Source organism: Gallinula chloropus (genome assembly GCF_964237585.1).
Source record: "Gallinula chloropus genome assembly, chromosome: 17".
Taxonomy (NCBI): Eukaryota; Metazoa; Chordata; class Aves; order Gruiformes; family Rallidae; genus Gallinula; species Gallinula chloropus.
Genome location: NC_140102.1, coordinates 10607996 through 10673789, shown reverse-complemented (window position 1 = coordinate 10673789; position 65794 = coordinate 10607996). Strand labels below are relative to the sequence as shown.

The 65794-nt window shown below is 47.9% G+C and overlaps 2 protein-coding genes across 2 annotated transcripts; one reads left to right on the top strand and one right to left on the bottom strand.

Moving 5' to 3' along the window:
- The first annotated feature begins 27974 nt into the window (after positions 1–27974).
- GGT1 (gamma-glutamyltransferase 1) lies at positions 27975–39383 on the top strand. Its single transcript, XM_084272095.1, has 12 exons — positions 27975–28142; positions 28774–28901; positions 29137–29226; positions 30250–30442; positions 31556–31713; positions 32559–32708; positions 33210–33346; positions 34178–34365; positions 35366–35493; positions 36318–36430; positions 37517–37630; positions 38626–39383. Exons 1-12 carry the CDS (start codon positions 27979–27981, stop codon positions 38767–38769), a joined length of 1707 nt encoding a protein of 568 aa, XP_084128221.1. The 5' UTR covers positions 27975–27978; the 3' UTR covers positions 38770–39383.
- Positions 39384–44906: 5523 nt separating this feature from the next.
- GGT5 (gamma-glutamyltransferase 5) lies at positions 44907–64901 on the bottom strand. Its single transcript, XM_084272019.1, has 12 exons — positions 64658–64901; positions 53841–53971; positions 52106–52195; positions 50300–50489; positions 49542–49699; positions 48974–49123; positions 48434–48567; positions 47656–47858; positions 47158–47249; positions 46284–46393; positions 45295–45402; positions 44907–45060 (listed from the first exon to the last, which is right to left on the bottom strand). The coding sequence occupies exons 1-12, from the start codon at positions 64816–64818 to the stop codon at positions 44914–44916; spliced, it is 1674 nt and encodes a 557-aa protein (XP_084128145.1). The 5' UTR covers positions 64819–64901; the 3' UTR covers positions 44907–44913.
- Between the last annotated feature and the right edge of the window lie 893 nt (positions 64902–65794).

The window sequence follows — 65794 nt, the reverse complement described above, 5'->3', positions numbered from 1 at the left end:
CTCACCATCAGACATCTGTAGTTTGGGAATTTCCGGAGGGGGGAGGGGAGGGAGCTGTCTCTGCATTTAGTAGTCCTTGACAGGTTTTTCTGAACCTTTTTTGAGCCTGAGCAAATCTGGGGCATCCACAACATCTTTATGACAGTGAGTTTCACTGTTCAACTGTGTGCTGTTTGAAGAAATATTTACTTTGTTCTGAATCTGTCACTTACTATTTTCTCTTGATGCTTTGTAGCTCAAATATTGGGAGAGGCAGCAGGCAGCCATTCCCTGTTCATTTTCTCTATGCCGCTGTCAAACGATAAACCCCTGCTCTGTCCCCTCTCAGGTTTCTGTTTCCCAGGCTGAAGAGTCTTGGTCTTACACGGGAGCTGCTTCAGACCTTAGATCACCAACTAGTTGCCTGTCCCTCCTCCAGTCCTGCTGTAGCCTCTAGCGAACTGGTGGGACTGCTGTGGGGGGTGCAGATGAGCTTTGAGTTTGCACTGTATAATGCACCCTGTTTGGGTAGTGTTCAGCACCCAGCACCCCTGCAGAGACCGCAGAGCTGGATCGCTGCGCTCAGAGCTCATGCCACCCCCCTCCTTGAAACACCCAGTGGTGCTCACAGGGTGACTGCAATTCCAGGTCCCCCTGCCTGGGAGGAGCGGGGCAGCTCATGCACCTGCCTACTCACTAGGGCTGTTCTGATCTGTATGCTGGCCATGGTGGCTTTGAATGACAGTCCTGATGATGTTTGCCTTGGATGTGATGAAGGTTACTTTTTTTACTGTTGTTGCTGGGCTGGAAATGTAATTGATTAATTTAGCGTTCAAGAAGGGAAAGAGGCTTAAGGAGGGGGTGAGGCTGTGCTGCCAGACGCTGCATTGACTGCCTCGCGCTTTCACAGCTTCAGCTTTTGTTTGCCTGCAAACCAGCTTGTCTGAGCTCCCAAGTTGTTATTTCTTGTGGCTCTGAGCTTGTCGGCAGATCCCTCAGAGCCAAGCCTGCTGCAGGGAAGGGAGCTGTAGCTGCAGGGAAACACATACAAAATGCTACTCCAGGTTTGATTCCGTTACATCTGGGTGCAAACACATTTGCTGTTTGGCCGTGGTCTGTTCAAGGGGAAATTTATGAGGGGAGCTTCATAGCCTGAACATCTATAAACTGTTGACTGAACAAAGCAGCACAGACCTGGAGAAGGTCCACCTGTCCGTGAGAATGCAGTTTCTGGGAAGAAATCCCTTAATGGTTGTGCAGAGTACGTGGAGGTGGGGAGGTAAAAGATGAGTGCGGCATCGGTTGGGCTGTGGTTTTAAGGAGTTCCTGCAGCATCAGTGCTGGCAGTAGCAACTGCATGCAGGCAGGCACTGCTGAGACTCTGGACTTCATGGAGAAATGGTAGCAATAGCTCATGAAATATGAATTAGGGTTTAAGCCTTTTGCTTCTTTGCAGCTGAGGCTCCCTTTGCAGCCCCCGAGGCCCCTTGGTGCTGGCCTGGGTCTGAGACATGCACCTGTGCAGTGACAGGTTTTAAAAACAACAACGTTCTGATAAGTAATTATGGACACTTGGTTTGCTCATTATTGGGCAAATTAATCAAGTTTTAGCAGGACCCATAAAAGCACATCTGTTGGCCAGTATATTGCCTGTGTAGAGATTCTTAACAACTTGTGATCTTGTGGTCACAGTTAAATTGGACAACACTGCTGCCAGCACAGCGAAGGTCACCAGTCTGCTCCAGTGATGCACAGCATTAACCTGACTTCTCAGCACAGGGGAATTCTGAGCTTCCACTGCTTTCATGATGAAGTAATTTTGTATCTGAGGTACATGGAGGATTTCTGTTGCCTCCGTTCTGGGAGAATGCTGCACCCATTTAATTTAATTTAGATTAATTTTATCTTGATTAAATTAAGCCAGACTGTGAAGCTGGATGCTATGAGGTTTGGACACACAGAGTCTTGTGCTGAACTGCTGCAACGGCTGTAGTGCCTGGCAGAAGTACAGAGCAAGCAGCTCTGAACCTACCACCAGAGATGCCTGTCACAGCTCTAGAAGAAAGGGCCTTATCCTTCTTCTCCTGTCCCACTCAGGGAGTGTATGCGCAGCATGGGGTATCTTTTCCAGCCCTGTGTGGGTTTTCAGAGGGATGTGATGGGAAGCCCTGACTTTTCTTGTGTTCTGCCCCAGGCTTGCACTTCCCTGCTCTTTCCTTCCACCTTCTTCACTCCTCTGTTGCTGCTTGGTCCTGCACGTGCTTTCCAGACATCTTTTCTGCCCTCCCCAGCTCTCTGCTTTCCCCTGGCAGGCCCTCAAGACCCTCAGGAAGCCTTACAGAAAGAGAAGGCAGAGTTCCTGGGACTGGCAGGAGGCCTTTCAAGGCAACTGCACAACGTGCCCTTTGTAACACATTGTGCTTTTGATCAGCTTGTAAAAGGGGGCAGGAAAGTGAGGGAAAAAAGGCCGAGCAGATGCATCGAGTGCGGAAATGGCGGGAAGGAGCACTTTGGGGGCAGCCTGTGGGCCCAGGGGGCTGCTTTGCTCTTCAGCCACAGTGGTGCCTGCCTGCCTGCCTGCTGCTGCTGCTTTCATAAGGCTGATGGAAGACACAGGGGAAGACCCTGGACTCTCCAAGCATTACTGTACATTAGACCGTTTGAGAAGCTGATCCAAGACAGGAGAAACAGCAGCAGAAAGCCCCAAAGGGAGTTAAAATGTGCCTTACTCTGGGGCTCCCACACTTCCAGCCTGAAGGAGGCAGAAAGATCTGATCTTATAACATGTGCCTCTAGGATCCCTTTTTCTTTTGTGGCTCTCAAAAATATTCCTAAAGGGCTTTTAGAGAAATCTGGCTTAGAAGGGACCTCCTCTGTTTAAGGCTATGGGCTAGAGTTATGGTTTCATAAAAGAATTAAACCATCTCAAGCCCATACAGGAGAGGCTAAAGGCAGCGCCTGGTGCTGCTAAGCTGCTTTTGGAGTTTGAAGTGGCTAAGTGCGTGGATTATATTTGCTTTAAGCATCTTAGCAGCAGGGCTAAACTGTTGAGAGCAACCACAGGCTTCCATGGGAGTATGTGGATCAGGTGCTGGAGGCCAGACAGCCAGACTGTAAAGGTCTGAATTGGGCAGGCACAGTGCATGAAGATGCTGGCAGCTGGTTTGAGTGGTGTCTGTGAGGGAAGCTCAATACTCTCACCATCACCAGCACTGGCAGAGTGAGGTGAGTCTGACCATCAGGCTGACACAGATGTTGTCCTCCTGCTGGGAAGGATGGCACCGCTAAGATGTTCATGTTCTTCAAAGACCTCAGCTCTTTTTAAAAAAACTTTTACAAACTTGTTTGCAGTTCATGGCAGCGCTGGGAAAGTGATGAGCTGGTTTTATTTCTTTTCAGCTTGACTAGTTTTTTCTCCACCTGTATCCAAATATAGACAACTCAAAATGCCCAAGTACATAAAGAGTGGCATATGAGTACAAAAAGCAGGTCTTGAAGTGGCAATTGTATCATAAAAGCCTTCTCTTGAACCATTTGCTCCTCAGCCCAGGAAGCTTTCAGGGCCAGGTTATACTCCCATGACCCAGAATTTAGACTTAGGTGGATGACCACAAGCAGGTTTCTGAGGCTGTTGGTGAAAGCCCAGTGTTGAAGGGACTGTTCTGTACTGCTTGGCCAGCCTCTGGACACTGGACTGGATTTGCACCTAGAGCTAGCATGAGTCTCCCTTCAGCATGTGTCCTTGGTCACCGGTACCATCCACTCCAGAATTTAAAAGACAGGATAGATACTGAGCCAGATTGACCTACTGCCTTGTTTACACCATTGATGAGTTTGGATCTTACCTGATTTATTTTTGCCTCTCGCCTGAGGGATTCACCCTGTGGGGTTTGCACTTAGGTGATCCCTAGACAGGCTTCAGTCTGCAGGGCAGTGCTATGAGCAGAGGGAAAGGAAAGGGTAGTGCTGCCCACCTTCATTTTTTCCAGGAGGCTGCAGCCCCAGCGCTGCTCCCTTCAGCAAACAGGCTTTTCCTAGGAGCGCTGCCATGTCACTAATACCTGGCACCACTGAGCTGCTCAACAGAAAAGCTCTTTCGGGCTTTGCCAGGTTCAGGTTTGGTTTGGATAACACCCGTGTGTGCCACTTCTGCCTTGTGCACAAAGCTTGTGGCTCACCTCAGTGCCGTCCTGCACGCGCTGTCCCTCGTGCAGCGCCGCGGATGCAGCCTTCCCAGACAGGCTGTCAGAGCCCATGATCTTCACCAGATGCACTAACTGCGTTAACCTTTGAAGTAAAGTGAATTTCTAATGTCAGAACAGCAGAGGCCAACGTATGACCTTCTACCTTCCCCTACTTTTTTTTTTTTTTCTCACCATAAAAAAAATAGAAAAGCTTTGGCCTTTTCTGTGCTTAGCACAGCGAGTCTGCACGGCCTAGCCCGTGTTTGCCTCATCGCGTCAGGCCTCACAGGTCACTTGGAAGGAATTTTATCCACGCCTTAAAGAAATTGAGGAAGATGAGGTTGGAAAGGCTCTGGGGCACAGGTCTTGCCTCAGTGATTGCAGTCAGCAGTGCTGAGAAGGAGGGAAGCCACAGGGAAAAGGTTTAGGTGCTTTGGAGGAGTTACCGTGTGGAAAAAGCTTTTGGTAACAGTGACCAAACGCCTCCCTCCTTTGCACCCCACTGGGCAAAGCAAAGGTGCTGGGGTGCCGTTCCTCAGTCCTACCCTGAACCCAGAGGGACTCCTGATGGGGTGTCTGGCCCTTGGTGTCTCTCCCCACACTCCCTGGCGCTGGGTGGTCTTTATTGTCCTGCAGGCTGATGCCCGAGGTGTAGCGTTGCAGTGAAAGGACAGTCAACCCCAGGGAGGATTTAACCCCTCTTTTTGACTCAGTTTGAGCCAAATATAGGGTTACTCCATGGCAAGGTGTCCACGTGCCTCAGGCACTGAGAGCCTGTGCTGGTGAGGAATAGCAGGTCACGTCCAGAAGGCAGAGCCACAAGCCACAGCCCTTGCAGGGCCATCCAGCATGTGGAGCACAGCCACCCTTTGGCTGACAGGACAGGGTGGGATGCTGAGTGGATACAGCTGGGGCAGTGGCAAGGGGGGCACCCCATGGAGGGGATACCCCGTGGGATGCTGCTGCTGGCAGCGCATCCCCTATGGCAGCTGCCTCCTTTGGACAACTAGCAGACCCCTTTGAACGAAACGCCACAGATCGCAGGCTGGCTACCTTTGAATTTCCTCCCATCTGTGCCATCTAGTGCCCAGTATAAGAACTGGGACTGACCCAGCCTCTCACCCACAGGGGAACAGCCCGGCTGCTCTGGAGAAGAGGCTCTCCTCTCCCTGGGCCAGGCGCCAAGCCCTGGGCCAGGCGGGGATGTGCTGGGAGGATCCCTGAGATGCCGCACCGCCTGCATGGAAAATCCCACTTAGCTCCAGGTAGGATCACAGCGCACAGGTGTGTCTATGGGGCGGATGGAGCGGGGAGAGCGACTCTGTTCAGCGGCTGAAGGTGAGATGAGGCTGGGTGATATTATGCTGCCAGAGGCTCCAGGTAGGGAGAGGAAGGCTTGAAGCTCTGGGGAGTCCTGGCATTGCATTCCCGTGGCGTGTCTTGACCCTGCACACGTGTTTTAAGGGATGAAAATACTGATCTCTGACTGGAATTCTCCGGTTTTAGTAGATTTCAGTGTTATTCCAAGGGGATCTACAGGTAGCTTTACTTAATTGAACACCCTAGACCTTGTTTTTCAAGATAAGTTTAGGTTGTGGGGCATAATCTTTGTTGCACTGTTTCTTAGGTAAGTTTCTTCTACTAAGTTATTCTTTCAAAAAGCTTCTGTAGCTGTAGCTTGATTTGCCAGCTTTGATTCTTAACTCTGGCTCTGTCCTCTTTATCCTTTTCAAAGGAATACTTTCCCTCTTTACAGACCCAGTTTCATTTATAAGCTCTAAACAGGAGGGGATGAATCGGGAGCTAACAAATTCTTGCTTCCTTCTTGCTGCATTTTTTGTCACAAATCTGTATATTTAGTGGTGGTGAAAAGAGCAGCTAACTCAAGCTCATCAGTGTATATCTATACTTCATATCAAGTTTATCACAGCCAGGGAGTATGCATTTCTCTATACTGAATTTCAGCTGCTCTTATGTGCCCCGTTTCACAGATGTTTTCAAGTTTTCCACAAGCTCTTTGAAATTCTCCTGTCCTTCGCTAGCTAGCGCCATATGTTACCTTCTGCCATTTCATTACTGGGCCACAAGTAAATACATTGCACACGCTGCCTCTAGCATGGCACCCCGTGCAGCTCTTTCCACATGGAGTTTTGCTTATTTGTTTTTGGCTTGTACTGGATTCAAGATGATTATCTGTTACCTGCTTCCCAGAACTTTTTATTAGCAACTTCAGGGAGTTAGTAGTAAACTTGTTGAAGGAGCAGATAAATATGTTCTTGGGGTCGCATCCAGGAATCTGGGAGCTCTGCTCCTCTTTGCTTGTGAGCTGTAGCTGCTGGTTTGCTCCCGGTGAAGCTCTGCAGGTTCCCCTCTCCAGGATGCATTGCACGGGCATGTCGTGCTGTTGCTGAAATGTAAATTTTCCCTACTCATTCATTTTTTGCTTGGTACTTAAGTAAGCCTGATTGCTTAGGCAGTGTCAGTAGCCTTTTCAAATGTGAAAAGGTAGAATTGCCCCTTAGCATCTGATCTGTAACTGGCTGCAGTGATTGGAGCTCAGAGCTCCCCTGGGGCTACCATTGATCTTGGCATGTTATTGCTTTTGAAGGGACTAATCTTTGAAACTGGGGCTCCAGGAAGTCATTTAATGATGTGTTTGCATCCTGCTGAGCACTGAAACCCCGAGGATTTCAGTGGGAAGGAAACTCATCTTGAAACAGATGCGGTGTTTATCTGCTTTCCCTAATTGCCGCTCCATCTTCCCGGAGGTGGTACCCTCCCCCTCGGCAGCAGGAGGTGCCGGTGTCAAGCCCCCGTTTGCCCGAAGGAAGCCCCCTCGGTCCCAGGTGTGCTCTGGAGGGCTGTGTTCCCGGGGCCCAGGGCAGGCGTGGGGCTGTGTTTGCACACCTGCAGCTGCTCTTTGCCCGAGACCCAGCGCTGAGGTACTGACAGGCTGACGCCTGTTCTTACCTTTGCTGTCAGAGGGGTTCCAAAGAATGTTTATCAATACGGTCATAGGCGCTTTATATATATATATATAAATATATATATAAATTACTTACATATATATATATGTAATTGTCTCTGCGGTGCAGAGACAGGGTTTGACAGCTCCGGCGAGCTCTGCGCTCCTCACAGGTCTGCAGGCTCCTTTATTGCTCCAGCCCTTGGGGACTCGTAGCTCTAGGGCTTCACACCTCTCCCCGTGTAGCTGCCTCCCCAGTCTGTTGGTGTGCCGCACTCCACAGAGGCTTCAGACTGCCTGGGTGAGACAGATGCCAGCAAGGGTCCTTCCTGTGGTTTGTCCCCAGAGCCCCTTAATTAACCAGGAAGCCCCAAATCTCTGCTTTACATGCAAGGAAAGGGAGGCTCAGGCAGACAGTGTGATTTATTGCAGTCAGTCAGTAGCAGGAACAGGAGTAAAGCCCCTTTCCCTTCCCAGGCCTCAGCACCATGGCCCCAAGGCTACATGTTTCCCTTCACCCAGCCCCCACACATGCCACAGAGTCAATACCGGTGCCCAGCTGTAACCTGGGGAAATTTGGAGCAGGAGGGGGGACTCATTCCCCCAGTGTGGAGGTGGTGTGTGGCCTTACATGCATCAACTCCCACCGCGGCACGGCAGCGGCTGGGCCTGGGTATCGCAGGGGGTCAAGGCCCGAGCAGGACTGAGCGCGTTGCAGCGGCTGAACCTGGCTCTGGCCAGCCTGCCTGGTTAGAGCGGTGCAGGGAAAAGGGGCTGTACAGCAGCTGGGCTCCCAACTCCCCAAACGTGCGTCCCAGCCTTAATTATAGTGACACTGCTGCCTGGGTGTAATTAGCAGTTGAGAAACTCTGAGTGTGATTTTAATAAGCTGAGAGTAACGCAATTTGTCTTTTCTACGAGAGATGCTTTGCAAACAAAAACTGTAATTAAAAAGCAGCGACTGTGCAGTGGGTGTGTGACTGCTGTATGTATGGCATGTCCAGTGTACGGCCTGACCCGCCACAGGGGTCCCTGTTTGGGGCAGTCTTCATGGTGGGGTTCCCGTAGGACCAGCACGTAAAAACCGCAGGATTTGGCTCAGTTGTGGGTTTTACAAAAGGCTCTTCCAGTCTTCACAGCTCCCCTTTGATATAGTGTTGTTCCTTGATAAGGATGAGTCTCCTGGGTGTTGCCCTCCCTGTTGCTGTTCATTCTTGTCACCATTGTGTTCCTGTGCTCTCTCCCCATAAGCCCAAATTAGCTCAGGGCTGGTGGGATCCCTGTGGGTGAGACCAGCGAGGTAGCCAAGGCAGCGCGGGGGGAGGCAGGAAGCCCTTTCAAGAGCAGCCAGAGTTTCTGATAGCCTCAGATCTGAACAGCTTGACCAAGCCCTGGGCTCTGCCTCTCTCCCCTGCTCCTTCCTGCTCTCAAAAAAAAAGAAAAAAAGAAAAAGGTAAGTTAAAAATTAAATTCTTTATCTAGTCTCCTGTCTTTGCCCAGGCCTGCCCTGTCCCTGTCCTGCAGGAGTTCAAAGTTCATTTCTGGTCACAGCAGCTCTCACAGGGGAGCAGCCCAGTTGAGTCCCCAAGGTCTGTTTACACACCAGGGCTGACTTCAACCCTCACCAGCAAGTTGTTCCCCCTCCCCAGTGCTTCGAGGCAGCTGTGCAGGCACCAGGAGGGAAACAGGCACAAGAGCTGTTGGAACACAGTTGTGTCTCTCCCCAGGCATCAGAGGGCTGAAGCTGGGGGTGTGCACCGGACACCTGGAGGGGGAAGAGGGTGGGAATATTGCCGCAGCCTGTGGGAAGCCAGTTGCCTCTGTCTGCAGGGAAAGGTGAGGAATTTTACCTGGGGAGGCCACTTACCCCTCTGCAAATGTCCCTTTGTACCTGATGGCGCTGGCTGCTGCGGCTCTTGTAACTGATGGGGTGTCTGTGCTTGTGGTGCCCCTCCTCTCAGCCTGCAGGAGACACCCTGATCTTTGAAAGCAGAGCCAGAGAAACGCCTGTGATTTCCTATCTGTTGCCATTTCCCCTTGTCTGGGAGCAGTGGTCAGGGTCCCAGGTTGATAAGAGGGGGTTAAAAGCCACTTGCTCAATCATATCCCTGTGACTGGCCTGCTGCCTGCTCTGCCAACTAATTGTAGCCTTGGCACAGTGGGAAAACAAACAAAGCCTTCCCCAGAGGTCAGGTTGAAAAGTGATAAAGGGATCTGCATTTCCCACTGACAGTGGAAATGGCAGCAGGTGTGGGGTCAGCAGGTGGGAAAATGTCCAGCATCTGCCCCAACTCAACACCCAGGCTATGGAGCAAAGGCAGAGCTTCCCACCTGCATGGGATGGAGGGGTCAAGCTGATGACTGTGCAGTGCTGTATGGCCACCCTCCGTGGCTTTGAAGCAGACCGAGGCTTGTGTGGCTGACATCTCAAAAGCAGCAGTCATCTCTGGTGCCTTTGCAGCACCAAAATAAAGCCTAAAGAAAACTGAGCAGGGGACCAGATAAACCAGACAGGACTCTTTCCTCCCATCTAGGAATTTGGGACCTGTCCTGAGATGTAAGTCATGTTCTCCTGATAGCAGAACAGGACAGCAGACCTATTGGTGTTTGAGCATTTATCCCTTCCACAGTCCTATGTTCTGCTCTGCCCAGGGGAGAAGATGCTGTGAACATCAAATCTGCCAGGCTTCTGCACTCAGATGCAGGCTCCTTTCTCTGTGATCATCTTCTGTATGAGCTTTGAGACCACCATCCTGGGAAAGCACGGAATTGTGCTGTGATACCAGTGTGTAGCCTCGGGCTGGTGGAAGGTGAACATACCTGCCTGCTTTGCTGGAGCATGGCCTGCCCCATTTTATGGTAGTGTCCATCCCACAGATGGGCTCCAGGGTGCTTTCACTGAGACTAAATTACTGTGCATTTCCCTCTTAAGGTGAAGTGGCCAAGGTTTAACTGGACTAAGCATGAGCCCAAAGGACTAGGAGACTACTTGGAGCTGCAGGGAGCCTTAGATATCCTGAGAAAGGAAAGTCCATTTATTGCCCAAGACTGTCATTTTGGGGAGCAAACAGAGTGTGAGGAGCTGAGAGCTGCTGGAATAAAACAGATGTAAGCCCAGATTCTCACAGCAGTAGCAGTTTGGCCTGGGGTGTGACCTTCCCATGTAGTGCTGCATGTACTATCCATAGTACCACCGAGCACCCTCCTCACCTGGCCACAGCAGGGAAAAGGGTCCTGGTGTCCATCAGAGCTCCCCAGGCCCTGCAACTCTTGTTCCTGGGTTTGCCCTCTGGACACTGGTGAAAGTGTAGCCTGGAAGTACATAGTCCCTGCACATTCAGTGCAAATCAACACTTTATCTAAAGCCTTCTCAGATATAGTGAAAATTCCTCCCACGCAGCACGTGAACAGATCTCAGTGGCTCTTTGTACCTGCAGCACCCTTGGAGATGGGTTGATTCCCACCAGCATGTCACCCTGTGGTGTGCAGTGGTGGAGGCAGGCACCAACAGGCTGGAGAATGCAGGTTGACAAGCAGGGATAACAGATCTGGAGATGGCTGCACTGCTGCTTGCTTCTGCTGTGCTGCCCCATCCCTCTCCGGGAGGTTGCAGCCCTGACCCTGCTACGGCGCAGGAGCTGCTGAGTGGTGCAGTTGAAAACTTGCCATACTAAAGTAACTCAGGAGTGATTCTGGCTTCCCAGGCCGTGCTGGATTTTATGCTGAGTTTCATTTGTTGGCTCTGAGAGCAGTAAAGCTGATCCTGCAGCAGAAACTGCTGAGAAAGCGACACGAAGTTGTGAGGCTCCCTGAGAAACGTGCGTCTCCTGAGGTGAAGTTTGGGCAGGCTGCACATGCCGTGGGGCTGAGCCCCAGGTCAGTGTTTGTGCTCAGGAATAACTCCTGAGCCTCATGTCTCCAAGTCCTGCTGATTCATAGGCAGGATGGAAAAAAGATTTGTGCAGGTCTGTATTGTGGACCTTGGCTCTTCCCAGGAAGTTCTTGTTCTCTGGTTTTAGGGCCCTCTTGCTTTGGTTAGGCTTTAACAGCAATTACTCAACAAGTTTCTATCATAATCTGCAGGTTTTCCATTAAATGACAAACACATTGAACTTCTCCCCAGCTCCTCTGCTGCAATCTAATCTGCTATCATTTTTTTCACAAGGAGATAGAGCTACCTTTGTTTTATTCAGTTCCTATTTACAGTGGGGGAGATGCCAAAGCCATGAGAAACAGTGAAAACATCAGCCCCGGAGCTCCAGGCACTGCATGGTTAGATCCTTGTCAGCCTCTGTACTTGTCACTTCCAACTGTGTCTGGATTTACTGTAAATATCAGGCACATGGCAGGAAAGAGAGGTGAGGTCTAGCAGCATCTTAAGGATAGCTTAAAGAACTCTGGGGGAAGATTCCTTATTCCAGCCCAGGCTGCATTCCTGCTCCGAAGCCCTGAGCAAGATTGTCTCTGTTGCCCTGTCTCTAAAGTTGGGATGTGAATGCTTTTTCTCCTGTTGGCCTGTAAGCCTCCCTGGCCCTGATACAGTGGCTTTAAAATGCTCTGAAGTAGTAAATCTAGTTGTGGTGATGATAAGGACTTGGCAGTCTGGACAGGTTATGGAGTTTGGGGATCTTTCTGTAGGCACGACAGGTACTGCAGGCTGTTAATTTGGTAGGCAGCTTTATGCAGCGTCCCCCTGTGTCTCTCCCTCTCTTACCATGAGTATGAATTGAGAAACAGGGCAAGAGACTTATTATGATTCCATTCTTCCTTGCTATGCTTACAATTTGCTTTAGAGCTCGCTCTGTTACCCACCTAGTGTGTTTAGGCTGTCTCCAAACCACCCTGTGTAAAAGATGCTGCACCTTGAGTATGTGGGGAACTTTCCACAGTATGGACGAGGTCTGATGCAGTTGGGGTCATACTCAAAAATGCCTGCCAGGGGTGCAGATTTTTGCTCTGGATAAGGGTATCAGAACAAGTCAGCATTAATTGTTTCTGGTTTGATTCCAGCAGCTCCAAAGCCAGGCTCCCTCCAAAGCAACAGAACAAGAGAGTAGTTTACTGAGATCACGTTTATGTAATCTGCAGGGGAGTGCAAATATAATGAGCAAATCTTACATATACAGAAGAAAGGTAGTTTGTCCTAGATTGAAAAAAAAATCCCTCATGCATCCTCTCTAGCAGTTTGAAGGGGATCTAACTCAGATGTGTATCTGCTTTTGAGTCCCTTGATGCTATCAAAGCCGGCGCATTCCTTAGCATGAATGAGATTTGGACCGAGATTTGGTGTTGGTCCAACAGGAACGATTCTTGAACACTTCTTACTGTGTTTTAAATAGCTCTCTGGCTTAGGCTGGCACAGTGTTACATGAAAAGGATGGGAGATCACTGGCTGGAAAGTAACCTGAGAAGGGGAAGAAGTACAATGGTTCTCTAATCCAGTTCATTATGCGTTGCACAAGCAGTTTCACTGGGAAAGTCATTCCCACATCTCCCTTCCCCACCCAAACCTAAGAACTAGCCATCCAGCTTCCCACTGGTGCTGGATTTTGATCCTGTGAGCTGGTGGCATGTATTTGACTGTTGTTGCATGATCCTGCAGACCTTGGTGCCATTGCTGGTAGGTGACAGTAACTCTGTGAACTGTGGAAGCCTGGGCTGGCTCCTGCCTTTTCCAGTTGCCTCAGCTGAGAATACCCTCACATCCTCTGTTAGACTTGGCATGTCCTTTATACAGGTGTTCTAGAGATACATGATCAATAATTTATAAGCTCTGAAGCAGTCAAACCTTGTCCAATGCATTACGTGAATTTCATGGTGAAACAAGCCCCTCAGTGAAAGATCAACAAAACTGTAATGAAGGAAGTTGAAAATGAATTATTTTCCCTTTGGAGATCAGTGGTACATCCTTGAGAGATTTCCTCTCCATTCACAGGCTGCAAGACTTCCTGTGATGGAGAAGGGCAGGATGTGCCTCTCAAGAGCTTCCCAGGTCAGTGTCCAGGACACAACCTTTTACGGGATACATGTGCCGCCTTCTCCACAGAGCTCCCAGCCCCTGTGGCCATGGAGCTGGGCAGTGCTCCAGCATCAGCTAACTTTGAAGAGTGGAGGAATGTGATTTTCCTGAACAGGGTGGGTATGGGCACAACAGAGCTCTAATGCACTTGAGTGTCCTTGTGTCCTTGTTTCACCTGAGTCAATTTTCTTCATATTAGCCATGGGGCTATGTGTTGGATTTGTGCTGGAAACAGTGTTGCTAATATAGAGATATGTTTGTTAAATAGAGATGGTTTTGTTTTTGCTGAGCAGTGCTTGCGCAAAGTTAAGGACTTTTCTGCATCTCATGCTGCTGAGTAGGTCAGGGGTGCACAAGAAGAGCTGGGACAGCTGGCCCCAAGTGACCAAAGGGATATTCCATACCATTTGATGCAATGCTCAGCTTATAAGAGGGACGGGGGGCAGTGGTGTGATGGCATTTGTTATCCCAAGTAAACATTACATGTGATGGAGCCCTGCTTTCCTGGAATTGGCTGAACATCTGCCTGCCAGTGGGAAGTGGTGAATGAGTTCCTTGGTTTGCTTTGCCTGAGTGCACAGCTTTCCCTTTACTTATTACACTGTCGTTATCTCAACCCACGAGTTTTCTCATTTTCTCTCTTCCATTTCTCTCCCCATCCCACAAGGGGAGAGCAAGTGAGTGGCTGTGTGGTGCTCAGCTGCTGGCCAGGGCTAAACCACAACGCTTTGCTGGCAGGGATTGTGCCATGGGCAAACCCAGCAGCTGGCAGACTGTTGTTCAGTGCATGAAGGATAGGAAAGGAAGAACTCTGCCAGGATGGATTCACTCCTGGGACTGTCCTGCATCAAAGTATTGTCTCTGTTCAAGTCTGATCTTTCCTTGTTCTCCACCCTCTAAGCTGTTCCCTCTACCGTGAGAAAGTACTGTACGGAAAGTGTTTGACCACTCTGTTCTCAGCTTGCCCTGTGATCCAGCAATTCTTCAGGGACAAGGAGGGGGAAGGGTGGCATGCCTTTTCTGCTCAAAGATACGACTTCATTACCTCACCCTCCCTTTCTGACCACTCCCATATATAAAGTCTTGCTGCCGCTCTGCTCCTGGTAAGCGATCTGACTTTTGAAATCCCTGCTTCTGAGGACCCCTGAGGAATAAGGGGGGCGAGAGCAAGGAAGAAGCACCTTCCTTTCCTATCATTAGCTGAAGGTGAACCGCACCCAGGGAGAACAGAGCTTTCAAAGCAGTGAGTAAACAGCGTGATTTTATCTTATCGCCATGTTTTGGTTGGGTCGGGATGTGAAATAGAGGAGTTGTTTCTTCCCCTGTGTTATGTACCTTTACAGCTCTTTAATCATACTTCGTGAAAGCCTGTCTTTGTTTTGCAAACCTTCAGGCTCAGGTTTGAAGACTAAGTGTTTCTCTTCTGTAGGGATTGCCAGGTCTTGATCTACTGTGTAGACTTTGGATTCACTCAAGTAATGAAGACGAGGTCATGGGCTGCAGCAGGGTCTCTGTCCATGAGCTGCTGATTCACCCTTTAGGGGAGCTAGTTAACACTATGGCTTCATAGGGTCAGCAGGACATGAACTGATGGTTTCAAAAGGAATTGGATTTTCTGACCAGCCTGAGATCAGAGAAAGGAGCTGGGAGTCTATTGACCTGGGATCTCAATCAGGTCACGGGGTGAGATATTTCACCTGTTTGGCCCATCCAACCTTTGAAAGTGCCCTATCTACCACCCAACTTGATGTCCTCACTCTTTATTGGGTTGGAAAGGTCTGTGAAAGATTGGTATATAGGGCCATAAGCCTGAGTCACAATTTGACAGCAATTTTGCATGTTATGCAAGAGACATGGCATGCTGGTAAGAGAATTCCTGCTTCAGTGATCTGACAGGGGAAGGACTCTCAAGGCTACCAGAGAAGTCAGAGCTCATTTGCTGGATGGCAGATCCAGTCATCTGCTGGAAGACAGATTTCATGGGGTCCTAAAGACAAGAATTTCTGAATCATTGTCCTGCTAGAAAATAGTCCTCTTGAGAGAAAGCTAGGTCTAAGGAGTGGGCTGAAATCCACATCTGGCATATCTCTTCTTTCTACATTATTCTGTGTTTCAAAGTGGTAACTTGGAATATACAGGCTGTATTGGGATGGGAGGTCAAGCACTGGCAAGTTTTGTACGTGGATGCAAGGGAGGAAGGCCAGGAGGCAGGTGCAGAGCCAGAAGAGCTGCAGGAACAATGGGGCACAATGCAGGGGGTGTCTTCCAGAAGCAGAGTGGAAGGGCAATGCTGTGGAAGAGAACAGAGCTCCTGATGCAGGGCAGGGAGAGCACTCAGAGCATGTCAGGGGGTTTGTTGTGTATGGGGAAAATGGTCTGTGAAGCAGAAAGAAATGTCCTGAAATAAACCAAGCAGGACATATTTCATTCTTTGTAAATTAATTTCTGTTGCAAGGAACTATCAAAGGCACCTGTATTTGTGTGGGAAGGAACAGATTCTGCCCAAGAACACGAATATTTAGACACATGAAGGACCAGAACACCACCTGGGAGATTCTGCTCATTACCAGAACAAAAAGAATGACCCTCTCCTATGTGTGCTTGGAAAACAAAGACAGGCTCCTGGTCTTGGCTGTTTCTTATGCTGCAGTATCTCCATTTCATGCTGATTGCTAAAGCTGAATCCAAAAGCTTTCCTTACCTCTCTGCTGGAAGAGGTAAAACATCCCCACTGAAAATCCACTCAGTCCCCATATAGCTGTTCTGTTTGTGCTGAAGCCCTTCAAACACATCAAAGGTGGGCTCTCCAGGGTCAGGGCTCTTTAATTCAGCACAAGGTCCAAGTCCTGGGCTGCATTTCTTGATCCAGCTGTCCACAGCAGGAATCAGAGCATGGCTACTCCAGAAGAGGCAAAGTTATTCAAACCAGTTCCATGGCAATTAAGGTACTCATTTGTCTGTAGACTCTTGGTTTAGCAAAAGCTGGTGGATTTAAGCAGGTAGTTACAATTTTTTTTTAATTGGAAACTGAGTTTTTTTCCAAGTTCTTCTGAAATTTGTGGAAACCTCCTTGATGAATGCAGTCTTTAGTTCCTTTATTATTGTGGTTTTCTGTTTGTTTATTTTCTCTGTCCAGGTGCCCTAAGATCTATAAAATAAATACACACTTGCTGTGTCAATAACATTCAAAAGACCCTTCTGCAGAGCACCAAGAAAGTCCAAACTTCATCTGTGATCTGACAGCTTCAATATGTATGTGAAGGACATGTCCAACTGCAGCAGTCAGGCTGAACTAAAGAAAGCCTCTAGACTTGAGAGTGGACATTGTTCATTTTTCCCCCTTTAGTTTTTCCCTTTCATACTCTTTAGTCTTTTTTTTTTTTTTTTGTCCTCCTGTCTGTCTCCTTCATTCTCTCTTCCCATTTTCCTCTTCCACCAATTTAGGTTCAATTTAGGTTTTCTTCTTTCCCCCACGTTAGTCCCTCTTCCCTTCCCCTCTCTTACTTCAGTAGACCTCTCCCCTCTTTTATTTCAGGTTGGTAGGGTTGAGGAGAAGCTGTGTGGGACTGGGTTGCTGGAAAAAATTAGGTCTGTTAGCTTCAAGAACACAGTCCCCTTGGTGGCCTGGCAGAAAGGCTTTGCAAAGATGAAAAGGTTTCATAAAGATGGTAAATAAATGGTAGAGATTGGTGTAGGTTTTGGAAACTGTGGACCTTGATGTAAAAATTATGAGTACAGACTGAATCTATGTAGCAGAAGGATAATAAATTGAAGAAGGGTGGTACAGAGGACAGTCTCCCTTTCCTGGAAGGGAGGAGCTGAAGGTTTGTATTTGTTGCCAAGTTGGGCTTGAAATGAGATAAGGCTTAGTGAATTGGTCCTTGTTACTGTCATGCTGACTTTGGCATACTGAGTTGCTACAGAAAGTAATTTGAGCAGAAAATAGGAAAAAAGCATTAACATCCTTTATTAACAATTCAAGAAAGTGCTCTTACAAAACATAATGCTACTTGCAAGCTGTAACTCTGTTTTTATGCATACATCTTTGTCTGGCAGAACGAGATGATGGAAGTTGTAGAAATGTCCTTTCCAGGCAAGACCAGGAAATAGCTTTTTACACTGACCCTTCTAATAACCTAATCTATATGATCTACATATCAGTATGCCTGTCATCATCCAGTGAAGTATCTTGTACCCCTGTCTAATGATCATATAATTTAAACTTATCTCTTCTATATCTGGAATATAATTAGGATTATAATCACTTTACAAGAGTCATAATCTATTGGGATCGTAACAATTTTATTAATATGCCAGCAGCATGAATCCTCAGTGTCAGAGAAGTACAATCTCCAAAGGCTTTACCAAGACTTCCCCCCTTTAAACACATCCCAGCTGTCTTTGTCAAAGGTAGATTGCTGTCCTTCTGCACAGCGATCAACGCCTCCGGCTGCTGAAGAGCTTCACCAGCTGTCATGCAGCAACACTGCTTCAGCTACCTGTGTGGGCAGAAGAATATAACCAGAACTGGGTTATATGTCTGGCAAGAGAGAGTTAATAAGCCTCCCCACTAACCAGTTATCTTTCATTTCACTTACCTTTGCCCCAGGGAGGATACGGCACCTGTGGATGTTTATGGGAAACAGGACTTGAGAAAAGGAGAGCGTGCGGCCTTAGTGGTTTCCTCCTCTTTGAGCAGGTGCATCAGGGTGGAAGGGGAAAGAGGTTCTTTGGCTGTGGACAAATATCTGCTTATTTACTTTCAGCTCTGAGAGTCAGCTGTCATGTCCCTGCTCTGAGACAGTGCCAGGTAACTTTTCCAGTTCCTAAAGTATCTTTTCTCTTAAAAGTCTCCCCTAGTTTTTCAGACCTTTTTCAGCAGTGATCTCTTTTTTTCTATCACTATTTCTTACATGATGTTTAGCTTATATTAGGACTGCCAGCTACCTATGCAGTTGGTACTTAACTTCCACTGGTTGCCCTAAATGTGGAAGAGAGGAGCAAGGGGTCAGAAAGGAAACTTACTAGGACAAAGCCTCACATGTTTATTAACATCTCTGTTACTTGGCACTCAAGATGTATGTGGCCAAAGCTCACTTAGAGTTGAGGCTGACCAACACTGTGGCAGGCAGTAAAAAGGGGTTTTTCAAATACATTAACAAGAGGAGGACCAGAGAGAACATTGGTTTGTGACTTGATGAAAAGTCACCTTACAGAGGGACACAGACAAAGCAGAGAAGTTTAATGCCTTCTTCGCCTCTGTCTTCAACACAGTTGAGTGGAAACTGGCAAACACTGTCCCAGTTTCCAAGAAAGGTAAGAAAGAAGACCCTGGTAATTACAGGCCTGTCAGTCTCACCTCAGTGCCTGGTAAAATGATGGAGAAAATCTTACTGAGAGTTATTGAAAAACACCTAAAGGACAAAACAGTCATTAGTCACAGCCAACATGGGTTCTATGGAAGAGGAAGGTCCTGTCTATCCAAACCGACTTCCTTTTACGACAAGGTCGCCCAGCTGGTTGACCAAGGGAAACCAGTTGCTGTTATTTTTTTTTTTAATTTCAGTAAAACTTTTGATACTGTGGCTCACAGTATCTTACTGGACAAAATGTCCAGTATACAACTAGACAAAAGCACAATGCATTGGGTGGGCAGTTGGTTGAAGGGTCGGGCCCAGAGGGTGATAGTGAATGGGGTTACATCTGGCTGGTGTCCAGTCACTAGTGGGGCTCCCCGGGGCTCTGTTTCAGGTCCAGGTGGTTTTAATATTTTTGTAAATTACCTGGACACAGGACTAGAGGGTGTCTTAAGTAAATTTACAGATGACACCAAACTGGGAGGAGCTGTTGACTCCTCTGAGGGTGGAGAAGCCTTGCAGAGAGACCTGGACAGATTAGAGAGCTGGGCAGTCACCAACAGCATGAAGTTTAACAAGGACAAGTGCTGGATTCTGCAACTGGGAAGGGGAAACCCTGGCTGCACATGCAGACTGGGAGATCAGCTGCTGGAGGCCAGTCATGCTGGGAAGGATTTGGGGGTCTTGGTTGACAGCAAGTTACCCATCAGCCAGCAGTGTGCCCAGGCAGCTGGGAGGCCCAACTGCATCCTGGGGTGCATCAAACACAGCATAGCCAGCTGGTCCAGGGAGGGGATTGTCCCTTTCTGCACTGTGCTGGTGCAGCCTCACCTCAAGCACTGGGTGCAGTTTTGGATGCCACAGTACAAGAGGGACTTAAAACTATTGGAAAGTGTCCAGAGGAGGGCAACGAGGATGTTGAAAGGTCTGGAGGGGAAGTCTTATGAGACCCTTGGCTTGTTCAGTCTGCAGAAGGCTGAGGGGAGACCTCATCATGGTCTGTGGCTTCTTGATAAGGGGGGGCAAAGGGGCAGGCGCCGATCTCCTCTCTTTGGTGACCAGTGATAGAACCTGAGGGAACGGCATGAAGCTGAGACAGGGGAGGTTTAGGTTGGATGTCAGGAAGAGGTTCTATACTGAGAAGGGTGGTCAGGCACTGGAACAGGCTCTCCAGGGAAGGGGTCACAGCACTGAGCTGGGCTGAGTTCAAGAAGCGTCTGGATGATGCACTCAGTCCCATGCTCTGACTTGGCTCCTGTGTGAAGCCAGAAGTTGGACTTAATGATCCTTATGGGTCCCTTCCATCTCAGGATACTCTGTGATCCTATTTGATGCTTATGTTCAGGTAATACTGGATTGCAACATTGTTCTGCTAGAGGGGAAAGTCTTCCTCATGGGAAAAATTTCTAACATGCAAGATGAGGACATCTTGTACCAGCTTCTACTCCAAAAATGCATTAGATAAAACATCAGGAAATGGAGACGTGATCTGTGTTGTGTGAGTCATTGCTGGTGTCACACCCTGAATTTCCTATAGAAAAAATCAATAGGGGGTGAGGGAATAAGCCAGAAGAAAAGCTACCCAGAACTGCCTTCAGGTTACCTGGTGCTTTTCAGTATCTGCAAGTCCTATTACAAGAGCTGTGATGCTGATGCATGCAGTCCTTTAGAAAGAGGAACAAATGGAGATTTCACTCTGTTCTTCATGTTTCAATGTAATATTACACACTGATTTTTGGAGAATGGTAAAGATGACAGTGCCATGAACTTCAGAAGTAGAGAGGGGTGGCAAGCACTGCAGGAGGTACTACTTTCCTTGTTTTGCAGTAGGTTGACATGTTCAGATTAACCAGGCAGCAATGCACCTGCATTAACTATTAACCATGGTATTTCTGCTTGAGGTGTGGCTTTGCTGCTTGAAACATGCAAGGCTGGGTTGTAACAGGACTATCTATTCTATTAATGCCTAGACAGAGATACTCAGCAGTTCCCAAAGACTGTGTACAGCTGAAATGAGGTAGTTGTGTGTAGCACAACCTGTGCACAGCAAGCTACTCGGCTGCTAGAACCAGAAACACTAACTTCAGGTTTCATAACTTTCTCTGATGCCATAACTTTTAACTGATGCCATCCTCAACTCTGCTTGTTCAAGAGTAACTCACTGAGGAGCATCCAACTTGTTCCAGCTCTGTGCTGGTAAGGACATGCCACAGATGAGACTGTATTGCCCTTGTAGAAGGACACAGAATGTGCTTGATTCTGGTGGCTCACTGTTATAAAACTTGTCTTTCAGCAGTGGGGGCAAAGAGTACTGGTTGGATTATTAGAACAGGAGTTCCCTACAGCTAGCAGCCTTTCCATGTCACCTTGCACCTCCTGAGACAAATGTGGTGACAGGGAGATGCTTTTCTGTTCTAGACCTACTTCAGGGACAAGTTTTATAGTTCCAAGGTTGTTAATTAAGCATAAAACCTGGTGCCATCACACCTATTGGGTTAGTAAATAGAGCAAAGGTTTCCATTCAGTAGGCTGCATCTTAAATTGCCCTATAAAGTATTGATCACTTAATATTAAAGGTGTGGCAGACTGAAAGTGCAGTTCAGTTTATTGGGGCAGAGAGTGGATACCTTTACCTTCTGTCCACTTTTGCAGAGGTTAGTTGTTTTGGAACAGCTCCTGTCACTCCACTCCTGTGGAGCATTGTGGGTCTCACATCAATTAATTAGATACAGTGAGAGCAGTATGTGTTGCTAACAAAATATGGGCTGCCCTCTGAAGGTGTACTTCAGACTGGTCAATAGAAACTGCAGATAGAGCAAATCCTTCTGGCCCTGCAGAATATTTTCTGTGCCAGTGCCTGCTATCCAGAAAACTTCCATTTTTGCTCCAGATCTCTTGGCCGATAGCAATGTCACTGAAGTGATCTGCTCTCTTGATGCAGTGGCTTGAAAGGGGTATTTGAAAGTCCTCTTTGAAAGGTGGGCATATGACAAATCCCTTACAAATACCTCAAGGCTGGAATGCTCATGTTTTACAATACTGATTTTACCTAATGTAGATGTTAAACAGAACTCCATTTGGGTGCTGTTACAGAAAAGAAGATGCTTTTTTAAGCAGAGGAAGTATGGCTCATATTCCCAGAAACTTTGACCTAGCTCCAGGAGTAAAACTTTGTTAATGAGTCATTGTAGTATAGCTACCATCCTTGTGAAGTAAGTAAAGATCCAGTGTATCAAAGGTTGGAGCAGGGCAGAAGGACTGGGCAGGTTTGGAATTGAGACATTAACCACCTGACTGATCTTGGAAGGTCAAAAGATAGCATCTAGCTGTGCTGACTGACATCCAAGCAGACTTTGCTTCATCCTGCGTAGGCTATAAGTCAGGCTTAGGACATGTGGGCTTGAATCCTTGCTGTGCCCAAGTTTCAGGCAAGCTGTGATTCACCTGTGCTGCATTCTGGACAGGCATTCAGCTCTTGTGTTCAAAGCTGCATATGGGGTTTCCAACAAGCTGTGGACAGCAGCAGTGGCATAAACTTTAGTAGCCAAGTCCAAAGAGCTCGTGCAGCTCTTCACCTTGAGCCTGGCTTGCTACTGGGGTTTATACTACACCATTCAATGGCAGGTGAGCTGCAACCTTTGAGCTTCTAGGCTTGGTGCAAGCAGACAGGTAGAGTTGGTGCTTAAAAGCCTCAGTGAGGTATGATGATGGAGGGCAAGTTTCTTCATCCATACCTTAGTGCTCTGCCATCCTTCCTGCCGGAGGGTGCTGCTATGGGAGCAGGGGTGGTAGAATGGGCATCGAATCTTGTTGCAGCTGGAGTGTAAATGTGAACTAAACCCATTGACAGTTTAAGGCAGCTTGTGGCTGTGATTGCTGACGAATGGGTATGTGAGGAGATCAGGTGTCCTTGCACAGCAGGCAGTTGCCCAGACTTGGCAGAGAGGTTATTACCACCAAATGTAATCACAGCTGAACCTCTCAGGATGTCTGGGGTTAAGCTGCAAAGTAGAGACATGCTTAAAATCCAGTCTGTCTTTGAACCACGTGAGTGCTAGTTGTTTAGGCAAGAGGGGTGTGAGGGTACATGACCACAGGGAGATGGGAACACTTCTGTTTAGGGTGACCATGTAATTGCTCAGTTCTTTGATCAGAACTTAAAAGCTATTAATGAGGTGTGGAAAAAGTCACACTTGCACCATGTAGTAAATGAGTCCAGGAACATAGAATGATTCTTCTGGTGATGCACAACCTTTGTGGATGCTAAATTATGCGTGTTAAAAGGTGTGGGTTCTTGACTCTTCACCTAGTCAATGATTACTTATGCATTCCTCTCGTACTGTGAATTCAAAGATAATGAGTTTCAATGGGTTAATATCCACGGGCAGAGCAGTAAAATATCAAATGGTCTGGTACACTTCAGAGAGCTTTTAAGGGAAGATAAGCAGTTACTGCCACAAGGATATATTGTCCCTAGAAAGGGTTTCACTGCTTGAGAAAGGATATCAGTACACAAAGATCTGTGCAGAAGGACAGGACGGACTTGCAAACACTCTCAAGAGGTAAGTGGGAATTAGAAATTACCGTCATTAAGCCATTCCTCACAGCCTGGGAAGTGCTGGTTGCCATTTCTTATTCAACAGAATATGAAACAATGTGACTTTTTTATTAATATATCAGATGAAAGCCTGCCAAAAGAGAATGATAGGACCTGACTAACCAGTCTGAATAAGCTCAGGTCAAATAAACAACTTTGAGTTTAATGGCAGAAGAACATCTAAAAACATGTTTTGCAACAGTTGGGTGAATAGAACTATTTAGTGAAACATTTTGACTTTAAATCAGAACTAGATATAACAGGGATGTTCTGAATTAGTTTATAAAACTTTCTTTTAATAACTTGCATTTTTGGAATTGACTTTGCCAGTTTGACCTGTGTGATCGTTTGTAGGCACCTTCATTATGTTGTCACATAACACTGTATTGGTAACAGGACATTCCTGTGAAGAGCCCTTGGGCTTCTTGGGTTCTGCTCTTTCGAGGCCTCAGTTGGCTTATGCTCCTGGGAGCCCCGTGGAAGTCCTGCAGCTGTTCACTTTACATACATTGTCACTCACCGGTCACTTTGGTGGGTCACTTTACACAACAGTAGAATGTGAAAACATTCTTTCAACTCTTTGTTGGTATTTATTGAAATATGTCAGTTATTGCTACAGATTAGACTTGAAGTTTTATCAGAAGAGCACAGCCTATGTCCTGCAACAAGATTCAAGGTGTCCACTCTGTGCCTACATGATGTGTGTAGCCTGGGGAAAGTAAGGACTGATGTCTCAAGTATTGGCTACTGGGCTGGGGGTTGGGAGTGCAAGGAACTCAGGAGTGGGTGCTGAGGTATGCAGCTGTTGCAAGATGGGTTTAAAGCAGAAACCTGTTGGGTTAAAGTTTTAGGCGTTGTCCACGGATGCTTCTTTCACTACTTTATTCAAGAACAGGGCAGTGCTTGACTGTGTCTGGACTCTTTTGTCGTCCTCTGGAATTCTACTGTTCTCTCTCCCCTACTTTCTGGCTGGTACATCTCCTTTTTCAGTTTTCCTGGTGCTTTCCTTGACCATGGCAGGTTCCTCATCTCTGTAGTGCACCCCAGCCCTCTTGGCAGAGATGTCAGACACCATATCCCCTGCCTGATAGTTAGGCTGTTGTACTGGGGATATTTTCATTCGAAAACATTGTCGTGTTTAAGTAAGGTTGTGAATGTCATGACACATCTGAATACAGCTCAATGGGGTTGGTTGTACAAGTATGACTCTGCTACTTGCTGGTCCTTCCCCTCTCCTAATATGAATTAAGAGAGAGACTATCAGGCTACATTTTAAGTTCATGGCTGAGACTGGCTGTTGGACCTTTATGGCAGTGAGAAATGATCTTATTGCTTTTAATGGTTTTATAGCTCCTCTTTCCTGGAGACCTGTTGCTGCTGCCAAGCAGCACTGTGCGACCACAGTGCCAGCCAAGTTTCCAAACAGCTGGATTTGGCAGAACTGGAGGTTAAAGCCAGCCTCAGCAGACAGCAGCTAGGAAGCCAGCTCAGGTGGCAGCCCACAGCAGCTGCTCCACTCCCAGCAGTAAATCACGTGGGGACTCACACAGAACCTCAGCTGCTCCTGCAATGGGCCTGCCCAGGGCAGAAGGCAGGTATGGAGAGGTGGGTTAGAGAATGGATACCTGCAGGCTCCTCATCCCTCTCCTTGTAACTGTGCAGCAAACAAGGCGCCTGTTTGGCTCTCTGTTGTGCCACTATCAGCAAGGACAGTGCCAGAGATGCTTCCCTCTAGGGTCAGGCCCTAGGTTAAGGAACTTATGGGAGTTGAGCTGGCAGTTAAAGTGGAGAGGATTATCCTCAGCTGAGTTTGCTCTGTACTGTTGAAGAAGAGAAAGCTGCAGATATTTAGTGTGTACTTTTGCTTCTTCATTAGTAGGATCAATCTGATGTCTGATCATCTCACGGATTGCACAGGTCCACTTTTAGTGAAAGCATTCATTTCTTCTGGCCCCACTTGGGTCCCAGAGGCCCAGCACAGAGGGCAAGGTAGTACCACGATGCAGTGCAGGAGCAGTGCCCAGTGTCTCTTCTTCACAGCAGCCTGTGTGCTTGTTCCTGGTGGTACCTCACCCTGGGGCCTTGCCAGGAGCTGTGCCTGAGCATATGAGGTGAGCTGAAGGGCTCTTTCCAAGGTCTCTGCACACACTGGGAATCTGGTAAGAAGCTCTTATGAGTCCAGGAGATGCTTACAAGTGTCATCTGAATCCAGAGGGGAGGTGAAAGATTAGAGCAGGGGTTCCATCTGAAGTTTCCCCTGCTCTCACAATACTTTGCCTGACTAGGCAGTACATCTTTACAGAAGCCCAGTGGCGAGGCAGGCAGTTTGGGAGGAAACTGCAGGGCCCCAGCCAGGAGCCTATGGGTTAATACACCAGCAGTGGGGCTTGAGTCACCCCAGGCTTGTAGGACAGCCCAGCACAGAGCAGCCTTCAGATGAAACAAAGTACCTTCTGCCTAGCTGGGGCGGAGATAAAAGATCCCATGGCATTTCTTGTGAAGCCTGGAGGAGACTGCCAGTGCTGAAGCTGAACTCTTGCTGCCAATGAAAAAAACTGTCTTTAAACTCTGAGGCTGTGTGTGAGCTATTGTTGGGGACATAATGGCTCCTCTGTTTCCCTGCACAGTCATTGCTCTGCAAACACGCCACCGGTCTCTTTTAAAAGTAGTTGAGTGTAAATCAAGTTCTAGAACCTGGAAAGAGGTTTTATCCATTTACCTTTACTGCCCTCAGTTGACACTTGTTTACAGAACAGCAGATACAGTAGATTTACACCCTGGGTTTACTCGGAGATGGGCATCTTTAGTGCTCCAACTGAGATTCACAGATCTTGGTTAGCAAGTGTATATCTCCTAATTTAAATAACAGGAGTGGAGGGGGGAGGTTGTGAGGGGACAGTGCTTGCTAATCTCCTCCCTCTGAGAAAAGTTTTGGTTTGGCTGGCCTGGCCGGTTTCCTCTCGTTAGCTCAGCGCTGGCACACTCGCTGCTCCCTGACCCACGTGTGCCGCTGCTGCAAGGCACCGGCCGCTGCTCTGACCGCTGGAGCTCGGGCTGCGGAACCATCCGCAGGGAGTGTGGCTGGTGGATCCACGCTTTGCCACAGTGCCACAGGCTGGCTTGTCTCTGAGGGTGGCAGAGGCTTTGGTGAGGTAAAGGGTGTCTCTGCTGTTGTGTGAGTGCAGCAGTCACAGTGCAAACACAAAGCTGTGCTACACAGGGTGGGGGGAATTGGACCCTGGAGGTGATTTGTTGAAATCAGGTAATTTTTGCTGGAGCAGTGCAGTAATGGGGAAGGAAATGGGGCAGTGAGTAGCCCGTTCAAGCTTTATTTCATGAACTGTCAGACCTAACAAGGTGTCAGTGACTCTCCATCCCCTCAGTAGCTTTTTACTCATCCCCGTGTGTATCTGGAATATGCTGTGCTTGCTCACAGGTGAACAGAAACCCAGCGTGCCCCAAGAACAGCTGTATGCAGGACTGGGACACGTGGAGACATGAGCACTGGCCATAGTTGCTTAGAAGTGGCAGACTCATTGGAAAGGTGGTCTGACCAAGGACTGCTGGGGTGTGCCAAATAGATTTGGCCAAGGCCACTTGCTAGTGACTAAGATGTGTCTTTCACTGGTCATTGACTGCCTTCTGGATGAAGTCCTTAACAGACATCGTATTTAAAAGCAGATCATATAAAGTTAAGGCTCAGGTTTTTTCTTTTGAAGATGATGTGAGTCATGACTAACTCCAATTATGTTCTGGCCCCTGGATTTCCCTTCTCACCTATGAAGGTGATGCTTTTTTGGTGTATGAGGTTACCTGTCTCCTATAAGATGGGTTCTTACCCAAGTGATAGTTACTGGTTTGAGACCTTTTGATTGCTGGTACTATAACACTTCAGAGCTGTTACCAAAGTGCCTTCAGGAGTCCCTGAGGTGCTCAGTGTAGTAGAAGGCTCCAAAAATAGGCTGGAAATAATGGCTAGAGGAGAAGCTGGTAAAAGCTTTGGAGTTGTTAGAATAGTTGTGTGCATAGAGTCAGCAGGGGCATAGAGAAATGGTACCTGCAGTGCCCATAGGAAAGGTCTTGATATGAATCACGGAGTCACGGAACGTTAGGAGTTGGAAGGGATCTTGAAAGATCATCTAGTCCAATCTGAGTGAGGAAATCTTTGAGAGGCCTTTTATGTGAGAGTTTCAGGAGAGGAGGAAGCTATTCACTGCCCACATCTTGGAACTCTTGGAAACCTGTGAAAAAGCAAGGACTTGAAAGATGGGAAGCAGTCATACACACAGCCTCACTGTGTGGCTATGAAGTAGGGAGGAAGAGGTCAACACGGATGGTTGCTCAGCTGACAAAGCCAGCCTGCCTCCAGGATGTGGGCGGGATGCAATCCTTGATTCCATCGCATTACAAAGGAGGCAAAGGGCTTGCCAGCGGGTCCTGGAGAGGGGAGTCTGGTAAAGACTCTGATTGGTATTGCTGACTTGATTTGGGAACTAGATGGAGTCCAGTTCTCCCAAGCAGAGCAGTGAATCCTCAGAGTGTAAGAACAATTGATTGTCCTATTGCTACAGAAAGGTAAGAGTAGCAGGAAATTTTGAACACCTTCTCCTCCTCTCTTGATAGTCTACTTCACTTCAAAACAGGACATCACCCTGAAGTAACTGTCGAGGCCAGAACTGGGCTCAGACCTCCCTGGCCACTCCTTCCCCAACTGCCCTTCTATGTGCAGAGCTGTCGGCTCCTGGGGGTAGAGGTGGAAACAGTGGATATGAAAGAAGGCAGATGATAAGACTGCTCTTGTGCCTGCTCATGTATTCCCTAGCTCCTGTCTGCCCAGAAGCAGCCAGGTTGATGATCCTGTCTCTTCCCACAGGAAGATGAAGAAGCGTTATGTGGTGGCCGGAGTCCTGACGACAGCCCTGCTGGGGCTCATCTTGTTTCTGGGCCTCTTCTTCGGGCTGCGCTCTGACTCAGGGGACACGCACACTTACAAGAGGGCGGCTGTGGCTACCGACGCGGGGCAGTGCTCAGTAATTGGAAGGTACCCGCTAATTGTGCCGTGACTCTCATTAGCTCTGACAGCTCTTGTGCAAGACAAAACTGTTGCTTCCCTGCTGTCCAGGTGCAAGCCTGGCAGTTGCCCAGCACAGATAATCTCTGATCTCCCTGTACAAAGAGAAGGTCAAAATCAAACCTGGGGTTTTACCAAGCCTGGGCAATGTTACTGCAGCTGCTCAAGGACAGCACAGCAGGTGAAGATTCCCTAGGTGCATGAACAAGGGAAACAAGCTCCCTCTTTTAAAAGACATTTATCAAGCTGCCCTCCAGTTGTAGATGCAAACACTGCAGATTTCAGGCTCCTCAGTTTCGTTTCTCATGTGTAATGAATGTGCCTGGGATGCCTGTCCCCACACATACTTTGATACACTTTGATACACAGTGTTTTCAAGCTAGTTTGGATGTGTCTCTACTGAGGCACATCTAGTCTGCACCTAGAGCATTAGGATCTGTTCTCAAAGGTGACAGAAGCTCAAAACTTCCTATTCCTTAGGAACTTATAGTCTGGGTGTGGACACGCATTAGAGAGTCTGTCATAGCTGTTTTGATGAGATGAATCCACTGCTCACAGGTAGCTGAGACACTGTAACATGTCTTTTTCTTGTGCTGCACAGGGACATCCTCCAGCAAGGTGGATCAGCAGTGGATGCTGCGATTGCAGCTCTGCTTTGTGTAGGACTCATGAATGCTCACAGCATGGGCATTGGAGGGGGCCTCTTCTTTACCATCTACAGCAGCACAGGTAAGGACCAGGGCCGTACACATCTGGAACAGTTTAAGAACTTTTATCTAAAGCAGGTGATTTACCCTACCCGAATGAAGGTAAAAGACTGACTCTCACAGCCTCTTGGGGAACATGATGTCTTCAGAGTAATTGCCAAGGAACTGGCTTACGTTGATCAGACTTCTTCAGCAGAGACCACGCCTGTGTGTTGAGTCCAGAGCTAAACATCATCTTCCTTGCTCTGTCATTAAAGGAAAAGTGGAAATCATTAATGCAAGAGAGGTGGCTCCAAAAAATGCATCAGAGGACATGTTTGGAAACGACACACAGCTGTCTCTGAAAGGTATGGCAAAGGCGGTATCACTGCTTTGGGGGGACCACATAGCTCCAACATTAGCTACTACTGACAGGTCTAGATTAAAGAACATTCCTTCTGTTTAGGTTCTTTCATATATTCAGGATTTCTCATCTAGAAAGTCGTCTACTTTACACAATCTGCAAATTCTGTCCTGACAGGGAGGCTAAAAATAACGTCCTTCAGAGCAGTTGATCACTTCAGCACTTTCTGGTTTTCACTTCATGAAAATGGAAGTGACTCCAAAGCACTAAGTATAACTTGTTCCATATCTGCCATCTTTCCCTTCCAGCTCTTTGAATAAATCTTTGTGGATCAACATAGTTCTCGTGAGTTTAAGTGTCCACCCTAAATACCTTCTGTGGTCGCTTTAACTAAAAGTTTAGGGGTTCCAGGGAAGAAGTGATTTCCTTTCAGGGAAGTATTTTCAAATCCAAAGTAGAAATAAATACTAACTAGTTCTCTTCATGGTTACTTCTGTAACCGAGGAGGAATAGCACCTTGAAAGGGGTTTGAGAAGTGTGTTGGATGAACTTCTGAGAGATGCCAATAAAAATAGGATTGACCAAAGTGCTGTATCACTGTGCTATGTAGTAATCAGTCTATTGCAATTGTAGTTACAGTGCTGCAATAAAGTTTCTGGTTTAAGTACGTATGTAGTCTGTGTCCTCTCAATGTTGTATGTTCTCTGAAGGACTGGAAGCTGTAGGCAGCTAAGATAGCTTCTGTGTTCTGAGCAGCTCTTCTCTGGTACAGACCCTACCGAGGGGAAATGACCCAAAAACTTGAGTTACCAGCAAGAGGGCAGAGGTGTTTCAACAGTCCAGTAGGGATAAATGTCACACAGAAGGATTTTGTTAGCATCACATGCATAAGATGAGCTGATCATAGTGTACATAATCCCTGCCTAAAAACAGCTTACAGAGAAGATTGTTCAACCTCCTACTCCATTAATCCTTTTTTTTTTTTTCCTTGCTTTGGAAGACTAATAACACTCCCTGTCTGCTCCAGGAGGACTGTCCATTGCTGTTCCCGGAGAAATTCGTGGGTATGAACTGGCTCACAAACGTCACGGCAAGCTGGCGTGGAAAGACCTGTTTCTGCCCAGCATCAAGTTGGCAAGAGAAGGATTCCCTATTGGGAAAGGCCTTGCAGCAGCCATCAAAGCCAGAAAGGAGTCAATTGAAAGCAGCCCTTCACTGTGGTAGGTAGAGCAGTCACTGTTCTGTGCAGAGAAATTTGGGGTAACTGCATCCTAGGTAAAACGTCTCTGTCCCTGAGTAATATAGTGCCTGTACTCACTGCACCTGCTGATGTTATTCCAGCTACCTGAAAGTGATAAATCATATGGCCCATTTTAGGCATGTCCTGACCTTTAGAGGGAGATGAATTCTGCTCTTAAAGTCCATTTTTCAGAGCAAAGGTGGAATTAGAGTGCATGCTGAGAGAAATCTGTCAGATGGCAATGCATTTTCTGCTTTTCCCCATGCTGGAAGTACACTAAGCTAATCTTACCTGAATTCGGGGCAGTTGTAGAATCTCCTCAAACATCTCATCTGCTGTCATGCAGTGGGAATTTGGGTCATCTTTTACTCTATTGTCAGCCTTCCTCAAGCAGTACCTCTGACCATCCACTTCTGGCAATGGCTGAGGACATGAAAGATTTTAAATGCTCCTCCACTTCCTCTTACTTTGACCCTTGGTGTCTATGTCCAGCTCTACAGGAGATCATGCTTAATCCTCTCTTTTCCCTAAAATCTCTGCCAGCTGCAGGATGGTTTCCAGTCACCTGGGCCTATCTCCTGTACTTCCACCTGGCAGGTCCACAGCAGCACATTCGTGATCCATGATGAAGGAGCTAGAGAGAAAACAGTTTATCTCAAAGTCCCCTGACAAACAGGGATCAAAACTCATTCTCCTGGACTCAATGGAAGCTTTGAGCCTCATAGCTTCATAGTCTGTGCTTTGAACTGAACTGCTTGAGTTCAGGGACTGTAGTCCCTCCTGGGCATCTTGCAGTTGTTGGCCCCTTGGGCAAGTAGGGAGGGTGGCCTGTCTTGGTGAAAAAGATCAACACTCTCCTGCAGGTTTCACTGAGCAAATCCAGAGCAATGTGGAGTCCCATGTCAGAAACCACTGTTTGCTTTTGTGTCCCAGTGTGAGATATCAGGACCCTTGGGGCATGGCTCAGGCAGGTTCTCTTCTCTCCAAGAAGCCTCTAGCATGAACATTCAAACACCATGTCAGCTGGTACAGGTATGCATTGTTTTGAACCTGTCTCTCAGATCTGATCTTCTCAATCTCCTTTCTCTGTTAGCGAAGTGTTCTGCAGAGGAGGGAAAATTCTGCAAGAGGGTGATATTGTCAAGATGCCCAAACTAGCCACCACGTATGAGACTATAGCAAGTGAAGGAGCAGATGCCTTTTACACAGGAAGGCTGGCACAGCAGATCATCGATGACATCCACAATGTAGGTGAGAAACAGGACATCTGTCCAAAACAGCACGAGTGACCTGACTGCTGCAGCTCAGCATCTAGGGAGGAGCCAGTGACCCACAGAAGCCTTGGAAGGGGGTCAAGCCTGCTGCCTGAAATGCTGCCTCTGACATCTGTGGCAACAGGACACCCAAGAGAAGCCGTTTGGTGCTTTAATGGATGCGTTTGAAGCTCAGTCAGAAAGGCAGGGTATATAGTGTGCAGTTCTGTGCCATACAGCCTGGCACGTCTGGATATGGCTTAGCAGATACCTGCTGTTTACAGGGCCGGAATCCAACAAGTTCCTACCTAAAGCACTGATTGCATACATGGTCCTGTGAAGGCTGAGCTCATTGACTCTCTCTGTGCCACTAGATGGTGGTAGTACCCTATCCTTGCTAGCTGGCGTTGGCTAGCTCCAGCCAGCCTCACGTGAGGCTTTGTGTGTGGTGGATAATTAGTCTTCCCACTTCCGGTACAAAGCAATGGGGTAGCTTGTGGGGTAGCACAGAACACCTGCGCTCCAAAGCTGCATCCTCCTCCTGTAAACAGGACTTGTAAGGACATTTTGTGACCTGAAATTGCTGGTGTCCTTTGTAAAAAAAGATGGATCACTAGATTTTTGGCTGCTGTAAGTCAGCCCAACTTCAAGCTTGGGCTATCTGAGCCTGAGCTGGATCTACCAAGGAATAAATTCATATCCTGTGCACCCATCTTTGCTCTTTTTACCTTGCAACTTTTTGGATTTGTCTGTGTTCCCTCTTGTCCTTGCTGTGGTACCTGTTGATGGAGTATTGCCTGAGGTCACATAAACCCACATCTCTAATTTCCTTCTCTTTTCCAGGGGGCATTGTCACCTTGGATGATCTGCGGGAGTACAATGCCACAGTGATCGAAGACCCCATACAGATCACACTTGGGGAGTACACCCTCTACACACCTAGTGCCCCCCTAAGTGGCCCGGTGCTAGCCCTCATCTTCAACATACTGAAAGGTGAGGGTGCCACTGAGCAGTACCTTAAAGGCAGCAGGAGCTGGGAGAGTTCCAAAGACAGTGCCTTTTTGTCTGAGGAGCTGGGCCTCCCTTGGTAGCCCTCCAGCAGGTGAGAAGTCTGATCTCTCAATCCCTTGAGGGACTGAAGATGCAGACACATTCCTTTATAGCTGTAAGCTCAGGGACATCACCTCCCTGCTTGAAATAGAGGTATGAGAGGGAAAATACCTTCCGGACCAGGCACTTCCCTGGTGGAAACTAACCTGTACTTGTGGCTTCTTTGGTAAACATCTCTGCAAGTACAAATCCTGCTGAAGACTTCTACAGTGTTCAAAACTACCACAGCTCCTGTGCTTTCCATGCAGAGATTTAGGATAGACCAGTGACTGCATCTCTGTAGAGACTGGGCTTCTACATTATACCATTTGACACAAGTTTATTGGCAGCCCATTGACTATGTGTCTTCTTTTGTGTTCACAATTGTTTGTCTTCTGTTGCCAGGATATAATTTCTCTGCTGACAGCATCAAAACCGTGGAGGAGAAAGGTCTGACTTACCACCGCATTGTGGAGGCCTTTCGCTTTGCCTACGCCAAGAGGACTTTACTGGGAGATCCAAAATTTGTCAACATTACTGAGGTACCCAGCAAAAGCCTTTTTCTCTCTGCAACACCAAGGTTGACTGGAATGTGACCTGAAGTTTTTGGTTGACTAAAGTTTGTCAGGGATGCTCAGTGCCCCCTGCTCTTGATGGGCACTGAATTATCTCTGAATCACTATGTGAAGTCCGTGTGACTCATGGCTGAGCTGTGAGGGATATTCCCACTGTAAGGAAAAGCAAAATCCTCAGTTCACCCAGAGCATTTGAGTATATTTAGGGCTAACCCTCCTTGTTCTCATAGTGTTTGAAGCCTTATTCACTGGATGACATTCTCAATATCCTTGTGGCTTCCTAGCCACAGACCTGCCTATAGTAAATGGTCCACAGGGCAGGAAGGGGCGAGGCAGAACTCTGCTTTCACCTCTGTGACTCTGAAAAAGCAGAAGATTCTGAACCCAGCCCAGCTTGATGGACACAACTTTGCAGCTTCAAGGGCAATGATCAGAGCTTACCTTGGCCTAGTCCTCTCAACCCAGTCCCTTTCCTCTCATCTCTGAAGCAAGTATAGCTCTGCTTGGCTGTGCTTTACAGCAGCATTGAGGACAGCTTTCCATGGATCTACAGTAACAGATGCTGATTAACTTCCTGCACAGAGTGGTGCATTGTAACAGCTACTTCTGTGACTGCTTAAAATGCTCTTGGGTACAATGTCCATCTTTCAAGAAGGAGGAAAGCCCCTGCTGGAAAAGTATAGCCTCACTGCTGGGATTTGCCCCTCTTCCGTGATCTCAAGTACTGGATATCAGCCTCACAACTACATGTCTCTTACAGTTTATCTGCTGAGTAACTGTGTTGGGTTTCTCTGACAGGCAATCAGAAACATGACATCCGAGTTCTTTGCAGATAGTCTCCGGAGGAAAATCACAGACAACACTTCCCATCCAGTTGACTACTATGAACCAGTATATTACACTGGAGATAATGCCGGTACTTCCCACCTCTCCATTGTGGCTGATGATGGCAGTGCTGTGTCCGCCACCAGCACCATCAACCAATAGTATGAGCTCAGACATTACTTCATGTAGGCCTTCCCCATCTTCCTAGTGGTGGTTCTGTGGTTGGTATAAAACATCACTGAACTGTCATCTCTGTAGCAGGGTAGTGATGGGTAGTGCTGTTGATGGGTGCTTCTGCTGAGCTTGCAGGTCAGCTCTTAACACAGGACTGGGTGGTTGGGTCAGAGGGCAAGAAGTGTCCTCTCTCATGGTGCATTCACCAATCAAGAAAACATTCCCTGCATCTGGGTCTTCTCATAAGCAGTGGTATCACTGCTGCCTCTGATTTCCCAGGCATCTGGAAGGAATTTGAGCCCGTGCAGCTGGCCTGGAAGCACAGTGTTTGGCTTCGAGTGCTGCCAGGAAGAGCTGTGTTCTGTGCTGGGGGGTGAAGGTTCTTTTTCTCCATAGAAAATGTCTCCAGATGGATGATTCTCAGCAAAACCCAAATCATTCCCAAGTATGCCAGCTTTTTTGCTAAGCTGCCTCTGAATCACAGAATCCCAAGTTTGGAAAAGACCTTTAAGATTATTGAGTCCAACCGTTCCTGTCCTATGCTAAACCATACCCCTGAGTACCTCATCTACCCTTTTTTTAAACACATCCAGGGATGGTGACTCAACCCCCTCCCTGGGCAGCCTGTTCCAGGCCCCAACAACTCTTTCAGTGAAAATTCTTTTCACAACATCTAAATGGAGCACAGCTGTGCCTGGCTGGGAGGGAAATCCATTGTATTTAGCTACCATGCTGCTTTTTGCCTTGGGGTCCTTGCAGGGGAGCGATGCTGCAGGCCTCTGGGCTGCCTTTCCTTTCTGTAGCCATGTACTCAGGGTACAAACTGCTTCCTTCCCCCAAGGGGTGACAGAAAGACTCCTCTACAACAGGGAGGGAGTGGGGATTTACTCCAATCAAATCCCAGGTTTCACACTGCAGTAATTCACCTGAAACTCTTCCTGGATTTATTCTGGTTTTGACATGTCTGCACCAACTTGTTTTGTTCAGCTTTGGCTCTGATGTGCGATCCACCATGAGTGGAATCATATTTAACGACGAGATGGACGACTTCAGCTCCCCTTACATAATCAATGGATTTGGCATCCCTCCTTCCCCAGCAAATTTCATAGCACCAGGTAGATGTAAACTCCTTTCCTGGCTCAGACTTCTGGCTGTATTTTGCATGCTAATGCTGTGCTGTTTGCAAGGTAGGCTGTAGCACAGGTCTGGGGCATTCTGCAGAGGACAGGGATGAAAGTGAGTCACCTGGCAGCCCTGTCAAAAACACATAGTCAGCTGCCCCTCCTTCACCCCAGCGGAGAGGCTGTCTGAAGAAAAACTCTGACAAGCAGAAATCCTTTCCCAGGGAGCTCAGTTATGTCAGATGAGATGACTTGGGGTTGCAGAAGATTTCTTTGAAGTGATTTAAGAGGGAGGCAGAAGCAGGAACTGACTGCTGTGTTACGTGGCACTGTCAAGCCTTATTCCTGTGCTGCCTTGGGAGCTGTGGGGCACCTTTGGATAGATCCAGTTCCCACACCCTAACCCAAGCACCCTGCCTGCTCCACCACTGCTTCCTCCAGATCCATCTCATTGCTGCTAAAGCGGGCTGGGATTCTGCCACCCTGCTGTAGCCTAAGCTTTAGAGAGGGACAGGGAAGGGAAAAGGGCAGGAAGGGAAGTCCCATGGGGTACAGGAAGCCAACAGCCCTGTCTGGGACAGGACTGTGGAGGAAGGTACCTTCAGCCTCTGCATGAAAAAGCAGAGTTAAGCTTCACACTGCAGGAGCAAGGAGATGGGTACAGGGGACAGTGGGATCCCCAAGGCCTGAACAGGACTCATGAGCTGTCAGGAAGGTGGTGGATACTGGGGCTCTGGGTTTAGATGTGGAGCAGGAACTGGCAGTTTCTAACCTGCAGGTGGAGAGCTAAACCTCTGTTGCATCTGTGTCCCCAACAGGTAAACAGCCGATGTCCTCTATGTGCCCCTCCATCTTGGTGGATAAAACGAAAAAGGTCAAGATGGTGGTTGGTGCTTCTGGTGGAACAAAAATAACTACAGCAACAGCACTGGTATGTGATGGTATGGGCATACAGGTGGGGGACAGGGCAAGGCTGAGGCAAAATGAGGTGGGGAAGGGGCAATGTTTGGGGTAAGGGGCTGAATTCTCCACCTGTGAAGTGACTGTGGCTGTGGTTCCCAGCTGTGGGCCAGGGGTCTGCAAGGGCAGTTCCTGTCTGGCCTTGGGAGGGCCAGACCTCCACCAGCAACATCTGACAGAGCCACAAAGGGTCTCCTGAACTGCTTCCTTCAGTGACTCCAAGTCTTTTCATTTGGCCATCTGACATTACCGCTTCCAGAAGATTTATGACTTGAGTTTAGCTTTGACTTCTGTTCCCTGGATGTGCAGGAACTAGTCTCTTTACCTAGTTTAGAGCCATCTTCATCCAGTGTCCTAAACTTTGGGTGAAAGTTACCCAGAGAAGGTAAGAACTTAGGCCAGGCATGGCATCAGACCATTTGACAAGCAGGCTCTCTCAGCTGCTGTGACAGCCACTCAAAGGCCCAGCAAGACCAAAAGTGATTGCAGGAGACAGCTGTCTGCTCTGCCAGCACACACTGTGGTTCAGGGCACCAGGCTGGACCTTGCTTTCTGGCTGAGGTAGGGGAGAAGTCTCTATAAGAAAACCACCACAAGCAGCTTTCTAAGCCCTTGATCCTGAGGCTGTTTTCACTTGCCAGTGGCTCCAACTTGCAATTTAACATGAGCCAGGTTGAAGGAAACTGGTCGCACAGTAGCAGAAGCTGTTGCTGTAAGTTTGCTGTGGGGACAGCTGTGTGTCTAACTGGCACTTCCTTAATCACAGCAGCATAAACCCAACTACAACAGCTTGAGGATCTGACCCTTTTACTATGTTAATTTTAGTAAGTCACGGTCTCTCTGTGTGGGAATCCTGCTGAGCTCATACAAGCTGACTTGCTGCAATGTCCCTGTGCTTTGCTTAGGCAAGAGAAGGGTTGCTGAAAGCAGCAGGAACAAGAAATCACACCTTTTATGTGCTCTGGTGCACACTTCAGACATCTCTGCCTATGTTTCTACAAGGGTCTGGCCTCCTTGAAGACAAGTAACTAACGTTAAGGCTTTTTCCTTCTCCTAGACGATCATGAATTCCATCTGGTTTGGGTATGATGTGAAGAAAGCAGTGGAAGAGCCCAGAATTCACGACCAGCTGTTTCCCAATATCACAGAGCTTGAGCAGAAAATAGAGGAGGTTTGTCTAGCTAGAGTCTGGGGTGTGCATGAACTTGTGTGGTGCTGGGTTCCTAGTGTCAGGAAGGCATGCACTTAAGGAAAATCATGAAGCTTTGCCAAATGTTCCCAGGTGAGCCATATTAAAGCTGACACAGGTCAAGTACTGGGCACAAGCTGTTCAAAGTGTACCTTTAGTCTCAGTCAGGTGAGTTTGTAGCCTAGTGCATTCAAGCATGCCCTACATCTGAAGTGGAGGGTATGTATCTTCCATCTGTGTTGTTTGGCTCAAATGACTTGCAAAATAGCAAAGCAGGTCAGGACCTGAACCATGTAGCAGTGTAAATCCAGTAAGGATCAGGAATCTTGTCCTATTATGCAACCTCCCGATGAATCCTGCAGCACTGGCACAGAGCAAGCAAGGGAGGATGCACAGAGGGACCCAAGGAAAAGAAAATTAAAATATTTTCATGGTAAAGATTTCTGTGCAGCATGGTCAGTCTGAGAGCTGATGGTAGGATCGGCCTCACCCTGCGTATCACTCACCTGAGCTGGCAGCTTCCTTTGCCCTGAGGAATTACACATCCCAGAGGACTGAGGCAGATGCAGTTATTGTACATATCTCTATATTAGGGAAAATGGCCCTACATAAGGCAGTTTACTTCATCAAACTATTCAGAAGTTTCTCCTTTGATAAGGTGCTTATTAAGGTAACAGTTGAGGGATCTGCCTGCACCAAGGAGGATGCCCCGCTCTTTTCAAGTCGTGTGTTTTCCCCCATCCTCTCACAGAACCCATCAGTTCTGGCTGAGGCAGAATGCTCTGTGACCAGGAATCATATGGGTAGCCCACACCAAGCACCACACATGCCACATCTTCTCAATTCCCCCTGCTCAAAAGCAGAGCATCCCAGAAAGCACAGGGAAGAGGAGGAAGGGCATGTGGCTTCAGACCTGCCCAGCACAGGCACCGAACGCTTCCTCTCTCCCGTTGTCCTCATTCACTTCTGCATTTCAGGGTATAGAAGAGCAACTGAAGAAGAGAAAACACAACACCACGCGGATCAGCAGCGGAGCGGTTGTGCAGGCCATTCTCAGAACAGACAAAGGCTGGGCTGCAGCCTCCGATTCCCGTAAAGGTGGCTTCCCAGCAGGCTACTGACGTGGCTCGGCTCCTTTTTTTCAGTGGTCTATTGACACTGAGGTGTGTTTGGGGGAAGATCCTTTAGATCTGCAACTCAGGGACTTCTCACAGGAAAGAGAACAAATTTACCTGTGGTTCTGTTGACAAAGCTGAGACAGTTCTCTACAGCCATGACCGCAGTGCCTCATGCCACAGCAGTCTGCTAAGACAGGCATGTCTACCAGGACGTGCACTACTTACTTGAAGAGTCTGTTCTGCCTTGAAGAGTTTGTTCCCTGCCTCCTCTCCATCCCACGAAGACAGAGTTTCTGAAGAAGGTCCAGCTCACTCAAGCTGCCAGAAGTGTTTCCCTTGCACAGCGACAGCTACGGGGAATGTCCCTGTCACTGCTAGAGATTGTTTTCTGTTGAGTAGATGTGAGTTGCAGGACTCTGGGGACGGGGTTTTCTAAGTTACAAACTAATAAACCTGTGCCATGGGAGGAAGCTCAGCTCTAGACTGGGCTAAGCCTTCCCAAACTCTCCACTCTTTCTTTTAACAAAAGGTGTTTCTGCTTTTTGCTTCATTCCATCGCTGGAGATGAGTGGGTAAACGGGGAAGTGGCTTCAAACTTTTTTATATTTCTGTTGAGAAGGTCTAAAGGGAAGATGCTACCTGTAAAACTCTGAGCACAACTAAAATAAAGAAATATGGAGTCACATGTTTTTCTTGCCTGCACAGTTGCTACTGCTAAAAGGAATGATGAGAGTCTGCATGAAAGAAGCTCTCTGGAGATTCTTCTCTTTTGTTTGTTCCTTTCATGAAGCTATGAGTTAAAAACCCCCCACTTAAATATCAAAAAAAACCCTTGTTTTTTTCCAGTTTGCTTCTTACCACATCATACTGCAGGCCTGAAGCACCAGAGTCTAAGGAAATGAAACCTCTAAAGGTCATGCTACAGCTACTCTTGTTTGAAGGTAAGTTACCATTAATCAGACAATTAATGACCTCTCAGGAACCCTTATCTGATATGGAACAGCTAAGAGTGTCTGTTGTGCATGAGGGGATGTTGGTATTCACCTACCAGCACTGACTGATGTATCACATCAGATAAACTTAGCCCAAGATCAAAACTGAATGTTCCAGGATGTTGTCAAGCTCTAGGAATGTTTATGAAATTCCTGAAACACAACTAACAGTAACTGAACTCAGCTATTTGGCCTGAAACTTCCTGTCAGTGAGAACCTTAAAATGTAGAATGCATTGAAAAGAAAGTGAAAGGCTGAAATTTTAGGCATCAGAATCCCTCTTTGCAAATAGTTTCTGGAATTGAGGAGAGTCTAGTTTCATGGACTAAGGTGACAGGTAGGTCACGCTTAAATCAGAGTCATGGCTTTGACCTATGTAATTGTTATATAAGTCCCACTAATTGGCTTTACCAAAAGTTGCCTGGGATGTGCTCTGTGCTCCTTTTTCCTGAGCTGCTGTGGCTGCTGTTAGGTGCAGCTAAGGCAGTGATGGTGAATAACCTGAGGTTACCGTGTTCCTTAAAGAATTAGGTCGGTTTGGGGCCAAACCTGTATCTTTTATTGCTGAACCGAGACTTTGGCTTTCCTACTTCTTTTACTCCCATGGCAGATGCCAGTCGGCAGCCGGCTGTGGTTCCACTGCAGCTCACAGGGCATTTTCTGAAGGTCTGATACAAGTGTGTGTGTGGAACAGCATCACCTGTGATCTGTTGGAAGTACCTGGCCCTTTGGCCTAGCTGAGCTCTGTCTTGGCCAAGTGTGATCTGAGAAATGACCAGAATTATTGCAGAGGAAAATAAACTGATTGAAACCCTACAGCCACTGTAGTGTGAACTACAACCGAGAGGGCTTGTGCTTTGAAACTGGAGGCTGTTTTCTGGGAAATGACTGTTGGACAAATGTGGTTTCTGAAACAAACTGCTGCTGGGATGCTGGTGCAGTGGTCTCACTTACGGTCCTGAGTTTCTTCTAGCTTGTCGGAAAACTCCCCTATTATTTATAACCTGTGTTGCAAAACTTCCCTTAGGGAAAGCTCAGGTTTTGCTGTGGCTCAAAACCCTCTTGTCGAAAACTACTCTTGTAAATGCTTTGGGATTCTTGATTCTCTGCAGAAATGGATTTCTTTCTTTGTTTTAGCATTACCACCACAAAGGACTGGTTTGTTAAACCAGTCAGGGACACCCCCCAGCCCAGGGTGCCCAAACACTCACCTTGCCTGGCTCTGAACCCTGCCATGGATCCAGGGGAAGCCACAGCTTCTCTGGGCTCCCTGTGTCAGGGCTTCCCCACCCTCACAGGGAAGAATTTCTTCCTGGTATCTAACCTGTATTTGCCCTCCTTCAGCTTAAAGCCATTACCCCATGTCCTATTGCTCCCTGCCCTTGTGAACAGCCCCTCTTCAGCTTTCCTGTAGCCTCTTTAGGTCCTGGCAGGCTCCTCTAAGGTCTCCTTGGAGTCTTCTCTTCTCTGGGCTGAACAAGCCCAGCTGTGTCAGCCTGTCTTCATCACAGAGATGCTCCAGCCCTCGGGTCATCTTCATGGCCTCCTCTGGACTCACTCCAACAGGTCTATGTCTGTCTTGTACTGAGGACCCCAGAGCAGGACACAGCACTGCAGGGGGGGGTCTCACAAGAGTGGAGTAGAGGGGGCTAGAACTGTTCATGCTCTAAAACCTCCCAGTGATACACACACAGCTTCTCCGAATGTTTCAGCTACAAGAAAAGACGTCTTCCTGCTCGTGTTCCACCTGCCCCTTCTGCTTCTGAGCAGAGCCTTAAGGTCTTAGTGCCAGCAGCCTGACATGATGCAGGATATGGAGGATACGGATTTCTGACCAAATCCACCTGAGTTCAAGGGAGCTGTACTACTAAAGGGCAATCCAGGTCATGAACTGGGGTTCACCTCTCCCCAGTTACCACAATTTTGCTTTGGCATCCAGCCTCTGTAAAGGCCACAGGGAAGTGCTGAAACAAGCTGTGAGAGGCAAGCAGTATATGCAGTCTGCTGCAGAGTTCTTCAGGTTCTCCAGTGGCTTATCAAGCCCCAGACTGAACAACTGTTGCTGCTGGAAACACCTGCATGGAAGTCCTGTCTCCAACAGCTGCTTGTGTGTTAAGCTAGGCAACAGTTTTAGGGGAGAAATTCCTAGACTGGCTTAAGAACACTTTATTAAAACAATCAAAAATATAATTTAAATATTTCAGTAGAAAATAGAGCAGCCTATGTACAGTGATGCTTTAAAACTCTGTGTAAGCTGACCAAATACAAAAATAATGCTCTCCTACTGGCATGAGTATGAATGAGGAGAGACCAAACAGGGAGGCTCTTGACTCAAGCAGACTTCAGCAGTGGTGAGGAGGTGGCAGGGCAGGAGCAGAGCTGCTAAGGGAGGCACAAACCCTCAGCTTCGCTAGATGGATCACTAGTGAGGACTACAGGACTGGAAGTCTCTGCTGCAGTGAGAGAGATCTGCACTCTTATTCCTGTCTGTCTTGCAAGTTAAAGCTATGATGGGTTTCAAAACTGCTTCATTGGCTCAGTTTGAGTGCTAGTAGCAAAGTAGTTACATTGCAGTGAGTGCTGGACTACAGATAACGTTACCATGCCTTCGTGGTGGGAAGTTGCACTGGAAAGGTGTCAGGCTGGATTGATGAGGTGTGCTTTACCCTAAGGTATGTCAGAAGTGAAGGTAACTGGAGGCTTAGGTACTTGGTGACTCAGTTTCTCTGCCAGAGGAATGCGATGAGTGTGGCGTGGGGCACTGCAGAAGGCTGCCCTGATGTCCAGTGGGGAAGGAAGAGCTGATCTCCCTGTCTCCAGCCAGTGCCATTCTTGGTTGCTTTTTTGCAAACTCTAAGCACAGTTGGGCCAGCTAGAAATAACTACAGATCTTGCTAAAGCCAGCATCTGGTCTCGTCAGTGTGTCTGGTCCCACAATGTGAGCCAGATGGTGTCTGGTGCCCAAAGTGCTTCCCCTGTGACAACCCTGCAGTTGGGGTGCTATTTCTGACACTAGGACCAGTGGACAGGACTGGTAGCTGAGGAAAGGCAGTTAATGAAAGTAGGAAACTTAAGCAAATTACGTAGCTTGCATATGACTACCAACCCAACCCCCCCAGTGTAACCCCTTCCTCCTCAATACTGCCTCCTCACCCCCCAGCTTTAGACCTGTTCCCTTCCTCTGCTCATGGTCAGCAGTACTGTAACGCTGTCTGGTGGTGCTGTGCCACTGCTGTGGCTTGAGTAAGCAGCTCTGGTGGAAAAACCAGTAGTCCTTCCTGAAGGAGGGGATCTAACATCAATCCCACTTGGAGGAGGACATGCATTGAGCTGGCCCTGTGCATAAATAACTTTTCTTCCAGATGTGTGATGCAGTGCTCCAGGCTCTGCCCTGGTGACTGAGTAATACGCTTGCACTGAGCTGTGATACAGCTATGCTCATGCTATAGTCCTCTGTGTACAATGTCTGAAGGCAAACACATGTCTGGCTCTAGTCAGCTTCACTCAGACCCATCATTAAAATGTAAGTGAAGGCTGAGATTTTGGCAAGTCGATGGCTTTACTGGACAGACTTTGTGGGTAAAAACATAGATTTAAATCCTATCTGGCCTTGTTTACAAGGGTGTGTGGGGTGACCTCATTTTGGTTTGTTTTTTTAATAGTGTGTGCTCAAATACTTGTTATGGTGTTTACAGAGTGGTTTTAGTTATTTGTGTACTAGGAGGGCTGTGTGTGAGGTAAGAACTGAGAGGCGAAGGGCAGGGGGGCTCAGAAGCACCCACACAGTACTGTCTGTGCCTGTAGGGACGTAACAGCTCATAAGCTTTCAGAAAATGGACTTGTTGGGAGTGATGAGCACTTGCCCCATGGCATTTGAAAAGAGCTTTGGGGTTTTGAGCTCATCAATTTGGTTGTTTTGGGGTTTTTTTTTCCTGAAACGTTTGATTCTCTGTCCCTGAGCAGGGCAAGCTTATGGAGTAACTACAGAAGACCTTTTGCATCCAGGTGTGCGAGTTCAGGTCTCTCCTCCAGACATCTTCCCTCTGTGATAGTTCTTAAGTAGCCCTACAATTTCCTCCTTGTGACGGAGGAAATTTCTACTTACAGGAACAGTAGAGACTAGTTGTGGGAAACAGGGAGCTGGAGCATAGCCTGAGGCTATGGGAGAAAAGTATCTTGCCAATGTCTGATAGCTCTGCATCACTTCTCAGCAGTCCTGGTGTTTGCCTGAGCTCGTGGCTACAAGTGAAGCATCCTTTGCATTTTGAAGAAAGTTACAAAGCTTCCTAAACCAAGAGCTCTTCTACTGCAATCCTCACCTGCCTCCACAAACCACTCACCTTCTGCAGGCCCTGCGATGGGAGAACTGTCAGGCACCGGCCCTTCTCTCGCCACAGGGAGAGGTGCCCCCAGGGGCTAAGCTGAAGCCTGACCATCCCAGAAGCAGGGAATTCACATGGCCCCACGGGAGGCTTATTCTCACTCAGCGTGCAGGGTGGAAGGAAGCTTCAGTGCAGTTACTCTGAGCTTGTAGGGGCCTTCACATCCCCAAGGCAGAAAGTAGTGGGGCAGCCGACTTGTGCTATGATGTCATCTGCCACTGTTGGGACAAGTAGGGCTTCTATGGAGTTTTGTTCTCTTCCCTTGCCAAACCCACTCTCTAAGCCTGGGTGCTTGAGATTTTAAGACCCCATAGACACTTACTGGAACCCTCGTGAGTAAAAGAGTTATTTCACATTGCTGAGCCCTAGTAATACGAAGCTTATTGTGGCAACAACCTGAAAGATTCTACTCTTAACTGAGACTGACTCTCCAGCAGGAATGGAATATATTGCTGGGTCATTTCACAGTGTTCCCTGTGGGTTTTGGACCAGTTTTCCTTTCCCACTTCGTATTTCCTTATTCTGAATAGCCAATCTGCTGAAGAAATATGTTTCTCTGTATATCACATAAGTAATGGAGGGTATGGCTCTAACCAGTGCTGCTGACACGGCCTCGTATTGCCCGAGGGCGACTTGCAGTCTACTGGAATTAGGTGTAATCACAAGTTTTGCCCATACTCTTAACAGGCATCCACTGTTGGCATGTCCAAGCCAAAGAATGTTCTGAATCAAGTCATCGCCTGGGGTTCTGTGAGCTGTGATGGGATTTCATGCTAATATCCAGCTGACTTCCCCATCTTCCTTTTATCAGAGTAAGCAGAGATGCATTTTCCTTCCTTGGAAACACCCTGCACAACATTCAGTGCAAGTTTAACTTCATTTTCTCTGTGTCCTCTTTTCAGCAGGCCAGTCTTAATCTCCTGCAGCGGGGCGAAAAGAAGAAACAGAGTGACTGGGGTAGGGGCCCAAGGACTGGTTATGCGTTGCCAGGTGTGAAAATGAAGGATGTGTATGTGGGGTGAGGTTGAGAAAGTGAGAGTTAAGCAAGGAGGAGGTCAGCTAGAAACAGAATGCAGCTTATTCAGGAGAGTCACAGAAGCAATCTCCTTCTCACCAAAGGCAGATGACAAGAAGATGTGAGTGAGGCTACTTACCTCACTGAAATCTTTCTCAAACAGGATGTTGGCACCTTCCGTGTGCATGACGGGAGCTGAAATGGCGTGTTCCAAGTCGTAGCCAAACCACAGCTTGTTTATAATCGCCTGCAATGAAACAGATCCCACACTCACTGACTGGAGATACCAAATGACAACCTGAGGGGCATGCAGCCATCCTCTGTGCTGGTGTTAAGCCAGACCAGCTGCACTCTTAAGTCCTGCCTGCCAGATGGTGCAAACCTGGCCTGTAAGAGCGGCTGCGCAGCCCAGAAGACCTACTAGCCTTGACAGTCTCCTGTCTTTGTGGTGACTGATACCAAATGCTCAGGGCAAGTATAAGAACAGGGTGAGCACGTAAGGATACTTCCCAGAACACTCTCCCTGAGCCAAAGTGTCCTTGAATTCAGTAGCTACTTACAGAACTTGTATCTTTCTACTGACAGCTATTCCTTCTGTTTTCAGATCAGGTTCTAGCATGAACTCCTTCCTGGGCTCCTCTCCAGTTGAAGATAGATGCAGGGACAAAAAAATAGAGAGTTCTCTTTTTCTTCTTGTGGAGTTATCTGTGTTTATTTCTTTTTTGCTGAACAAGATGTTTGTTAGATTTCATGCTTTGGCAAGCTCTTTTTCATTAAGATTTGTTACTCTGTGCATATGGTGGGTTTGTTTTTCTTATTCTTTCCATCACATAACTGATTTTATTTTTGGGGCCCCAAGGTTTTGGGCAATACCTCTCTTCCTGATAACTTCCTTAACTTGCTGTTTGATTATTCTGATTTCTTCCCTTTCAAAAAAGAACTGAGAGAGGCAGCTGGTACTTGAAGTGGAAAAGCTAGAGGCAGGAAGGTGAGGATGGGCTGAGTCTGCAGCAGGTCCTCTTCACTGCTGCTCTCCTCATAGCAGGACTCGCCATTCCTTTTGTTCAGGCCAGTGAGTGCTGCCCTGGCTCAGTGGAAGGCGCCGCTGTGCAGCACCTGCTCACTCACCATGGTGGTAGCGCTGATAATCCAGGCGCCGCCTGCTCCTCCGATCACCAGCATGTCTCCTGTCTTGGAGATGAGAATGGAAGGCACCATCGCCGACGGAGGCTTCTCTCCTAGGGCAGAGGCAGAGTGTTAGCCCTCCCATGTGGCTGGAGGGACACGCAAGTGTTATTTACCTCATCCTTCTTGCATTCCTGTGGAAAACCAACCTGCTGCTCATTCCTCAAGAAGCTCAAGTCTTCCAGAAAGCCATCTGATTTGTGCTGAGGCCTTTCTCACAAGAAACTGGACCTTTATGGCACAGGGTAAATAGGAAGCACCTCTTGGTGCAGGGCATCCTGCAAGCAAGCATTCAGGACTTGCTGCAGCTTATTCAAGCCAGCCAAGGAGCCATTAGCAGCTATTCTGCCATCACAGTACTGTCCTCTGTCTTGCATCAGGGGTAACTTATTTCACAAAGCAATGGCTCTGCATTGCCTCTGCTGTGTTACAGAACTCAGTGTAAGCCTATAGCATTACTCATTTGACTGTGCACGCAACTATGCAGTCTTTCAGATTAGCCTAACGCTGGTCTTAGAGGTAGTTTCTACACTTTTTCCCTCCCCATCAATGGTCAGCTTTAGTTTTTTGGGTTTTTTTTAATCTCTGATTTCTCTGTCCATAAACGAAAACTCCTATGTTTCCATGCAAAGGTATATGTGAGTAGCCAATTCACTACAGCACTTCATCATCTGTTAGTCTGAAACAAGCTTTCATCCATCCAGACCTAGGAAAGGAAAGAATACCTACCATTTACAGATAGACCCTGTGCAGCTGCACATGGCCTGCATCTCCACCTCCCAACCTTGTGTTTTATTTTGAGGGTAAGAACACTCACCTGGTTTAATGCTTCTGTTTGCTATGCAGAAATCAGCGAGTTCATTATTTAAAATGATCCCAGTTTGATTAGAATACACAAAGGATCCAAACCTGCAGGGGGAAAGAAGTACCCATTCAGGGCCCAGTGCTCTCCTGTTGTGGATGACATTAACTGAACCCTGTGGGTTACCTCTGTCTCCTCCCGACCTGCAGCTGCCCCAGCCAGGGTGTCCAAAAGGTGTTTGTGCTGCTATGCTGGAGCTAGAACCAGCTCCCTGTTAGTAGTGGGAGTGGGAATTTACCCAGCTTGCAGAGCTCAGCAAGTTGTTACATCTCTCTCTGAACTGTGATGTTTCTTTGGGCTGGTGCTCAGAGACCCTTGTTGTCACATGAAAAAGGCATTTGTAACCAAGAGACTGCCTAAATCTGTGAAGCCCCAGGGTTTTGCCCTTGCAGGTACCCTGTGAACCTGATACAAGGCCTGTGTGACTCAATTACCAAGTCCTTGGCTACTCACGGGTAGTTGATGGTGCTGGTGGCGGACACAGCACTGCCATCTGCAGCGATCACAGAGATGTGGCTTGTGCCCTTACTTTTGTAATTGTCGTTGTAGATGGACTCCAACAAGTTGTAGTGGTTGAGTGGATGGTCACCACGATCATCTATTCGGCTTCTGGCAAGCTCAGCAATCTTGTCAGACAGCACGGTCCCCACAGTCACCTGCAATCACAGCAAGGACACGGAACTTGTGTCACCAAAGCACAGGCATGGCTGTCCTGGGGCAAAAGGAAGCCTGGGGGCATTCAGACCCAACAGTCAGAGCTGGGGGACCGGCACTGGCAGTGTTCAACCCCACCTGAATCCCCAGGAGGCTCTCACCACAGAAAATGAAACAAGCTCAGCGCTGAGGTGCCTCAGCACTGGCACGAACACCTGCACATCCTTCATCGGGCAAGTGAGCACCAGCCTGCAGCTGAACAGAGCCAAGTCAGTGGCCTAATCCTGCCTCTGCCTTACCCAGCTGAGCAGCATTGCTCTTGAATAGCAGTTCTAAGTGTTTTTGTCTTTCCTTCCATGGCTGCAAACCAGGAGGGTGCCTGAGGATCGTAGCGTTGTTCTGGCAGGCAGGACAGGCTGTCACCTGCTTAAGGGCTTAGCACAGAGGCTAAACTGAGTTGGTGACAAAGCAGGGTTTTATAAAGAAAGCAAGAAATTCCCTGCTCACACTCTGTCAAGCAGCAGTGTAGAAGTGCTGTGGGTGCCTGTGGCTGCCCTTATGCACCATGCCAGCTCACCTGAGCTTCAGAGACGGCTGGGTCACTCATATGGGGTTTTAGCATATTGCCAAACTTCATGGCCTCTGCAATGCGATGGTAGGTTTCCTCCTTCTCCTTGGGTGTTGCCAGTGATGCTCCATGGAGTTTATACCCTACAGAGCAGGACGAAATAGTTTTGTTAGTAGACCCAAGACAGTGGTTTTTTAAGAGCTGTAAAATTGAAAAGAACCTCCTTTCCCCATCCCAGTTCTTGTCAAGGTCCCCCCTACACTTTAACAGCATGTGGACATAAAAGCAACCATGTACTTCTTTCCACTGTGACTTCAAGTCCTCTTGAAGCCTTGGGAAAATCATGTATCTGTTGGCCTTTGCAGCAGCTATGGTGATGCTGACCCACTGTAAGAATGAGCCAGTTCATCATTCTGTTGCACAGCGTGGTCACACTGTTGCTTCCAGGCCCATCCTGCTTGTCATCTCCATTTCTTCTCATTACTTTTCTCTTGATCCAGGGCAACACTTTGCAAACTTCTTGCTGTCCCTTTTCCCTTAGGAATTTACCTTCCAGTATCTTGAGGATGAACATGAGCACAGCACCTCCCATGGGCGGTCCAGGAGAAAACACTGTGATGTGATTGTTCAGGGTAATGTTCAGAGCTGAGGATACCTCTGCTTTGTATGCCTGAAGGTCCTCCAGTGAGATACTGGCCCCTTCAACAGAAAAAGACAGGTAGCTGGCATTAGCATGTTGACTTCTACTAGGTACTATGGGCTGGCTACATCAGAGTCTTGGTAAAGCCTGTCAAGAGCCATCTCTGTTTACTCCAAATTTCTTCTGCCAAGCACAGCAATGTCTTTGTGTGTCCTCATCTGCTGCCAAAGCCCAGGACATCACAAATCCCAAAGCAGTAGGAGAGGCCGGTGCATGAGCACTGTGGGTGAATGCCAGACCAGTAGGTGGCTCTCAGCCCTGGGCCTGAGGTATAAGAAGAGGGGAAAGGTGGTCCCTTCCCATGCCAGGCATCACCCCAAGTGGCAAGCAGATGGCATGTGTTGGCTTCCCCTAGTAAACACTCACTGTTAGCCAATTTTTGGGAAAAGGTAAGTATTAACTTTAACTGTTACCTACCAGCCTTCCTAATGTCCTCCACCAAGGCCTTTCCTATCTGTCCCTCATAAAATGCTGCAGCTCCTTGTTCCGCGACAGCTTTCAGTGTTTGCTGCAGCGCCGGCCAACGGAAGGTCTCGCCGTGCTTCAAGAACCTTTGACCATCACATAGCAGTGGGCTGTTAAAGAGGAACATCCATCAGTTTACAACACGTGCTTGTTCTGTCCCCAGTGCCTATCTCTTTTTTCCACCCCAAAGCTGATCTGGTTTATGCATGTTGGATACTTTCCAAGCCAGCACCATACTGTGGTCTACATGGAGAAAAGTTTCTCAGCTGATTGCCACCCATAGCATCCGGCACTGACCCCCCCCCACCCTGGCTCTAACACTGTGACCCTGGCTCAGGTCAGTGGGGCTTCTCCAAACGGGTGTCTGCTGTAGGGCCCTGCTGTCAGGGGACTATTTCCACACAGATGGCTGCAGGCCACATACAGCCAGCTCCTCCTCGTGAGCAGATGTGTTTAGCAGACAGTTTGGCTGTGCCAAGCCACTCTAAATGACCAAACAAAAATGTTGCTGACAGAAAAAAAAAAAAGAAAAAAAAAAGAAAAAAAAACAAACCCAAACCCCACTTCTGTTATTCCCTCCCTCTCCCAGGCCAGTATTCACTGAGCACAAGCCCCAGCAGCCGCCTGTGCACCGTATCAGCATGTTGGACGAAGGGTCTGAAGCTCAGGTAACTGGTCCTCACACTGTGCTTTTAATGCGAGGGTCTTACCACAGGCGTTTTCCCAGAGTGGAGAAGATTTTGTGATGGATCACTCTGTGCATAACTTGGGAAATGACAAGTGGGTCTGAAAGGAGCTTGATAGTTGGTTCAAACAGGGCTTTCCATGGTAAGCGGCCGTATCGCCTGTGGGCTTCTTCATAGCCACGAAGTTCTCCTGGTACAGCAATCCATCTGGGACCTGAAGTGCAGAACGGCAACATTATGCAAAGTAAATCTGCCAGAGGGTAGGCAGGCTCTACAGAGGGACCTGGACAGGCTGGATCGATGGGCTGAGGCCAATTGAATGAGGTTCAACAAGGCCAAGTGCTGTGTCCTGCACTTGAGTCACAACAACCCCATGCAAAGCTACAGGCTTGGAGTGGAGTGGCTCAAGAGCTGTCTGGAGGAGAAAGACCCAGGCTTGTTGAACAACCAGCTGAATATGATCCAACAGTGTGCCCAGGTGGCCAAGAAGGCCAATGGCATCCTGGCCTCCATCAGGAACAGTGTGGCCAGCAGGTCCAGGGAAGTGATCCTTCCCCTGTACTCAGCACTGGTGAGGCCACAGCTGGAGTACTGTGTTCAGTTTTTGGACCTCTCACTACACTACTCTTGAGCGTGTCCAGAGAAGGGCTATAAAGCTGGTGGGTTTAGAAGACAAATCTTATGAGGAGTGGCTGAGGGAGCTGGGAATGTTTAGTCTGGAGAAAAGGAGTCTGAGGAGAGACCTCATTGCTCTCCTCAACTACCTAAAAGGTGGTTGTAGTGAGGTGGGGGGCAATTTCTTCTCCTTGGTAGCTAGTGACAGGACAAGGTGAAATGGTCTGAAGTTGCATCAGGGGAAGTTTAGGCTGGATATTAGGAAAAATTTCTTTACTGAAAGGGTTGTCAGATATTGGAAAAGGCTGACCAGGGACGTGGTTGAGTCACCATCCCTGGAAGTTTTTAAAAGAAAAGCAGATGTTGTAATTGGTGACTTGTTCTAGGGTTGGATAGATGGTTGGACTTGATCTTGAAGGTCTCTTCCAACTGTAACCATTCTGTGATTCTAAGGTGCTGAGCAGCCTGAACTAATTTTGACATTGCCATGCTTTGAGCACGAGTTGGAGCAGAGACCTCCAACTGTCCCTTCCAACCAGAGCGTCATGATTTCTTGTCAGGCTCTGCTTCCAAGGATAAGAACATCTCCAGGAACTAGAACACGCCCCAAAAGAAAATGTGCTAGGGAAGGAGAATGAATGCAGTAGGAACTGTGGAGAGATGCAAGATGTGCTGCTAAAGCGAGGGTGCCTACTGCCAAACTGGTACCATAAAGTGGATGTGGAGCCTCCTCAGATGGGGCCAAGGTGGTTAAGAGGCAGCTGAGCTAAACTGAATGCCAGCAACTCAATTCCTGATACCACCAGGTTGCTTCCCCAGTGTAAGGATACAGGCAAGGGCACTAGATTATTTTGTTTCCAGAAAGTCCGAGCAGCTAATGGCCCTATTTTTCTCCATAAGAACTGCTGGGAAATGACTGCTTTGGGAAATCTGGCCTGGACTTTGTCTGAAGAGAAATTACGTTGTGATTTCTCCTCACGCTCTGCTCCCCACCCCCTCACTGGTCAGGCTGCCAATGTTACTTCACAGCAGGGATTTACATAGACCTAGTATTTTTTTTGGTCTTACTTTTGCACAAGTCAATCCAGGAAAAGCGTGAGCAGCTGAAGAGCACTTCAGCTAAAGTCAGCGAGGCCCCTGGTTCCCCCACCCCCAGCTGTGTGCACTGCACACCAGGAGGGCGCACAGCCCTCAGGGCCCAGCCCGCGGCCTTACCAACAGGGAAGCCAGCAGTGCAGCTATGCAACAAACCGGACGGGACCACTAGCGGGGCTGTCTCGCGGGCATTGATCACCTCCACCGTTCCTAGAAAGGAGAAGCAGGAAATGCAGATCAATGTCTTCCTGAAGCAGGGGACCAGCACGCTCCAGCCAGCTGTGAGCGCCTCGCAGGCTGGAGCCCAGAGCCCCTGGCACCGTGCAGACCTGCCCTGAAGCCTTTTGCCAGTGTGTCACGCACGCTTGCAGGGTCAGGCTGCAGTCAGCACACGCTGCCATTTGTTCCTATGCTTTTATTTAAGAGCAAACGGAGCTGGGTCTACCTAGAGGCAATGAAGGTGCAGGGATAAGGCTAGGGCCTGTCTCCAGCCAGCTATGGTCCCCTCCCCAGGGCTCCTGGGCCTGAGATGCAGGCTGAGACATGGTATTTCACATCTGAGTTGCAGGTTTCTGCACTTCCTCTACAGGTTGTACATGTCAGAGACCTAACATGAGCCTCATGCTCCTTGGTGGGCAATTTGCCAAGGGATGGTGAGGCACATCCATCGGGTCTGTAAGCAGGATGGTGAAACTGAAAGACTTTGTGTGGATCAGGAAGCTTGAAAGGTAAAAAAAACCCCAAAACCCACCAAAACCCCCAAGCTTGTATACACTCATATTTCATGTCTAGCCTATTATTGTACCTCCTTCTCTGCCTTGTGTTTAACTTCTCCCATCCCAGTCCACAGAGCCAGTTGTGGTGCTGGAGCCCACAGTGCTACCCGAGCCACGCATGGCCAGTGCAGCAGGATAATACAGGTAACAGAGGAGGAGTGTTGATAGGAGATAAGTTTACAAGGCTCTACCAAAAAGGAAAAAAGAAAAAAAAAATAGGTGTTTTGCCAATTTTTGCTATTGCATAAGATATACCCAATCATTTCCAGACTTGTGACTCTGTGAGACTACTTGGCAGGGTTTATAAAACTACAATATTGTTATTTTGTTCATTGTTGATTTTACTATTTTGATCTATAAGCTCTGGGGGCTTTTAGGAACAAAGGCAGTTTGGGAATAAAAAAAATCCCAGGAAGAACATAAAAGCAAGAACATGCCACTGGAGGTTAAGCCAAACACACAACAGCTTCCCAGCAGCTCCTGAACATTGCTGGAATTAGATTCCTGAAGGGAAGATGCATCTCCTGGGACATGAAGGCTCACTGCTGCCTTGGGGAGTCCTACCCACACTGGCAAGGGCAGTGTGAGGTGCAGCCCCTATGTCAGCAGGCACTGCCTGAGCTGCTGGTGCAGGACAAGCCCCTGAAGCCCCAGCTCAAGGCTCAGCTGAGCAAGCAACAGCCCCCATATTCCTGTGCTCGTTGCCAGCACACGTGCCTCACCCTGCTCCCCTCTGCCGCCACAGCAGCCCAGCAGCAGCTCAGGCAGCACCTCACACCTTGCTGCAGTCAGCTCTGTGGCTTTGAAATATAATTGGAATTGCTTTGAAGGGGGCAGGAGGTGCAAAGGCAGCCTATTTTAAATGCAAAGCTCCTTCCCTGCAACGTGTTCTTGGTGTGAAAAGGTGCACTCCCTGTAACAGATGCTTTGGGTTAAGAGCCAAATGTGGTTTGTGATTAGAGGATGCAACACTATTAAAAACATTGCTCTGAGAGAACATGAAGGATTCTGACTTCTCCACAGCACTGGGTGTCTGCGGGGAGATTGGGCACCATGGAGAGGCCAGTGCTGGCCCATACCTGTGCTGGCATTGTAGATGGTAAACACAACCCCTCCACCCAGGCCCGAACTCTGAGGGTTCATCACAGCAGTGCAGATCAAGCCAGCGATGGCAGCATCCACAGCTGAACCTCCGCTTTTCAGGATGTCCCTGTGGTAGAAATGGACAAAAAAAGTCAATGTTAAAACCCAGGGGTGGCAGAATGGAGGAGTCACGTCAAAATCTCCCTTGCAAGGTAGTCCCAGCTTGTCAAGAGCAGCCAGCAGTTGGAGAAAGCTATTGGCAGCAGCACCGGGTGTGAGAGCGCAGAAAAGAACCTTCCTTTGTGAGAGTGAGAACTAAAAATAGTAGGAAAGAAGGGAGAGTCTGCAGGAGGAAAGAGCAGCCTGTGGGAGGCTGGTCTTCCTCTGGACAAGAAGCAATGGGATAGAGAGAGCTGCAGCTGCTCACAAATGCTGTTGACAAAAGGGGACAGCAATTACCTCCCAGACATGGAGATGGATGCTCTCAGCACAGAAGAGAGTTTTCCACATGCTGGGAACTGAACAACTGATTTCTTGCTCCCCATGTACCATTCCCAACACAAAGGCACACACTGGTCAGCAGGAAGGGGCCACTGCAGCCCAAACGATGGGTCCACGTGATGCAAACTCCTGAGATTTCTTAACGTGTCGACTAGCACAAAATTCAGGCCTTACTGCGTTGCCCCTACAGCATGCCTTCCTGGGCTCATGTGTGATTAGCACAAAAATCCCCCAACCCCACCCCATATCCCCAAAGGCAAAACAAATGAATAAACAAACAACAAAAGGAGGAAGAAACCCCCAAAAAACCCAACCCCACCCTTTCACTGTTTCTACCTAGGCACAGCCAGGCCAAGGAACACACAGGCATCACTCACAGCAGCCTCGTGCTGCTCACAGCCACTGGTTTCTGCTACAGAAATAGGGCTCACCAAATGCTTCCCTCAGGTTCAGCTGTAAATAAAACACCCCCTCTCTTTCCCTTGCGATAGAAATGGGGTGGGATGGGGTTTCCTTGCTCAGCCTGCCAGTGGCCAGCACTGGTGTTCAGCGGGAAAGTTGCTGACTGGGTTAGGGTATTGCTTAGATAAGGCAAAGCCAGGAGGGGAAAGTTCATTAACTGGAGTGTATCTGCTCCCAGAGGCAGGGCGCACACAGAGGCTGGGTGGTGTTTATTTTACATCCATTTGTGTGCCCGGGACCTGCACACAGGTTCCCTGCCGGGAACAGGATGCTGCCCCAAGCACTCTGATTGTGGCTTTCCTTTGTTTCGGTAAATGCCTTTGGAACCACTGCCTGTAAGGAAACGGCACGTGGACAAGTGGGAAGAAAAGTGGTAGGGAAGCCCCGGGCTTTCTATCTGGGGTCTGCATGGTGCTGAGACTCGGAGCAGCAAGCTGCTCCCTGGCTGCAGCTCTGAAAATGGAGACCAAGGCCCAGGCTTGCCCACTCATCTCCTGGCAGCAGGGTGTGGCATGAGCTCACCACACAGATGTCCCTGGGTGGTGATTTTGCGAAACTGGAGCTTTTAAACTGCTAACAATGGAAAGGAGGGTCAGGAGAGCTTCATGGGAAACCGAGTAATCCCTGCAGAACGCCCAGGAAGCATGTGAGAAAGTTGGGGGAAGGAGGGGAGAAGGACCGCTGCACTGGCCGGGGACAGTGCTCCCCAGAGCCCCTGGGGACATGAAGCAGCTCTTGTACAGAGCCTGGTGCCAGGGGAAACCCGTGTTCTGAGAGAATTTACAGTGAAAAATAGCTATAAAAGAAACGTTGACATTGTATTAATTTCAGGTCAATGCAGTCAGCCCTTAATGTGGAAGATCAGACATGTTTCTGTCATTTTCCCCAAAACCAGCAATCTTCACCCAGCTTCCCAATCACCTTCACAGATGTGTAAGTTGCACATCTTGCACTACCTCTTGTCCCGAGACTCTCTTGCTACTCTTCTTCTGACACTGGTGTTACACACCCCTCACCACATCCCCAGAAACACTTGTGCCTGTGGAGGAGCACTCCCTGATGATCTTCATCCCTCTTTGTGTCATCTGGTAATGGCTGTCAACCTGCCCCACACTGATTAGCACCAAGCCAGCGTGCTCTGCGCTGGAACTGCATTGACTTGGTGTGCTCTAAAGGGTGACCACAGTTAATCAATTTATCAATTTAATATTTGTACACCTACATAGCCTGTTCTAGGATGATGCTAAGTTCTTCTGATGCCCCCAAGTTCTTGTTTATAAAAGCAAAACTTTAACTACTGCAAATGTAGTGCCATATGCAGAAAGCATACAAACCTCAGCGTTTCTTAGTGTGACCTTACCCATGCTCCCTTCCTCTGACACTCCCAGTTACACAGAGAGCAAGGACAATACAAGCCATGTAAACTCCAGCTATGCCCTTGGCTCCCCCTGAGACCAGGGAGCACAAATGAGGTCTCAGTCTCAGCAGAAAAGGTCTATCTAACCGCTAAAGAAAGCAGAAAATTTCTCCAGGGAGCTGAGACATGGACTGTGACTACCACTGGTGAAAGGGACACACATTTCCTGAGAGCATCAAGGAACAAGTGGGAGGAGGACGTTCACTGGCCAACAAAGAGGCCTTCAGCAGCACTGGCAGGATGGACACATCCTGCCTGGCATGGCCAGGCCAAAAAAGTGAGCTTATCTATGAGCACTGATTACTCCAGCGTCCTAGTCCACACAATGGGTTTCAGCTAAATTATGCCCAAGATGATGTGCATGCCTCAGGAAGGCAGGAAAGCCAGAGATAGTCTTTATTGTTCCTGCTCTATGGCAGTACAGTGGTGCCCTGATTCAGGGCTGTGACTCCTTGGTGTCAACACAGTATAGAGCAAACCCAACACCAGCAGCCAACACAGGGACACCTTTTCACTGAAAAGCAAAGAGTGTTTTGCTTTGTGCGTGGTCACTTGCTCTCATGAGTCACATTTGTCACAAGATGACAAGAAAGACAGAATTTCCAGATAATCTAAAAGTGCTTTTCATGCCCATCTTTTACTTCTGTTGGTGGCATCTGTCACTGTCACCTCTGGTGGCAAACACCACATCCCAGAGCTCACAGTCAAACCTGTTTCTTGCTCAAGGGAAGGAGGGCTTCCCAGTTGCCTGCTGCCTTTCTATAAGTACCACAGGATGGAGAGTTAAGGCTTCCCACCCACTAGCACAGTGTGCAGCATCTACAACCATCTCCATGTGGGGACTGGCTGTGTGATGCTGGGCATGGTCCTTTGCCAGCTGCTTTTGTTCGGGGGATGGGAGTAGGGGAAAGGGAAGCTGAGATTTCTCCCCAAAACTAGGCATTATCTTGGCTCTACCCAACCTGGCAGGAAGTGCTCCCAGCCCCAAGTCTTACAGGCACTACTTGGAGGGCTTTCACACCACACTGATGTAGTTTCCTTGGCTCTGTGGGGGTCCATGTGCCTTCCAGGTTTCTCACTTGCACCCTAGCATAGGGTGTCCTGTGACACAGGACAGGCACAGGGAAAAGCCTGACAGTTGGCCTTTTAGCTCAAGCTCAGAAACAACTGAACCCAGCAATACTAAAACCACATCCTGATCAGGGCTATTAACAAGATTGCTTTTGGGCTGCTTTCCTCTTCTACCCAGGAGGCCTGATATGTGTCCCCATCATCAACGCAGGTCCCAGGGCCCACGGCCATTCTATGCTATCTGCACACTGGCCCCCCAGTCTCAACAGCTCTCCTTCCAGCCTCTCCAGAGACTGAAGCTCAACAAAAACAACCTCTGAGCTGACTCATCACGTGTTGTGCTCAGCTCCCCATGCCTGGGCTCACTCGCTTTCAGCCAGAGCTCCGCTACTTCCTTGGAAGTGCTGCCTGGGGAATTTAAGGCCGTTATGTCTTTCTCATCCAGCCAGCCTGTCCCATGAGGTTGCTCCCTTTATATGGATTGCTGCTACAACTGGCTTAGTTATAAGGCACATGACCCCTCAATCAAAATTTGGTAGCTTACCAGGTCACTCTAGAGACATCTTAGGGCAACAGCTGACAAGAGCTGATAACAATATGTTTTGTCCTATATCCTTCCTGCAAGACAGTTTCAGCTTTAGGGTTTGGTCATTAATGGAGTTTCCTTAAAGCTGGGAGCAGAAGAGGATGTTAATAATGAAGTCCTGCACCAACAGAAGCAAAACAGGGATTGGGATTTGCCCTCCTAAGACGGGTGGCACTTTGCTAACACAATCCTCACAGCAAAGATGGGCTGTGCTGGGCTGCAGACCAAGTCTGCTGTTCTGCTTGGGGCTAGAAGGAGCCATGAAGCCATTTAAAACCCCTGGAAATACTAAGGTATTAAATTGTATAGATTATTTTATTCTGCTAAAAGAAAGCCAGGGACTGGTTAGAGGCCACTTATTATACAGAGCTGCCTGCTTAAGATTTATGAAGAGCAAAAGCAACAGATGTTTTTGTAAAAATGGGCCAGTTGCCAAATTTAAAGCTTTTAGAATACAAGAAGGGAGGGCAAATCCTTTGGGGTATAAGTGTTCTTCAGAAATGCTGGTGGGCCACCACTGAAAAGGATTTTTTTCAGCAGATTCTTTGCCGAGAACTGAACTTCCCAGGACCACAGACATTTTTTGTGCATTAAATTCTCACCCTCCCCATCATCCTGCCCCCCAGACGGGTGTTCGGTTCCCAGGGTTTATGCCTGGCTACACTGAAGAACTGGGATCAGAAATGGCTGCTGCGCCAGCCCAGGTCAGCTCCCCTTGCTGCAGCAAATCCCATCTCTGGGAATGAGCAATTTTCCTAATTCTCTCCCTAGCCTTATGCTGGCTCTTGCTTCTGCTATTTGGGAAACAAACGGATGCAGAGCAGCAGATGACAATATAAAGTGTTCTGTATTGTTGATGGAAAAAGCCTTTTTCATTGCCAGGAGGGAAGAAATGGCTCAGAGCTGGAGGTGAAGGCGGGTTTGGGTACTGCTCACTGCCAGGGCAATCACCTCCTGTCTCCTCATGGCTGCCTGACATGAGGGGAAATTACTGAGGTGGACTTTGGTGCCAAAGCCACATCCTTGGGGTAAAACCTGCTCTGACTCTCCTTTTAGCTTCCCATCCCTCTTCATCCATGTTTCACACCATTTAAGGACAAGATTTCTGGACCAGACAGGTGTGCAATATTGCCTTCAGTTCCATCCCCAGCAGTAAAACCATTTGCAGCAAAAGACCCAACCTCATTCACTGAGAATGTGCCAACAAGGACGATGGCATGCTGGAGGCTCACTGAGACTGGTCACTTCCTGCAGGGAGCCAGTGTTGCACAAAGTTTTCAGAAAGTCCAACCTTACACAGCCCCAGAACATACAAAGACCACCTCCAGAGCTGGAAAACTCAAACTGTAAGATGACAGGTGAGCACAACTGAAGGAAAAGAGCAGCAAATGGGCTGTGAGTCTTTCCCGCATCAATTGCTCGCATCAATTACAGAGCCACACTGTTCCTTCACTGACCCTTCCTTCACAGCTGAACTATCAGTGAGGGAAACAGAAGGGCCCTGAGGTGTTTTTCCCAAACCACCAACTCTTTGGGCAAGTGTTCCAGTTCAGTTAGTCTCAGTAAATTCAACTAGAAGTTCTATTAGGAGCACTCAGATTCTGTCTTAAACAGCAGCATCTTAAACAAACACAGTGTCATGTAATGCCCCAGGAATTTCATTACTGCTAATGACAACTCACAATGTGGTTTGGGTTACTTTTGTAAAAGGAAACAAGTTTTTTAAATTAAAGAATAGAATTTATAAGTACGTCAGAAATTAGGAACTACTTTTTAGCCTCCAAGACATCAGGCATTGGACCAGTGCAATTAGTTTCATGCTCATCTGCACTGGAAGTTCTCCAACCATCTCCCCCCCCCCCCCCCCCCCCCCCTCCAGCACGGTTCCCAGGAGCTCAGGGCAGGGGGAATTTGCAGGATGGCAAGGATGGCTGGGGAAACATCCCAGGGTGCAGCAGAAGGTCTGCGGGGGTCAGTGGGAGGGAGCAGGAAGAATCGGGCACCGTATCTCCGTGCTGTGCCTCTAGGGACTGGTTGCAATAACTCAGGCTCTCTCCAGTGGGCGGGCAGGCAGGCTGACAGGTTCAATTACAACATGTGGTTTTCATTTGGTTGTAGTTTTGCCTCTCCAAGCCACCAAACATCTTTCCCCCCCCCCCCATGATGCTGTATGCTGCCACTAAATGCAGTCAGCAATCACGACGGGAAAAAAAAAAAAGACTGAGGAACTTGGTTGTTTCACCTTATTTTACCTGTTTAAACTCCTCTACAAAATTTGTTATGAGTCTTTGCAATGTGGAAATATAAAGACAGACGTAGTCTGCCTCCAGTTCAAACAATTCACCCTAATTGGGCCAGGTTGGTAAAAAACCTGACAGCAAAACTGATCATATATATATATAATCAGTTATAATATATAATCATATATGTATTTATATATATTAGTTTTTACCTTATTTCTAGATACACAAAAATGGGTATGTACGTGGTCATCAATGAATTAACCAGTTTTGGTACATCAATTTCCCTGTGATTTCTAAACAATGATCTTGGAAATGAGCCTGTTCCAGCCCTGAGGGGGAGAGGCCAAGCGCAGCTTCCTCAAAAAAACCCTGCATCTGGTAACAGCCATGGCTTTAGGATATGGAAAAAACAAGGAAATCATTATCCTTAGTGCTCCCCTGCTGATACTGAGCAAGGAGAGTGACCATGTCCTGCCTCAAACACAGAGGAAGTGGGAGAGGAGTGAGGTGACCGAGTCATGGAGGCAGGACAAGGGCAGAAGAAAACCCCTTATGGTTCAGCACGTTGGGAGTGGGGATGGTGAAGAAGGCTCCTTATGGTAGATGAGAAGACAAGAAATGGTGACTGCACAGGCTCAAGCACCAGTAGAGTGAGAGGGCTACACGTGGAATAAACAGCCACAGAGCTGGGGGTGAGGCAGCGATGAGGGAGAAGAGAGAGCAGCAGCAGCATGGGTAGCAAAGGGCCCACCCAGCAAGGACTTGGGAGCAGCAGTACAGGTCCCAGCTCTCATGCCACTTGGAATCTCACCATTCATGATTGCTGGCCTGACTCCTTAACTCTTTACAATATTCCAAGTCCAAACAGCCAGTGCCACAATCTGCAGATGTTTGCACAGCTGCAGAAAAAGAGCAAAGACCTAAATACAAAATTTAGGGACAGAAAACCCCAACATCAATCATTTCTCCTTGTTTCCTCTTTTCTAAGTCTATGAATTTGTGAGTTTAATTATTTTTTCAACAGCAAAAGTCAACACCATTGTTATAATCTCAAAATCACTCACTTGACTGGTTGGGCAGTGTCTGGGAAGCAGTTAGCATTGTGCATTGAGGGGCTTTGCCCAACTTTTGCTTTGTTGCTGCAGTTAACTGGCAAATGAAGTGGCAGCTTGCAGCTGGGGACATCGGGGTTTGATGGCTCAGATTACTCTGAGAAATTGGATTTTATTGTGACTGCTGTGACAAAATCCCTATGTGATGCTAAAATCTTGTTCAGCAGAGGTTAGGCAGGAGCTCTCTATGTGCTCTTCAGCTTCTGATGCTCGGGGAAGCCCTCGGCACACAGGAGGTCAGTGCATGATGTACCCTCAGCAGCACAGATTGCTCTGACAGGCAGACACCCTGTCTGGTGATACTGGTGTGGCACCCATGCAGTGTGACTGCCATGTTTGCTCTCCTCATTTATACCAGTAAAATAACATCACTTTCTCACACCACAGATTGCTATGAGAATGAATTCAGTGGTGACTGATATCAAAGAGCTAAAATGTGACATACAGATAGAGCAGCACAGAAGTGTCTGGGAGAAAACAACTGTGGAAAGTGCTAAGAAATGTTGCTTTTGCATACTGAAAAAATGTTATTGTATTCTTTACTGACTTAAAGGACTCAGGCTGCCTCATCAGAAATCCTGTGTAGGGAATTTAGGATAGCACATAAAATAAGGGGGAATACTGTTCTTAAATAAGGGTTCAATTTGAGTACATAGCTCTGCTAAAAGATACAGATGATCCTGGACAATGAGATAAGGGGTTAAATGGTGACCGAGGACATGGGCTGGAACTTAAGGAAATCAGGCCCAACTGAACAAGCTTTGACCATGTTGATTGATAATGGGGCACAAATTACCACATCAAGGAAAAACAGGCAAAACAATGTGGGGTGTTGATAAAAGTAATCATTTTGACCAGGAGTGGAATCGCCCATTAGTAAAGATAACAAACCTTTTCAGAGGCTACAAAATTAACATGCACATAACTGAAACCTGTATCGAGCTTTGACTTCCTTCAACTCCAGGCCCATGTCCCTCTAACTCAGTTGCCTGAAAAGTAAAGATAAAGGCAAGCATCTGCAAACTCACATTTAACTTCAAAAGGCACAAGCAAAAGGGGTAAGATAATGCAGGACCCTGACAGACATGAAGACGCCTGGGTTGAGCCTGTAAAATTTTGGAAAAAAACTGAATTCATCAAGAAACAGGAAGGAGGTGAAAAGTTCAACCTGAGGAAGACTCCGAACCTTCATCGCTGAGACCCCCAACGACCACTACCATGAGACAGTGCGCAGACGCAGTTGGGAGGATTTATGGAAATCACCTCTTGGAACTCATTTTAATCCGAAGCGGGACAGGTGATGAATATGTATGGATGTATGGCAGGGATATGGTATAAAAAGACTGCAGGCTCTGACCAAAAGTGTGCCTACTTTGTTGGGTCACCCGCTCTTGCAGGAACGTATAATAAATTACTGCTACACTAACGTGTCTACCTTGAGTCCTGTTTTTAGGACCTTTGTCATTTCTAACACAACCAGCTCACATGCAGCACAGAGCATGCAGCAAGCTTCCTCCAAAGAAGAAATGTTCCTTCCTTGCAAGCTACCAAAATGGGCCAGTGGGGACACAGAGAAATGACAGTGACAAAGAAAAGGGCAAACATTATAGAAAGCTTCTGACCATTAGCTCTGTTGCAGGTGAATATTTTTAATAAAGGTTTCATTACAATCTATTGCAAGAACATGAGCAGATACCTCAAGCTAGGAGAACAACAGGGGAGTTTGGTTCATTCCAAGTATAGGGACAGCATGAAATGAGCACAGAGTTTTTTTGGAATGGGGGGCGCGGCAAAGGATACCAGAAAAAGCAGGTGAGAGCACGCAGCAGTAGGGGAGTAGATCTGGGCAGAGGGTGAATGGTGGAGAGACAAGGTGAAGAATAGTCTCATCTGCAAAGGTCCAAGGGGGCTTGGTAGGGCAGGCAAAGAGAGCTGATACATTTGGAGCAGCAGGATGTGATGTGCAGATGCCCCAGGCTGGGGAAAAGGGGGAAAATGCGTGATGGGAAGTTGGAGCAAGGGCAGAATTTTTGTCGATCATTGGCAAACTATCTGTATGAAATCTACAGGTGGTCTGTCAGACTGGAGGGACACCACAGCAGCAAGTGCACTACAGATGCAGCTCCAACAATGGTTAAGGCTGTGGAATGAATTGGAGCTTCTTGTGGAGACAAGGGAAGGAAACAGATGACAGCCCAGCAGCTAGTCAAAGCTGATCAGCAGTTGTCAACCTGATCACAGATTTCTGTGCTTCTCACTTCAGTACCTTCCAACTAATTCCACACTACTTCAAGATAAAAATTACAATAGCTGCAAAACAAGTGCTGTGGTTTTCCCAGCAGATTCCTTGGGTAATCCAGCAATGTATTTTCCTCTATTTAGACTAATACTGATTTAAAAGATACTTCCGCCCTCTGAAGAACTAACCTGTGGCTTAGTGTAAAAAACCCCACCTCATTCCTTGACATATGTTCAGCCATAGTACATTTTCTCCAGCTTCTCACAAATGTTGTGACAGGACATCATTGCATGAACCACATGTGCAACACAGCAAGCATGGTGTAATGGTACTGTGACTTGCCTCCAGCCACAAGGTAGAGCATGCAACACCAGCATCCACTGTCAGAGCATCCAGCATCACGGACAGCTTGTTTGGTCTGACCTCCTACTTTCATGTATACAAGTGTTTTAGAATTGAAGCAACAGGAATAGTAAAATAATAACATAAGAGTCCAAATATTTGAGAAAGAAGTTGTTACACAAACTCAAGTGTTACAACCTGGGCTGCCAGAGAATATTTTTAACTCACATCTTTCTTCTCAAGTGACGTAAGTATGTAATTTGTACTTACAGTGGTCTTGGCTCAAATAAATCTACTCTTTGCTCTCCAATACAGTGTCTTTCTTGATAGCAGACACACCTACTGCAGACTTCAGTCCAGAAACACACACCCTAAAGGCAGGGACGCCCAGTTTCCCATACCTTCCCAGCCTGCCAGGCTTCCTCACCACTGCTGAAGCCCAGCCGCAGCTCGCTGCTAGCTCCTCTCACTTCTCCCTTAATGTTTTTCTAAGCCACTTCTCTGCCGACTGACCACCACAAAGTAAACACTCCCACTTCCACTGAAAAACAACCTTGTATTTGGGTCCTGTAAATATTTGTACCTTCCAAAAGGCCATGGTTTTGCAAAGCTGCAAATTTTTGTGATGTTGGATAATGAAAGTAAGCATCAAGGGCAGAGGCAGGGCTCCATCAGCTTCCCCAGTGCCAATGGAGAGCACCCAGGGAGCAGCATCACTGCTCAGCCCCAGAAGCAGGGACGGCACAGAATCCCGTGGTTAATACATGTACCTGTCTGTCAGTCCCAGTCCACAACACACCCAACGTGTCACCTGAAAACCCGAGAGGTCCGTACACATACCGGCCAATGCCTGAGCAGGTCTCGGTGTCAGCAGCCACGGCACCGTGCAGGTAGCTCTGAGGGTCGCACTTGGATTGAGTCATGATGACCACGAGCACAACCACCACCGCCAGCACGCCTAGGCTCAGCAGCACCAGGCAGCAGATCTTCCCCGTAGCCATGTCTCTTCCCACGCCGCTGGAGGCAGCTGGGAAGCTTCCACTCCTTTAGCAAGGCGCCTGCTTTGCTCAGGGTGGAAGCAGAGGCTCCGGCAGCTTTGGGAGGGAGTTCACCCTGAAGTGGGCTCTGCCCCCTGCGAATGAGAATTAAGCTATTTTTAAAAGCTGCTACAGTGGACCTGGTGCATTCTTTCTTTGCTGCTCTCTGAGGCTTTTCACCCTGGTTTATAAAGTGAACTTTTTCCGGCATATCCACCGTAGGCTTTTTTTTTTTTTCCTTTTTTTTTTTTTTTTTCTGAGTCTCTGATGAAAACACTTAACACATTCACTGCCACAGCACTTCATAGTGAAACTTCTATACTGCCTCTTGGCTTCATATCTCCTTCCTGCCTGCGTAGTATTGCCACACAGAGCAAATTACCAAAGAAAGGCAGCGTGCACGGTGAATCACTGGGAAAATTACGATGTCAACTTTTTCCAGCAGGCTACTCAAAGAAGTAAAAGCTCAATACAACACACGCAACTGGAACCTTCATATTCCCTCTGACTTTACTTTGTAGTTTATTATAATCTTACTTACTTATTTCCATCATTAAATCTTGCCAGCATCCACACCATACACCTTCTGTAAAAGCCTAACAGAGTACCTTGAATAAAGCCATATGTTTCTGCACTATTCCAGGACATTAGAGCTAAAAGCCCTGGGGTCCAGTCTGTACCAGTCAGCAGCTACAGCACCCAGGAAGGGAACAGTTGCTACATGAGACAACACCAGATTCCTAACAGAACAAGAACCAGCAGCATGAATTGCTACGCGGTGCAGCTGGCCCCAGCTACCTCTGTAAGTGCATCCTAATTCTACAGTCCTCCTTGCCCTTAAAAAGTTACAGATACAGCTCCACATCTGCCTGCTGTCTTTCTAAAAGATGTTATCTGTGATCCTTTTTCAGCCAGACTGGGAGAAGGGGAAGTCACCTGT

What these genes read in the sequence shown, in the direction of transcription:
- GGT1 (XM_084272095.1), top strand. Translation starts at nt 27,979, where the DNA reads ATGAAGAAGCGTTATGTGGTGGCCGGAGTCCTGACGACAGCCCTGCTG. An exon ending in AATTTGTCAACATTACTGAG is followed by an intron (nt 33,347 to 34,177) that starts GTACCCAGCAAA and finishes TTTCTCTGACAG; the next exon opens with GCAATCAGAAACATGACATC. An exon ending in ACCAGCACCATCAACCAATA is followed by an intron (nt 34,366 to 35,365) that starts GTATGAGCTCAG and finishes TGTTTTGTTCAG; the next exon opens with CTTTGGCTCTGATGTGCGAT.
- GGT5 (XM_084272019.1), bottom strand. Translation starts at nt 64,818, where the DNA reads ATGGCTACGGGGAAGATCTGCTGCCTGGTGCTGCTGAGCCTAGGCGTG. An exon ending in CACTGCTGGCTTCCCTGTTG is followed by an intron (nt 50,490 to 52,105) that starts GTAAGGCCGCGG and finishes TCTGCACTTCAG; the next exon opens with GTCCCAGATGGATTGCTGTA. An exon ending in CATCCTCAAGATACTGGAAG is followed by an intron (nt 48,568 to 48,973) that starts GTAAATTCCTAA and finishes CCTGCTCTGTAG; the next exon opens with GGTATAAACTCCATGGAGCA.